The following is a 60,980-nucleotide window of genomic DNA, read 5'->3' on the forward strand; positions in this document are numbered from 1 at the left end:
CTATGGACATACACCTAAGCAAGTAATCGGCTTGTTGTGCGCTCTAATCCAGGGTATGTCCCCTGTAAAAAACTAAGCCCTGCCGGGATGCCGGTACTCATAGCAGCACAAAACGGTTGCTGACATCTTAACGTTCAAAGTCTTCAGCACACCCTTCAAAACTTGCACAGAAGATATGTGTATAAGGGTGGGTCAATTTGTGAGGGTTTTTTGGCCCATACACATCAAACGGTTGCCAAACTCGTAACCTACGACGAAATCTTAGATGTTTTGCGCAAGAACCTAAGGATTTTAATAAAAATCGAGCATCCCATATCTAACGCCAAAGTCCATCCGCTACAAATTTTTCTTCAAGGCCCAAACAAAAGGGCTAAAAAATCCTTGACAATGTCCGTCTGTCTGTGTTTTCTTTCCCCATCATTTATCCGTCTGTCCTTTTTTTATACCCTCCACCATAAGATGGGGGGTATACTAATTTCGTCATTCTGTTTGTAACTACTGGAAATATTCATCTGAGACCCCATAAAGTATATATATTCTTGATCGTCGTGACATTTTATGTCGATCTAGCCATGTCCGTCCGTCTGTCTGTCGAAAGCACGCTAACTTCCGAAGGAGTAAAGCTTGCCGCTTGAAATTTTGCACAAATACTTCTTATTAGTGTAGGTCGGTTGATATTGTAAATGGGCCATATCGGTCCATGTTTTGATATAGCTGCCATATAAACCGATCTTGGGTCTTGACTTCTTGAGCCTCTAGAGTGCGCAATTCTTATCCGATTGGAATGAAATTTTGCACGACGTGTTTTGTTATGATATCCAACAACTGTGCCAAGTATGGTTCAAATCGGTCCATAACCTGATATAGCTACCATATAAACCGATCTTGGGTCTTGACTTCTTGAGCCTCTAGCGTGCGCAATTCTTATCCGATCAGAATGAAATTTTGCACGACGTGTTTTGTTATTATATCCAGCAACTGTGCCAAGTATGGTTCAAATCGGTCCATAACCTGATATAGCTGCCATATAAACCGATCTTGGGTCTTGACTTCTTGAGCCTCTAGAGTGCGCAATTCTTATCCGATTGAAATGAAATTTTGCGCGACGTGTTTTGTTATTATATCCAACAACTGTGCCAAGTATGGTTCAAATCGGCCCATAACCTGATATAGCTGCCATATAAACCGATCTGGGGTCTTGACTTCTTGAGCCTCTAGAGGGCGCAATTCTTATCCGAATGGAATGGAATTTCGCACGACATGTTTTGTTATGATACCCAACAACTACGCCTAGTATGGTTTAAATCGGTCCATAACCTGATATAGCTGCCATATAAACCGATCTTGGGTCTTGACTTCTTGAGCCTCTAGATGGCACAATTCTTATCCAATTCGAATGAATTTTTGCACGAAGTATTTCGTTATGATATCCAACAACTGTGCCAAGTATGGTTGAAATCGGTCGATAACCTGATATAGCTGTCATATAAACAGATCTGGGGATTTGACTTCTTGAGCTTTTAGAGGGCACAATTCCTATCCGATTTGGCTGAAATTTTGCATGACGTATTTTATTTTTACTTTCAACAACTGTGTCAAATAAGGTTCAAATCGGTTCATAACCTGATATAGCTGCCATATAAACCGATCTGAGATCTTGACTTCTTGACCCCTAGAGGTCGCAATTATTATCCGATATGCCTGAAATTTTGTATGACGGATCCTCTCATGACCATCAACAAACGTGTTTATTATGGTCTGAATCGGTCTATAGCCCGATACAGATCCCATATAAATCGTTCTCTCTATTTTACTTCGTGAGCCCCAATGGGCGCAATTCTTATACGAATTGGCTGAAATTTTACACAGGTCTCCAACATATAATTTAATTGTGGTCCGAACCGGACCATATCTTGATATCGTTTTAATAGCAGAGCAACTCTTTTCTTATATCCTTTTTTGCCTAAGAAGAGATGCTGGGAAAAGAACTCGACAAATGCGATCCATGGTGGAGGGTATATAAGATTCGGCCCGGCCGAACTTAGCACGCTTTTACTTGTTGTAATTAAGGTGGATATCGCATTTATTACTCAATCATCATGAAATTTTTCACATATCACTTTTTTAGCTCAAAGATCCTACAATTTCCTAGGTATCATCCACACTTACACTCACATAACAAAACTTAAAACATATCCTGCGAATTTTGTTTCAATGGCTCTTCACATGTCCTGTTAATTTGATGATGTTAACAAGTTAAACAATGTTAACATGTTTTTTAATCAACAAAACATTTCTCGTTTTTTCATTAAATTTGACACAGAGGCATAATACACGCACACCCACGCACACACACACACACATTCAGTCATTCAAAGGAAATGCCCATTACCCCATAAAAATGGAGCTTTGCTCTGTTTTTTCAACTACCATTGTTTAGTGTTTGGGCAAGTAGCTAGGCAGGCAACAGTCACTGCAAAATGTGTAAATTTAAGATAATTGACAAATAAAGGAATTTCAACAATTTTTATGATGTCCTTACAAAGAAAGCTTTACAAGAACTAAGGCAATAATAACAACAACAAGACATTACGATATAAGGACATATTATTTTCCGGACCATACCCACCATGTGTAAGTAAGGGGGGAAAAGGGACATAGTAGCAGGCCCTGGCAGCCCATCTTTTCCCTAAAATGCAGGCCGACACACTTTCTATAAACCCCATTACCACACAACACATTCTAATCAAAAATACTACCTTTTTCTGCTCAAACAAAAGGCAGCCAAGAGATGAAGATGAGTATGAGAATGGCCCAAAAAAGGACTTGTAGTCCAGTAACAACCAATCAAATTGATGGGTTTCCATTGTCCATATGATACGAAGCTACACCTCCATCTCTATGCAGCTTCTGTTGCGCCACAGAAACTCAAAAGGGGGGAAATTGTTAAGAAATGAGACTTATCAAAATTTTGCACTTGTTGTTGATCATTGAGCATCGTCATCATCATCCTCCTCAACGCCCGTGTCCTGTTTAAAGTGGCCAGTTTTGGGCCTAATCTCAAAAACAACAACACGAAATACAATGCTGAAATATCCACTTCACGATTACATTTCAATTTCAATTATCCTTGGGCTTATATTCGTTTTTTTCAAGGGCTTTTTTGTCTCTCTCCCTCTCTCTCTTGAGAAAGAAAACAAAAACCAAAAAGGGAAATAGGCTACAACGTGACATGGACAAATGTTGCTAGGATACCCCTTCTTTAAGTTGTTGCTCTTGATAGGCTTGATATTTGATGCTTTGTTACATTTTAAAATGTATTGGGGCCGTAGGTATGATGAAAACAACAACAACAACAACAAATAATGGGACAATGAGTAAGTCATAAGAAGCGTGCGTTGGAAGTGCGAGCATAAGTGTATTAGAAACACGCTTAAGATGTTAAATGGTAAATTTAATGCTAAATTCTGAGAAATATTTCAAAAGCTTTTGCATGATTGAAAACAGTTTGGCAAACATCAGGATATCAATCTCCAAATTCTATTAAAAAAATTCAATAGAAAATTTGGAAACTCCTTTGCACACGCAAACATCTCGGCCGCAGACCATAGACGTACCAACAAGTCCTGGCACTGTCACATAAAGCACCTCTAAAGCAAAAATGACTTAAAAGAATTTTCCGCACTGTATCGACGAACACGGATGAACTGCTCTATTTGGACCATTTCAGAGAGGCAAAGTAGGTTATGTTAGGTTAAAGTGACAGTCTGTGATACCACAGTATCGACAGACCCGGCCTTTGATGAGAGTCGAACCCACAACCGCCGCGTTGATAATCCGACCACGCTACCAACTCGTTTACCGAGACGACTTAGAAAGCAAGTTAAAGAATAAAACAAGTAAAAGCGTGCTAAGTTCGATCGGGCCGAATCTTGGGAACCCCCCACCATGGATTCTGTTAAAATATGGGAGCAATATCTAGTTATAGGCTGAATTGGACGGTACTTGAAGCAGTTGTTAAGACAAATCGGATAAAAATCGCGGCCGGAAAGGGCTCCAGAAGTCAAATCGTGAGATCGGTTTATATGGTGAAAATTGGGGTTTCCAGAGGCTCAGGAAGTCAAATCGGGAGATCGGTTAATATGGGAGCTATATTATGTTCTTGACCGATTTGAACCGTACTTGGCACAGTTGTTAGGAGTCATAATAGGACACTACGTACAAAATTTCAGCCAAATCGGATGAAAATCGCGACCTGAAATGGCTCAAGAAGTCAAATCGGGAGATCGGGTTATATGGGAGCTATATCATGTTCTTGACCGATTTAAACTCTCCTTGGTACAGTTGTTAGGAGTCATAACAGAATACCATGTGCAAAATTTCAGCCAAATCGGACAAACATTGCGGCTTCCAGGGGCTCAGGAAGTCAATTCGGGAGATCGGTTAATATGGGAGCTATATCATGTTCTTGACCGATTTGGACCGTACTCGGCTCCCTTGTTGGGAGTGATAATAGGATACTATGTGCAAAATTTCAGCCAAATCGGATGAACATTGAGGCTTCCAGGGGCTCAGTAAGTCAAATCGGGAGATCGTTTCATATGGGAGCTATATCAGGTTCTTGACCGATTTAGACCGTACTTGGCATAGTTGTTAGAAGTCATAACAGAACGATGCGTGCATAGTTTCAGCCAAATCGGACAACAGTTGTGGTTTGTAAGGGCTCAAGAACGCAAATCCGGAGATCGGTTTATAAGGGAGCTATATCCAAATCTGAATCGATATGGCCCATTTACAATCCAAAACGACCTACATCAATATAAAGTATCGGTGCAAAATTTCAAGCGGCTAGCTGTACGCGTTCGACCGCTACCGTGATTTGAGCAGATGGACGAACGGACGGGCATGGCTAGTTTGAATCAGAATTTCGAGACGATCAAGAATATATATACTTTATGGGGTCCTAGATAAACATTTCGAGGTGTTACAAACGGAATGACTAGATTAGTATACCCCCATTCTATGATGGTGGGTATAACAAATATGCCAGTATGGATGAGCTAAAGAAAGCCATTATACGGGCATGGGCCGTGTCATCTACCCTAAAATATTGGGGCTGCCAGACACTCTAGGAGAAGTGTTGAACTTACGAAAGATTAGATGACGATGAACACCACACAAATCCGGACGTAGAGTTCCAAACTGTGTGGTACTGTCTCGTCATCTCTTGCCAGGCGGGTTGTGTAATTGTCGGGACAGCGAGTGTATGGTGCTCTAAGTACTTGTCCGCCCATAATTTTTTTTTTTGTCAAATATTGGGTTGCCCAAAAAGTAATTGCGAATTTTTTAAAAAAAAGTAAATGCATTTTTAATGAAACTTAGAATGAACTTTAATTAAATATACTTTTTTTACACTTTTTTTCTAAAGCAAGCTATAAGTAACAGCTGATAACTGACAGAAGAAAGAATCCAATTACAGAGTCACAAGCTGTGAACAAATTTGTCAATGCCGACTATATGAAAAATCCGCAATTACTTTTTGGGCAACCCAATAGTTTTTTCCGGTCTGCCCCTCGATATTTTTGTGACTTGTTTCATCGCACTCTAGTTTTGTTGTTTATGTCGACCTTGTATCTCTGTAGTATACTCGCAGCACCTAAACTGCACCTTCTCCACAGAGAAGGCTACAAACCAGGTGCAGTTTAGGAAATGATTCAACAGGGAAGTGGGCAACCGAAAGTGGTCTAGGTATAAATCCGTGCAAGACAGCAGTAATTCTCAGGACACACAAGTCTCCTTGGGAGGAGAGAATATTCCATTTACAGAAAGCATAAAATTACTGAGTGTTTTGCTAGACAGGAAATTGAACTTCAAATCCAACATTGTGGAGAGGTCAAGAAAGTCAACTCTTGCCCTATACATCTGCGAGAGAGCCATTGGCAAAAGTTGGGCGCTTAGACCGCGTGTCATGCATTGGGTTGTCAGACCCATGCATTGGGTTGTCAGACCCCATATGGTGTTGTGGTCTGATGGACGGCGCTTCAAAAGTACACCTGCTGCTCATTACTTAACCAGATCTAAAGGATTGCTTGTTTGTGCATCACAGCCGCACTGAGGACGCACCATCCACTGAATTAAATTCTACATCTAAAGCCTCTGGACATTATGGCTAGAAAAATTGCAGCTTCCACTGCCGTGAGGTTAAGGGAGCTTTCTCTTTGGTCATGTGGCGGCTGAATTAATTCTACATTGAATTTAATTCTACATCTAAAGCCTCTGGACATTATGGCTAGAAAAATTGCAGCTTTCACCGCCGTGAGGTTAAGGGAGCTTTCTCTTTGGTCATGTGGCGGCTACGGACATTGTGTTATCCTTGATACAATGTCCCATGTTGTAGGCGGTGTGGTTTACACCCTGCCTGAGCCACTATTTGATAAAAAGTACTGTACCACTCTTCCTGATAGAATCGATCGGAACTACGAAATCACTGGTAATTGTAGTTACATAGACTTCTATACGGATGGTTCCAAACTAGACGACCACGTGGGCTTTGGAATGAACTCTGAAGATATGGTCATATCGAAAAGGTTACCCGACCACTGCAGTGTGTATCAAGAAGAGATCCTTTCAATTAAGGAAATGATGAAATGGCTAAGATATAGTGTCATAACGACGATTGGCATTAATATCTTCTCAGACAGCTATGCAGCCATTAAGTCCCTGGAGAATGTATTTCTGAACACTAAAACCGCCCTTAACTGTCGCAGATCTCTCAAAATTCACATGTACTGGGTGCCGGGCCACAGAGATATTCCAGGGAATTATAGGCAGACGAGCTTGCGAGACTAGGAACTACCCTACACATTCCAGGGATACAGGAATCTGTGGGTATGCCTCTAGCGACATGTTAGCTAAGTTTTTATTACCAGGACCTCTCTCAACGACATGGCTGAACAGTTCAAAATTCACCTGTTCTGGGTGCCGGGCAACAGAGATATCCCAGGGAATTGTAAAGCGAACGAGCTTGCGAGACTAGGAACTATCCTACACAGTCCAGGGATACTGGAACCTGCAGATATGCCTCGACATGTACGATAAGTTTTTAGGACCAAGCCCGAAGGCCAACGAATGATAGATGGATAGATGAGGGCTGTGAGCATTCCAAAACTATGTGGCCTAATCTAGATTTGAAGAGACTTGCTGTCACTGGCTAGACTTGCTGTCACTGACTAGAAAAGACGTCTCAGTCATTGTGACCGCCATGACAGGTTACTGTCTAATCGGAAAACCTGCTGAAGGTTGCCAGCAACGACTTTTACCGAAACTGTGAGGACATCGAAGAAGAAGAGACTATAGAACTTCTGCTGTATGTGTGTCTCGTACTAGCAGTCAGAAGGAGTTCCACTTTAGGTTCTCATTACTTTGAGAACCTGTCTGATTTAGCGAATGTGAACATTCGCAAGTTTTTGGGCTTTTTAAAGTGATCTGGATGGTTCAAGGGTAGGAACTAGAAGGCATTTTCAAACCATGTGACCTAATCTAGATTTGAAGAGGTGTACAGTTTTGCTGTCACTGGCTATAAAAGACGTCTCAGCCATTGTGTCTGTTTTGACAGGTCACTGTCTAATCAGAAATTCTTTGCGAACCTGTCAGATTTAGCGGAGGTGAACAAGTTTTTGGGCTTTTTAAAGCGATTTGAATGGTTTAATAGTAGGAACTAGAAGGCATCTTCCTTCTCCTCTTCCTGTGGTATTGCAGTGGACGAAAACGTTTGAGTGAGTCTGATGACATAATGCCACTTCAACCTAACCTTACTTACATCTGAGCACTACATCATAATTAGGAAGCTACAGTTGCCCAGAGCGTGATGATATACCAGACATCCATAGATGATTATCTGCCAAACCATCGCCATAAACAAACTGTTTGTTCATTGTGTTAACCAACCACTCAGCTACTGAGGCGCTCGTAAGTTCCCATGCTATGTCTTCTAAAATATGGTTCAACGGTAGGAACTAGAAGGCATCTTCCTTCTTCTGTTCCTGTGGTATCACAATGGACGACGAAAACGTCTAAGTGAGTCTGATGGCAGACTGCCACTTAATCCTAACCTAACCTAGGAAATGATTGACTCTGAATTGTTTGTTAAATTAAAGGGGATCCATTTTTAATCCTCTTCGTTTTTCTCTGGTTTTTTCTTTTGGTTAGGGCCACCTGCTAACCCGACTCCTCAACCTAGTATTGAGGCAGTCATTCCCTCTAGGAGAAATATCGAACTAAGAAAAGATTTCCAAGCCCCTCGAACTTCTGCACTTCTTTTCCGATATCTAGGGTGCATCGGTAGCCGAGTTGGTAGCGTGCTTGAATTAGCAGTGCAGAGGTTATGGGTTTGATTTCTACCAGAAGCCTTGGTCTGTCGCTACTGTGGTATCACAATGGACTTGAAATTGTCTAAGTGAGTCTGTAAAGGATTGCGACTCTTTCCTTACCTAACCTTTCCGATATCTAACATCAAATTTCGGGATGTCTCTCTCCACTATGTTTTTTCAACAGAGTTGTGGTCTTCATAAACAACTCACGTGCTTCTTTTGTATTAAGCAACTCACATGTTGGACTCCTTATTCACTTGGACTCCTTATTCATCCCCTTTAAAATGAAAAAAAATATATGTACAAGAAAAATCGTTGCGGTGGCAGCAGATGACAGGAAGTTAAATGACAAATTAAACTGAAATCTTAACATAATGTGGACACATTTTTGTAATTTTTTAATTTTTATGTCTTCAGGAAATTTTAATGAATTTCAAAAAGTAAAAAAACAAAACATTAACTAACTGAAAGTGAAACATCAATGCAACGGGTGTCCTTAAAAAAAACGCATGTAACGACAAACACACCATTCACCTCCACTCTTGGCTCTCCAAAAATATTACAACACTCCCTCGCATTGAGCACACTTGGGGATCCTTATCATGATGTAAGGGGATCGTTTACATTCACTTAAAAAAATAAACGACACATAAAGGATGTTGTAATCCTTGCTGTATCGCTAATGTGTCAATTTTAGAAGGTCATAAATTTTCCAAAAAAGAAAAAGGATTTTGGTTGTTTTAGTTTTTGTAATTTCTAGAGTAAAGGCCTGGTGCAACAAAGGCTTTGCGACTGCATCTGTTCTTTGAATTGCGATGTTTTGTTCTACTTTGTTATAAAAGTCAAGAGTTCAATTTTTGATAACAGAAAAAAAATTCTTGCAATGGGGGAATTGTAATAAAAATTTGTTGAGAACAGGATATTAATGGTGTTACTATTAACAGTTTTAGGATGATTTTTTGGGGGATTTCTTTAAGAAATAAAATTCTTAGGGGATTTGGAAAGTTAAAAAAATCCAAGCAAGAAAAACCAAAACAACATCTGTCTTATAAAGGCGGTTGGGTCAAATATAATACGTCCTTTAAGATAGCTCGTTTCCATCATATTCACAGTTCACAAGTTTTTGTAAAGCTACAGCGAAGAAGTTTGCCCCTGTTGCTCAAATTTCTGCAAGAGGAAGACATCGAGACGATAGGATTGAGCTCAAGGTGTGCGCCAGCAGTGATTGACAGAACTCAAAAGGCACTTCGACAGCAGCAGTCAGTGAAGCAACTATGGAGAAATCGTCCACACCGTAAGTGTCCAGTGTCCAAAATGGTTCCACAGCTTTTTCAAGTGCTCCTGTATGCGTAAGGAAACTTCTCATGACAAAACGGAACGAATCTTGTGAGGATGAACTCCTGGTGGACTCAGATGTCGAGGCTAACACAACAGTGGTGGAAATTCTGAATCCTGACCAAGGTCCGGTAACTGCAGATAAATTTTCACCATTGTAAGACCGCTTCGGCGGCATTAAGGTCCTTCTGATTGCAGGAGAATTTGACAACATGTTCTCGGAAACAGTTGTATGGTCCTTATGTTGCACTTTTTCTCCATAGCAGTCCACCAAACTACTGAGGCTTAAGTAAGTATTGGTCTAATCACTGACTCTACAGGAGCGTGATTAGACCAATACTTACTTACGCCTCAGTAGTTTGGTGCAACATAAGGACCATACAACAGGTTCAGAGAACATGTTGTCTTGGCATAAGCGAAGCTATGAGGACCACGCCCACTAGGGCACTGGAGACTTTTCTAGATATCCGACCCATTGACATACAAATTATGTCAATGGCAGCCCCTGCGGCTATGAGACTTAAGGCGATGGGAGAATGGATTGAGGATGGGAGCAGCTCATACCGTATAATCGAGGCGACGATAGGAAACCTGGAAGGAAGGGAAGAGGTTTACGATCGGATACCTGAGATGAACCTTGAAGTCGAGTGCACGGCACAGTCTTGGATTGACGGAACCCTAGTATTGCCATCTGGAAGATCATGTTAGACGGATGGATTAAAGCTAGATGACATAGTGGGCCTGGGGGTTTACATTGAGAACCCAGGGACTGAGATCTGTTTTAGACTGGCTGACCATAATACGGTCCTGCAGGCGGAGATCCGGGCAATCACGGAATGCGTGAAGTGGTGTGGTGCTAAAGCGAGGACGTCGAGTGGGAACATTTTTACCGACAGTAAAACTGGCATAAGGGCAGCAACAACCAGGGCGGTAAGGTCACGAACAGTCTTGCAGTGTAAGAAGAAGATTAACGCCTTTTCTGAGGATGGCAAAATCCGCATCGTTTGGGTGCCGGGCCATAACGGAGTAAAGGGAAATGAAACGGCAGACGATTTGGCGGTAAAAGCCAGAGGACTGCCGCCAAAAATCTCCCAGAACGATTTTAATATCATGGTCGGGGCAGCGGTTGTATTCTTTCTCTAGGCGCTCTTAGAAAATATCTTCGGTCTGCTCTTCTGTGTCTTCGGTCGCACAGTAGGCCTACGGTTTCAGTTCATGTTTTCATAGAAAGAGTGGTTCAGTTAGGACCATATTTAGATTTAGCTGTCATATAGACCAATCGCCTGTTTTTAGGGGCTTAAGCAAATAAGGGGTGCATTTATTATACGATTTGGGAAAATTTGAATTGGTTCCAAATAGCACCATATTTTGATATATCTGACATATAGACTGATCTGCCGATCTAATCTTAAGCCTATTAAACGGCATTTATTTTCCAACATCTCTAAAATTTCGAAAAGTGGATTGGGTTAGCCCTCCCGTAGGTCAGACTATATTTAGTTAAAGCTGCAATACAGACCGATTTTCCGATTCAGGATCTTAAACCCATTTAAGACGCATTTATTAAACGATTTCGCTAAAATTTAGAACTGTGAGTTGGACTAGGCCTCCCGTTGTCTGAGCAGGAGGTGGTCCAGAACGAGCCATATTTCGGCACGGCAGAACTTATTGCGTTTTAACTTGTGAATAGAGTTTCTCAAAGTAATCCTTATAGTTTTTCGATTGCTTCAAAGTCTTACGCTCGCCTCCAGCCGCCTCTAATCTGATAACAGACTTTCATGTTGGCCATTGGTTATTTGAAGGTGCCAATAACTTGACTAAATATACTGTCACAGCCAATAAAAGAAAAAATTGTATTACCCCTCTGAAAGCCTCGGCCGATATCCATCAAAAGTTTCTCTATTAGATATAGTGAATCTGTTTGGGTTTTGCCAAATTTCCACTGTAGGTTTACTTTTGCCTTTCGTTACATGTTGAAGTAGTTTTGGCTCAATTACCATCCGGCAGATGCAGCCGCTTCCATTCCTACAGAGCAATACCAACGTGCAGGATGTATGTCCCGATTGTGACCAGCGACCATACGACACACTCACCTGTATAACTGCCCAGCCAGACCCACTCGTCTCAGACCACGGCATCTTAGTCGCAGAGTTCCTGAATTTTAATACTCGACAGCATCAAGCAGACGAAAGATAAAACACAACACCCTGCTACAACAACAACCAACTATACTATTGCTGACATGACACGAGGCATGAATTTCACTGTGGTTTGGCGAAGACTGACTCCAGTTTTACTGCGGTGGATGAGAGGCTAGCCACAACCCGCATAAAGGCCAAATACTTCTGCATTAGCCTAACTTGTGCCCATGCGCACTGTGGGCTCAACGGTGAAAAAATTGCAAATATATTCACAACTTTTTACCTGTTGATCTGAGCGGTGAAACATGTTCCAAACATTTGTAGAGGAAGACATCGGCTTTCAGATCCAGAATGCCAAATCATTTCATATGTGGATACAGTTACCATATAGACCTATCTGCCGATTTAGGGTCCCTGGGTTGTAAATATTAAGACTCCTAACATCTGTTTTGGGAACCATTTAGACATAAATGGGTCATAGTCCGTTCTTCCGCTTAAGGTTCTAAAACCACAAAAAGCGCATATATAATTATTCGATTTCAATGAAATTTGAAACTAAGACCTTCCGACATCCGGCCCATGTAAGGTTTAGATAGGTTCATATTTATATTTAGCTACCACACAGATCGATCGTCCGACTTAGGGCTTAGGAAAATAAACGGCGCATTGATTCTCCGATTTGGGTAAAATTTTAATAGGGTCCAAATAGAACCCTATTTTGATATATCTGTCATATAAACTGATCCGCCGATCTGATCTTAAGCCTATTAAGCCGCATTTATTTCCCGATTTCGCTAAAATTTCGAAAAGTGGATGGGATTAGGCCTTCCATTATCCAAACAGAAGATGGTCCAGGTCGGATTATATTTAGATAAAGCTGACTGATCCGTTGATCTGATTTAAAGCCTATTAGACCGCATTTTATTTCCCGATTTCGCTAAAATTTCGAAAAGTGGATTGAATTAAGCCTCCCGTTATCCAAACAGAAGATGGCCCAGGTCGGATTATATTGGGTTGCCCAAAAAGTAATTGCGGATTTTTCATATAGTCGACGTAGACAAATTTTTTCACAGCTTGTGACTCTGTAATTGCATTCTTTCTTCTGTCAGTTATCAGCTGTTACTTTTAGCTTGCTTTAGAAAAAAAAATATAAAAAAAGTATATTTGATTAAAGTTCATTCTAAGTTTTATTAAAAATGCATTTACTTTCTTTTAAAAAATCCGCAATTACTTTTTGGGCAACCCAATATTTAGTTAAAGCTGCAATACAGACCGATTTTCCGATTTAGGGCCCTAAGCCGCATTTATTACCCGATGTCGCTGAAATTTAGGTAAGTGAGTTGGACTAGGCCTCCTGTTGTCTGACCAGGAAATGGTCCAGATGGGAACCTATTTCGGCATGGCATTTTTACTTGTTACTATTATTTTGTTTCTCATCGTAATCCTTATAATTTTTCCGGTGCGAGATACCGGCCCAGCGTCCCAAACGCATGGGTTACGTGGGATTGCACATGTATCCCTCAATGTTGCAAGCCGTTTGTTTCAAGATCCGACACTCGGCTCCAGCCCTACCTAATATGGGAGCAGACGCTGATATTGGCCATCGGTTATTTGAAGGTCCCAATAACTTGCCTTCTCACTTCGAATATCATTGGCATTCAGTATTTAAGTATGATTTGAAACTGACTCCTACTTAAATACTGACCCCTGACTGAGTGAGACTCTCCTCTCGAAACTAGATGTCAGAAATTGGAGAAGAAGCGCAGAAGATCGAGAAACTTGGATATCTATTCAGAGTTCGGCTAGTGAAAAAAATATTCTATCATAGCCTATTAAAGTAAAAAGTTTTATTACCCCCCTGAAAAACTCTGCCAAAATCTATCAAAATAGTCTCAGTATTAGATGTAGCGTCCCAAATTTTCAGCTGTGGTTTTCCCCTCCTAATGCTGGCAAACATTTGTGAGGTACTATGCCATGTAAAACTTCTCTCCAAAGAGGTGTCGCACTGCGGCACGCCGTTCGGACTCGGCTTTAAAAGGAAGCCTCTTATCTAAAACTTGAATCGGACTGCATTCATTGCCATGTCAAAAGTTTGCACCTGTTCCTTAGTGGAATGTACAATACATGGGCAAAATTTGCATTTTCATTACATTGGGTTGCCCAAAAAGTAATTGCGGATTTTTTAAAAGAAAGTAAATGCATTTTTAATAAAGCTTTGAATGAACTTCAATCAAATATACTTTATTTACACTTTTTTTCTAAAGCAAGCTAAAAGTAACAGCTGATAACTGACAGAAGAAAGAATGCAATTACAGGGTCACAAGCTGTGAAAAAATTTGTCAACGCCGACTATATGAAAAATCCGCAATTACTTTTTGGGCAACCCAATATGTCCAGTGTTACCCTTTTTTCTTTATAAATATCGTCTGCCACCTAAACAATTATTCTATTTAACGAAAAAGTGATGGAAAACCGGAATACCTATTTTAATCTCATTAAACCCCATTTCTAATATCCTTTCAATATCGAACTGCACGTTCCAGGAAATTCCCAATCATTACCATCACCAACCACATTTGAGCATCAAACACTTGCTGTCATAAAGCAAGCAAATACGCTCGCGCTGCTTTCAAATAGAAAGGAAAGGAACTGAGCGATTAGTTAAACACACGTAACTCCTTTCAAAAACGAATGCATTTAGTATCAGTTGTGGTTAGTTTGTCTTGGTTTGTCCCTATATCTATGGCTGTGGCATCTTTAGCAAATCAAACATCTTTTGCCGCCTTAATTACGGGTTATCAAATGTGTGGCATGCGTGTTAATGCTCATACATACAGACCTGGAAGACAACCTGCTGCTGTTGCTAAAGGTTGGAAAGCAATAGAAGCTATATAACCCTCTTCCGAGAGACGTGTGTTTTCTTTGCAATCAAAGGATAATAATGCACTTGAAAAATGTATGCACAAGGTGCATGTGTATGTCCTTTCTCTGTTAGTGTTTATTTTAAGACCCAAAATTTTGAAAGAAAAAAACAAAATTAAAAATTTGCACTTGGGGTGTTTCAAATTTAATTATAGGTTCCGTTGAAAGTGATTAAAAAGAAACATCTTTGGCCTTACTCTAAAAAAAGAGCTAAAATGAAAGGTGTGCGTTTTTATTTTTCTCCTAGAAAGATGGGCGTTTGCTAGGCTTAGGCAAGGTCACCTGTATAAGGTATATTTTTAAGTGCTATTCTATAGTATTCCCTTCCTCGATGTCCTTACAGCTTGTGTAGAAATCGTTACTTGCAAACTTTAATCTATCACCCTCAGGGACGTAGCCAGGGGGGGAGCCTCTTGGGTCTTAGCCGCGCGATTTTGCGATATTCGTACGTTTAGGTACTAAAAAGTACGAACGAACGGATGGTGCTAGAATTATGCGTTTGGGCTAAAACTAAAGAGCCTCTCGAAAATATAAGATTTGGTGACAACATTTTGCCAAAATAGTACCGGAAGTGGGAAAAATGGTACGTTTAGTATATCAATTGGTACTTTTTGGAAACGTGATTGCTAATTGAGCTAGAGCTTTGAATTTTGGAACTGGAGGTACACTATGGCAACCTAAATTGGGATGCTAAAACAGTTTTGGGACATTTAGAAACAAAAAAGTACCAACAAGTTCGGCCGGGCCGAATCTTATATACCCTCCACCATGGATCGCATTTGTCGAGTTCTTTTCCCGGCATCTCTTCTTAGGCAAAAAAGGATATAAGAAAAGATTTGCTCTGCTATTAGAGCGATATCAAGATATGGACCGGTTTGGGCCACAATTAAATTATATGTTGGAGACCTGTATAAAATGTCAGCCAATTCAAATAAGAATTGCGCCTTTTGGGGGCTCAAGAAGTAACATAGAGAGATCGATTTATATGGGACCAGTATCGCGCTATAGACCGATTCAGACCATAATTAACACGTATGTTGATGGTCATGAGAGAATCCGTCGTACAAAATTTCAGGCAAATCGGATAATAATTGCGACCTCTAGAGGCTCAAGAAGTCAAGTCCCCAGATCTGTTTAGATGGCAGCTATATCAGGTTATTGACCGATTTGAACCATACTTGGCACAATTGTTGGATATCATATCAAAACACGTCGTGCAAAATTTCATTTCAATCGGATAAGAATTACGCACTCTAGAGGCTCAAGAAGTCAAGACCCAAGATCGGTTTATATGGCAGCTATATCAAAACATGAACCGATATGGTCCATTTACAATACCAACCGACCTACACTAATAAGAAGTATTTGTGCAAAATTTCAAGCGGCTAGCTTTACTCCTTCGGAAGTTAGCGTGCTTTCGACAGACAGACGGACGGACGGACTGACGGACGGACATGGCTAGATCGACATAAAATGTCACGACGATCAAGAATATATATACTTTATGGGGTCTCAGACGAATATTTCGAGTAGTTACAAACAGAATGACGAAATTAGTATACCCCCCATCCTATGGTGGAGGGTATAAAAAAGGTATGAAATAGGTGAACTTTCCATAGGGCAAACGGTTGAGGTAGAACTTCAAAATTTCGCTTAAATGATTGTCACTCCAAATCTCGGTGATGGGTGATGCGATTTAAATTTTATGTGCTCTCTTATAGCAACCTAAAAACAAAATTTTGGTATCCAAATTTCAAATGGGATACCTGGGGTGGCTGCCCCACCGCCAAAACCTATCAAATATGTATATAGACCAATCACCACAATATGGGAATCAAATGAAAGGTATTTAAGATTAGAAAACTTATCTGACGGGCATATTTACCGACCATGGCATTGGCGAGTGGAAAACGAATCTGATATCCAAATGTGGGACCAAGTTTCTGGGGGTCCACCCCTCCCCAAAAACATCCCCCAAAGAAGACAAATTTTCGACCATAGCAATACAGGGCTTAAATGAAAGGTCTTTAGGAGTAAACCACGAATCTGATATCAATATTCTGGAAAAAGTGTCTATGGGGCCACCCCACCCGCATAACACCACCAGTATTTGCTGACCATTGCAATATGGGGCTCAAATTAGAGGTATTTTAGAGTAGAACACGAATCTGATATATATTTTCAAGTCCCAGCCACTGAGTGGCCGCCCCGGCCCCCAAACCGGCCATGTTTGCCGACTATGGAAAAATGGGGCTCCAATGAAAGGTATTTGGGAGTAGGCCACGAATATGATATCAACATTCGAGAATTACTGTCTAGGGGACGTCCTACCACCTTAACAACCCCCGTATAGCACGTATTTGGTCACCATGACAATTTGGGTCTTAAAGAGAATGAAGCTCGGTATTAATAGTTTTGAGGGCCCATATCCCAAAACGAACATTTCGCTGACTTTTGCAATAAGGGATTTAAATTAAAGGTAATTGCAAATTTTGCCCATGAACATTCCACTAAGGAACAGGAGCAAACTTCTCACCATCAATGAGTGCAGTCCGATTCAAGTTTAAGCTCAATGATAAGGGGTCTTCTCTTTATAGCCGAGTCAGAACGCTGTGCCGCAGTGTTTATCACAAATGTTGCCAGCATTAGGAGGGGAAAGCCATCGCTAAAAATTTTTTCTGATGGTCTCGCCAGGATTTGAACCCAGGCCTTCAGCGTCATAGGCGGACATGCTAGCCTCTGCGCAACGGTATTTAACCTACCTGTAAAGGTATTTGAGATTAAAAAACGAATTTGATATTCTATTTTGAGGCCAATGGCAATATGGAGTTCAAATAAATGATATATGAGAGTAGAGCACGATGCTGATATACTTTCAGGGCTAAGTGTTTGGGGGACCACCCCACTCCCCAAAACACCCCTATGTCGGGCATATTTACCGACCATGTCAATGTGGGGCTCAAATGAAAGGTATTGGCGAGAAGATTACGAAATTGGTATCCACTTTCGGGACCAATTTTCTGGGGTCTACCCCTTCCCCAAAACATCCCACAAACAGCAATTATTTACTGACCATCGCAATAAGGGGGTTAAATAAAGATATTTGGGAGTAGAATACGTGTCTGATCTCCAAATGTGGGACCATGTATTTGGGGCACCGCCCCTTTTCCAAAACACCCCCCAAAGAGTACAAATTTTGGAACAAAGTGTTTGGGGGACGCTTCTTCATTTAAACTTTCCTTAAATCAATGATCTTATGTCAGTTATCAGCTGTGACTTTTAGCTTGCTTTAGAAAAAAAGTGTAAAAAAAGTATATTTGATTAAAGTTCATTCTAAGTTTTATTAAAAATGCATTTACTTTCTTTTAAAAAATCAGCAATTACTTTTTGGGCAACCCAATGACATCAAATGAACATGACATTCAAATTTTGCACACATACTTCTTATCAGTGTAGATCGGTTGGGATTGTAAATGGCCCATATCGTTCCATGTTTTGATATAGCTGCCATATACACCAACCATCTCCATCTTGAACCTTTAGATGGAGCAATTCTTATCCGATTTGGCTGAAATTTTGTATGAGGGGTCCAAATCGGTTCATGACCTGATGTAACTCCCACATGAAATGATATCCCGATTATACTTCTTGAGCCTATAGAGGGTGCAATTCTAAAATTTAGAACAACGACTTTCAACATGCGTGCCATATATGGTCCGAATCGGTCTATAGTCTAATATAGCTTTCATATAAACCGATCTTCCGGTACTATTTCTTGAGGTCCTATAGATCCTATAATTTTTCACAATAGTATGGTCTCCAACGTCCAAACCAAGTATGGTGCGAATCGGTCCATAAGTTTATATTGCTCCAATAGCATGGCAACTTTTATCCATTATCCTTTGTTTGCCCATAAAGAGATACTGGGCAAAGAACCTGACAAATGCGATCCATGTTAGAAGATAAAGAAGATTCGGCCCGGCCGAACTTAGCACGTTTTCGCTTGATGTTCTGTTTAGGCGGTGTTGTTCTGTTTCGGGTGCATTAGCATAATTTGGGTATGATTTTTTTCGACCCTAAGATTTGGGGTCTTTTTTAATTTAGGGCGTTTTGGTTTTTTTTAAGGCCAAGTATACCTTGGTCATGACCTTGCCTTATACAGTTACACAAATAATCTAAACCAACATTTTTTTCTCACGCCTTTACAGCACCATGTAGTACCTTGTTTATGTTTTTTTTTTGCCAAAGAATCCATATTCCTTCCTTAGAAATTGCAATATTTATTTTATTATTTCTTTTTTTTCTCTTTCCTAAGTAACAAACATTTCCTCTCTTCCTCAATGTAAACATTGATTCTATTTAAACTCTTTTTCTTACAACAAAGAATCTCGAAAAAAAAATTCATAGAATTAAAGCCAGTAAGGGCAATTGTTCCAAAAAGGCCAAAAACATTTATCACTTTGCGTAATTTATTGGAAATCCTTGGAAAACAATGGACTATCGAAAGGATAACCAGAGATGGTGATAAAAACTAACAGTACCAGTTTGGTCTGTAGACAAAATTCAGATGAAATTTCCAACACACTGTGTGTTCCAACACCATTTGTTTCTTCACCAATCCAACAAGGAAGGACACACGCAATGGTCAACAATGGCTGGCTGAACCAAAAAAAAAACCTGCAGACATTTCAGTAGTTCAGTACTGCTCTTTGCAGACAGAAGATAAATGTTGACTACTATCATTTTATGATCAGTGTCGATCATTGTTCAATCAATTTGGGATTACCTTTGCTACGAAGTCGAAAGTTACAAGGAAGTCAACAAAAGAAAGGGTGACAACCAGTTAGACTGACTAGCAGACGTATTTTATGGACACTCAGATTGATGGCACCATTTGCGACATTTGCCATTGTGTTGTGGGAAAGGCAAACACGGGTTTTGGAAGCCTACATGACTTTATTGTATCGACAAAAGAAAGCAGAATAAAAGACAGAAGAAAGTGTCAACAAAAGAGTTTGATCATAAATTATGTAACAACAAATTTTGATAGCAAGGACATGGTATGAAATCCAGGCATGTAGATAGTAGATGTGAAAAGGATGCTGATGTAATGAATTTCAAAGATTGCATAGGAAATAGTGAAAATAATTCGGCTAGAATGGAGCTTCAAAAACATTTGAAGAATTCAAATCATTGATAAATGTTCAAGAGGGAAAATTGGGGAATTGGTATATATGGGACTTCATAAACCTTGCGGCAGCATTTGTAGTGCTTATGAGAGATCCTAAATGTTCTTGGCATACCGAACTTGAGCCAGTTCTGATAAAAGTTGAGGGGTTTGGAAGTAAAATCGGAGAGTCGGTAAAGATGATTCATTTTCAAATATCACCACCTTCGAAACTCTGGATTTATAAGGACAGCATGGAGGCAGGGCCTTGAATTCAAAGGAAATAAGCTCAATGTGACTGGCCGAATGAATAGAATCCCCAAATAAACTCTCAGGCATAGATCTTACCTGGGTTACCAGACACCAATGTATTCCAGGAAGGCTGACGAACATGTATCGAATAGCTTGTCCTTGGCGAGCGAAACGGTTGCCAATGGTTGGGAGAATAAAATTCCGCAAAATAATCGCTGTGGGAGCTGTCTTGGTGACGATGTCGTTGAGGCCAAATTCAAAGACTATGACCACAAATTGTGCAGCGGTATATTTTCAATAAATCATAAGGGATATAGAGCTGACTTAGGTTTCCGGACACAATGATGAAATGAAAAAGGGGTCGAACATGCTAGGAAGGGCCGTCCTCGGCAAGCGAACCTATTGTGAGTAGCGACGCGGTAAAGATCACGGTAGAAACTATATTGATGAGAATAAAAATGAGACTTTCGAGCACTGGCTTTGTTGCCCTGGCCTACAGGGGTACAGGTTTCTCATCTTCGTGGAGTTTTTTCCGATCAAGAATATCTAACAAATGTATCTCGGTGAGCATGGCTGCCGGATTCTCAGGACTCTGGTCTAACTGGTCCTAAAGGAACTTATTGGTCACGGAGCACTCTATAGGAGCGATAGCTTCTATAGGGACGAGCGTGAAAATCCGGCAAAATGATTATTGTAGAAGGATAAAAAATTGAAACTTGCTGTGTTCATATTAAGGTCTGTTGGTCCACAGGCACTCCATCTTTAGAATATGTTTTTTTTTTCGATTTAGTCCATTGGCGGCAAATATTCACAATATTGCAAATATATGTATACATGCACAATATAAGCCTATGGGCATGAAAATGTTGCCCATGTTGTTACCCGACGAAATACTTGCATATCACGTACATAGACTTTATCACAGGATTATACAGAGTGCAACAGAAAACCTGAAAAAAAAACATAAGTAAAGGATGATTTTTTTAGGAGCTATAGGAATGTTTTTCAAAAAAAACACATAAAATTCATGAAATCTTTATTTGAATCGATAATACGGTCCACATAATTTAATATTTGAAGATTATTTTATGCAAATGTTGACCGTGACTATGCCCCAAATGGTCCATCCGCTTAATCCAATTTTGGCATACTCTTTCCAACATTTCGGCCGGTATCTCACGAATAAATGCTTCAATGTTATCTTCAAATGCATCAATTGAAGCGGGCTTGTCTGTATAGACATGAGCCTTAACATAGCCCCACAAAAGTAGTCTTAAGGCCTTAAATCGCACGATCTAGGCGGCCAATTCACCGAACACGCCTCTCAATAAGTCCATTGCTTTCGCGTGCTGTGTGGCATTGGCACCGTCTTGTTGAACCCACATGTCATGCAAGTCAAGCTCTTGTACTTTGCGCAGAAAAAAAGTGGATATCATCTCACGGCAGCGCTGACCATTCACAGTTACGTTACGAATCGCATTATCTGCGAAGAAGTACGGCCCAATGTTGCCACCAGCCCATAAACCGTACCAAACTGTGACTTTTTCTGAATGCATTGGTAGCTCGACAATTCTGCTTATTTACATACCCATAGAGCCAAAAATGAGCTTCGTCGCTGAACACAATTTTCGATAAAAAAAAGTGGATTTTCGGCCAACTTTCCAAGAGCCCATTCACCAAAAATTCTGCATTGTGGTAGGTCGTTCGGCTATATGGGACTCGGTTTGTTTTTTTGTTACGTATAAACTCCAAAACGGTAGAACCGATTTTCTCGAAATTTTCGAAGATTGTGTAGGTTGGTCTGGAAGGAAACATGGGCTTTATAATTTTTCGATATCGGGAGGGGAGCGTCCCCTTCCTTTACCCCAAAAACACCATCTAAATCCAAAAGTAGACCGATCAGAACAATATGGGTATTAAATGGAAGGTATTGGATAATATTACATGAAAATTGTCTTAAGATTTGAGTTAAAGTACCCAATGACCCAATTTCTGCGAACGGCGACGCATCGATAATTAATGGCCATTAACACTGGCCGATTCAGCTGCGATATTATCTTCACTTCGCACTCTACGTAAGCTTGTGGTTTAATGTCCAACAATGTAAATTTAGTGCAATATTTAATCACAATAGCCCGAATAACCGCTTCAGTGAGTCGATTAAAATGATCATAAAATGGAAGAAGCGCGCGATGAACTTTCTTAATAGAGTACGCATTTTGATAATAAAATTCAATAGTTTACAAACGTTGTTCGTTTGTAAGACAATTCATGGTTAAATTATAGACTGAACTGGCACAAGACCCGAAACGTGCTGAGCTTTTTAAACCAGTGTTGCCAAAAAGATATTAGGTAAAAAATCACCCTTCATAACGCAAATCAAAAAAAAGCCCCCGCTTACAGTTCTTTGGTGTTTATGTCAGATTCCGCATGGGCGCAGGTTTCCCATCTGGGGTAGTCGTTTCTTTTGCGATCAAGGCGATCTTGCAGACGTCTTTATGAGAGGTCTCCTTAAAAGCATCGATAGAAAGGGATGGTTTTGTCGGAGAACATTACAAGATCCTCCACATTAACATCCCACATAAAGGGGTAATTTTGACAAAGATTAGCATGAAATAATCAACCACTTCTTGTGTTCTTGTTAAGATCTATTGGGGCACAGCCTCTCCATCTTGAGCATCCGGTTCTATTCCGATCCACGCAATTTTACAGACGTGCCACTGATAGGTCTCTTCCGATGCATCCACAGCATGGAACGATTTCGAGAAGGGACACTATAGGATCTCCCACAAAAACATCTGTTTGTGGACGAGCAGGGTTCCGGGTTAGCAAACACACGGAGTGGACACTAAGTTGAGTGTATACCTGTGTTTCCCCATGGGATGACTATATGTGGGTGTTCATTGCTCAGGCTTTTGCTCCCCGCACTCTTCTTCTCTTACTCTCTCTCATCTCCAGGTTTAATCTAGGTATTCACACCTTTCAACTTTTTCTCTTACACTTGGGCTTAACTGGTATCCAATTGAACTGATCTTGCTGATGATCTACCGTTTAATGGCGTATTATTTGATGTTGTTATGATTAGCCAAGGTTTTAGACATACCTTGCTTTGAAAAAAGACTTCAAAAAAATCTCCAATTCATATGGGTATATTTTTGCCTCCTGTGAGGATTGAACTCACGACCCCTGGTTTACAAGACCAGTGCTCTGCCACTGAGCTAAAGAGGCGTTAAATATGACGGCTTTTGGGGGCAAACATTTCTTGGGCATGAGTACATTTTCTATAGCATTTCAAACTATATGAGGTATAGTTCTTAATGTTGTTAGTTTTTATCGCAAATTGTTACAAATATCTAAGTGATGTTGTCAATGATAAAGGGGCAATACATAATTTTTATTTTATTTGACGAAATTTCCTGCCTACAATTTTTCTAAACCCAAATATCTATGATAGTGTCGTGTCGAGTAGGAGCCTTTATGTTGACAATAGCCCGGCGAGAGATAATGTGGATCAAAATGGCAAGAATTTAAAAAGCTTCTAAAGCTCTATGAAGTCCAATCGGAGTATCGATTTATATGGGAGACATATTGCCTTTGCAGCTACCTCACCAAACATTTCTATACAACCTTACAAATGATTATCATGCCAGGCAATGTTGTGATTTACCATCATTACCATTTGCCATGGAAGGTGTATAGAATAGCCAACCAAAAAACCATCTGTTCAAAGTCCTGCTGCGTGAATCAAACGTGTGGTCATTTTCCAAACATTCAAATAAATCCTTTTTCTTTTGATCCTTTTTGGCATTTTTATCATAAAATTTATGAAGCGTTATAAATTCATTACAATAGGCGTGCAGGCAAAACGAGCCAAGATATTTGATGTCTGGCTTTTATCCCCTTTGCCATCATGCTGCTGGCAGGCATCAATTCACCAAAGTAAAGGATTCCTTTCTTATTCTTTGCCCCTTTCGAATCGAATGGGCGTTAAATCTTACACATTTAGCATAGAGATGAGGCAAGCAACAAAGCAGCAGCAGCAGAACATGCTGCAATCTTAAAGAATGCAAGCAGAGCCCAGCCAAGAGTCAACGCCCAGACGTCATCGCTTACGAGCGTAACAAATGCTACCAGCAGCAGTTCATTCTAAACTCCACAACAACCATATGTCCACTCTCACTCTGGGCGAGTTACGAGAATTTATTCCACATTCATAGAAGGCAACTATCATTGATCTGATTACACCATGGCTGGCCGTTGGTTTTGGTTTCGTCCTTCCAAAGTGGTTTGGCATTTAACCACTTGTTGGCAATCGATTCTAATTTCATATAAAATTGTTTCCATATGAAAGTCTTAAATTTATGTTCAAGTAGGCAAGACTTTATCCTTTTTCTTATCCCTTTTTTTTAAGGGACTCATTTCTTCCTTTCTCATTGTGTAACAATGTGTTATAATTGCTGTTGGCTAGGAAATTTTTAGGAAAATGTTGATTTTAGAATCCTTCAACATGATGTGTTTTAAAATGTCGTTTTTGTTGAGTTTAAATCATAAAATCAAAGGAAAGTGTGTCAATATGGTTAATTCCTAAATTTTCACATTGTCCAAGGGAGAAAAGAAAACGTTTATGAGTTGTCGTAAACCAAATGAGCTACCTCATATGGAACTAGAGTGTGCAGTCCTGCTTATACAAAATCGAATTCTTGAGTATATGAACAAATGGGTTGCCAACCATTGAGTGTTGACTAGGAGGCCAATTGGGCACTTTGTCCTATTCCACGCCACAAAGTATAAAATATGAGATTCCCTATGTTAGAACTACAGTTGAGAGAAAGAATGAGAAGAATGGGCTAGGGAGCAGGCACCTGCCCTTTATGCCCACATGTATGGTCCGACATATGAAACTTAACGTCCTCTCGTGCCAGCCAGTTATCTTACGCGTCCACATACAAAAGTCCTCGTAAAGAATCTTGTTGCGTCTTCTGTGGGTACTAAAGTTCGTGTCAGTGTATTTGAAAAAACTCTCAGAGATACAATCGCTAGATCAGATTAAGAACATATGCGCCTGCAAATCCTAATATGAACAAAGCAAATGCTCTATCTGTCTTCCTCACCAAGACATTTTGTACAATAATCATTATGCGGAATTCCCAGGATCGCCGCTAGAGCCTAGCGCTGAGTACCCAGTTATGACTTCTCAGCTACCTCTCGCCGAAAGGAAGCATATTCTCCGTCCTTTTCCATTCGACAGCATTCCAGAGAGTCCGGCCGCTACTAGATTCAGTAGTCTATAGTTGGTCTATATGTGAGACTTTTCACCGATTTTCGAGAACCCAAGTCAGCATAATGTCATGTTTTCAGGGATAGCAAACGATCTTTTGACCTGCCACGCTCCCTCTGTCGAACTGGATCCTTGGTAGCTCAGTTCGAAATATATAAACCGATTCCAAACCAAACTGCGGTGGTCAACTCTAACTGGATCCTTGATGACGTAATCAAGCATTATCTCTGTCCTTTTCCATTCGACAATACGCCAGAGAGTCCGTCGAATACGATATTCAAACCGCCATACCTTTTACTCGATTCACTAGTTGGCACATATGTGAGACCTATAACCGGTTCGCTTGCATAGGACGAGCCCTTTCTGGCATTTTCGTCCGCCTTTTTGTTTTTCAGGTCGGAGAACCCAAGTCAGCGCCATGTCATGGGCATGAAGATTTTTCAAAGATAGTAAACATTCCGATCATCGACAATATTTTGACCTGCCCCGCTCCCTCTGCCTAACTGAATCCTTGGCGACGAAATCAAGCATTCTCCCCATCCTTTTCCATTCGACAGAACGCCAGAGAGTTCGGCCAATACGACATTCAAGTCGTCATACCCTTTACTCGATTCAGTAGTTGGCACATCAGTGAGACTTATAACCGGTTCGCTTGCCTAATACGATCCGTTTCTGGCATTTTCGTCCGCCTTTTTGTTTTTTCGGGTCGGAGAACCCAAGTCAGCGCTATGTCATGGGCATAAAGGTTTTTCAAAGATAGTAAACATTCCGATCATCGACAATATTTTGACCTGCCCCGCTCCCTCTGTCTAACCGTTCGACAGTAAGACAGAGAGTACGGCCGATACGACATTCAAGTTAAAAGGATGGCCCTTTAACTAGATTCAGTAGTTGCCACATATTTGAGACTTATAACCGGTTCGCTAGCCGAGATTAATCCTTTCTGGCATTTTTGTCCGCCTTTTTGTTTTTCAGGTCGGAGAACCAAAGTCAGCGCCATGTCATGGGCATGAAGATTTTTCAAAGATAGTAAACATTCCGAACATCGACAATCTTCTGACCTGCCCCGCTCCCTCTGCCTAACTGGATCCTTGGCGACGAAATCAAGCATTATCTCCGTCCTTTTCCGTTCGACAGTACGACAGAGAGTCCGTCCGATACGCCATTCAAACCGCCATACCTTTTACCCGATTCACTAGTTGGCACATATGTGAGATTTATAACCGGTTCGCTTGCATAGGACGAGCCCTTTCTGGCATTTTCGTCCGCATTTTTGTGTTTCGGGTCGGAGAACCCAAGTCAGCGCTATGTCATGGTTCATGCCCATGACACATTTTCAGAGATTCTAAAAATTCCGTTCAACAACAATCTTTTGATCTGCCACGCTCCGATTCCAAACCAAACTGCGGTGGGCAACTTAGCGATCCTATAATTCCGAAGAATGCCATACTTGGGACCTTTTTGAACTCCCTAGACGGATCTTCCTAACCACGCTCTTGTCTAATTACAGCGCCTAATATTTCAGAACTGATCTGACGATTGCCGTACATCCTGAAAATCCTAACTGGAATCGATCTCGGTGGCATACAGTTAGAAAACTTTCTCAGCCTTCCCTTGAATGCATAGTGTTCAGTACAGGGCTGCGGTGTAGACCGGAGTGGAGATATTGAGTCCGGAGTCTAAGTCGGGGTCGAACTATTGAGCCGGAGTCAGAGTTCAATTCGGAGTTAAGCTCGCTTGCTCCAACTTCGAACGGCTTAGTACCCCGGCTCCAACTTAGATTCCGACCAGGGGTCAGAGTCGTGGGTCAGACTCCGGAGCCCTGGTTCAGTGTGGAACTGTAGCCGTAATAGTCGTCTTTCAGATATCCAGCTCTCTCAGTCGAAACGTAACCTTGGCGCCACAGTTCCGAATGCAATTTATTTTCTGTCATCACTGGTGATATCTTTAGGACATCCTTTATCACAAGGTTCAAGAGAATCGGTCAGAGCAGATCTCCTTAAGGCTTTCTGTCCTTATAACCTGCGTTCTGACCATACTATTTTCGTAGTTAACATTGATAGTCCAGCTGCTAAGCATATGTGTTATCCTTTCGTGAAATCCATGTGGTCCAGAGTGGCGATCATCGATCGTAGCTCCTCGTTGCCAAATGCTCTATCATTAAAGTCGCCAAGGGGAACTGCTTCTATGGCCGATACATGTCGACATCTTGCCCCATTTCGTAGATGGCTGTTTCCACAGACCTGCCATTGAGGGATACGCGTTGGGTCTCACTGAAGGTATTTGGTATCAGTACCTCTCTCACCTTCGGGTACATAATTCCTTCCAATTTTTTTGAATAAAACAATTGTATTACAAATGTTTGGGATAGCAAGCTGGACTAAAGATTGAAAAGAAGACTCTTGCGGCTACTTAGAAGCTTCTGATAGCAAGAATGATAGGAGTAATGGAAAGAAAGATGAGGAAGGACTGGAAGAATGGATGGTGAAAAGGGACGGAAGGAAGGAAGTAACGATGAAAAGAAATATGAGAGAAAATATGGATGGAAAGCAGGTTTGATGAAACGATGGAAGGTATGTTAAAAGGAAGATAAAATGAAAGGAAGGGAAGATATAAGGAAGGAAGAAAGAATGAAATAATGGATGGAAAGATAGAAGAATGGATGAACAAAGGGATGGAAGGAAGGATGAAAAGATGGGTGGATGGAAGGAATGTAAAAAGGAGGTTGAAAGGATGCAATGAAGGTTGAAAAGATTGGAAGGATGCAATGAAGGTTGAAAAGAAGGATGGAAGGAAGGATGGAAGGGAGGATGAAACGCAGGATGGAAAAAAAGATGGAAGGAAAGGAGAATGAAAGGAAGGAAGGAAGGACAGAAGGAAGGTGAAAAGGAAGGATGCAAGAAGGGTTGGAAGGAAGGACGCAAGAAAGGATGGAAGGAAGGATGGAAGGAAGGATGGAAGGAAGGATGGAAGGAAGGATGGAAGGATGGAAGGAAGGATGGAAGGATGGAAGGAAGGATGGAAGGATGGAAGGAAGGATGGAAGGAAAGATGGAAGGAAGGATGGAAGGATGGAAGGAAGGATGGAAGGAAGGATGGAAGGAAGGATGGAAGGAAGGATGGAAGGAAGTATGGAAGGAAGGATGGAAGGAAGGATGGAAGGAAGGAAGGATGGAAGGAAGGATGGAAGGAAGGATGGAAGGAAGGATGGAAGGAAGGATGGAAGGAAGGATGGAAGGAAGGATGGAAGGAAGGATGGAAGGAAGGATGGAAGGAAGGATGGAAGGAAGGATGAAAGGAAGGATGGAAGGAAGGATGGAAGGAAGGATGGAAGGAAGGATGGAAGGATGGAAGGATGGAAGGATGGAAGGAAGGATGGATGGAAGGATGGAAGGATGGAAGGATGGAAGGAAGGATGGAAGGATGGAAGGAAGGATGGAAGGAAGGATGGAAGGAAGAATGGAAGGAAGGATGGAAGGAAGGAAGGAAGGAAGGAAGGAAGGATGGAAGGAGGGATGGAAAGAAGGATGGAAGGAAGGATGGAAGGAAGCATGGAAGGAAGGATGGAAGGAAGGATGGAAGGATGGAAGGAAGGGTGGAAGGAAGGATGGAAGGATGGAAGGAAGGATGGATGTAAGGAAGGAAGGAAGGAAGGATGGGAGGATGGAAGGATGGAAGGAAGGAAGGAAGGATGGATGGATGGAAGGATGGGAGGATGGAAGGATGGAAGGAAGGATGGAAGGATGGAAGGATGGAAGGAAGGATGGAAGGATGGATGGAAGGAAGGATGGAAGGAAGGATGGAAGGAAGGATGGAAGGAAGGATGGAAGGAAGGATGGAAGGATGGAAGGATGGAAGGATGGAAGGATGGAAGGATGGAAGGAAGGATGGAAGGAAGGATGGAAGGAAGGATGGAAGGAAGGATGGAAGGAAGGAAGGATGGAAGGATGGAAGGATGGAAGGAAGGATGGAAGGAAGGATGAAAGGAAGGATGGAAGGAAGGATGGAAGGAAGGATGGAAGGATGGAAGGAAGAATGGAAGGAAGGATGGAAGGAAGGATGGAAGGAAGGATGGAAGGAAGGATGGAAGGAAGGATGGAAGGAAGGATGGAAGGAAGGATGGAAGGAAGGATGGAAGGAAGGATGGAAGGAAGGATGGAAGGAAGGAAGGAAGGATGGAAGGAAGGATGGAAGGAAAGATGGAAGGAAGGATGGAAGGAAGGATGGAAGAAAGGATGGAAGGAAGGATGGAAGGAAGGATGGAAGGAAGGATGGAAGGAAAGGATGGAAGGAAGGATGGAAGGAAGGATGGAAGGAAGGATGGAAGGAGGGATGGAAGGAAGGATGGAAGGAAGGATGGAAGGAAGGATGGAAGGAAGGATGGAAGGAAGGATGGAAGGAAGGAAGGATGGAAGGAAGGATGGAAGGAAGGATGGAAGGAAGGATGGAAGGAAGGATGGAAGGAAGGATGGAAGGAAGGATGGAAGGAAGGATGGAAGGAAGGATGGAAGGAAGGATGGAAGGAAGGATGGAAGGAAGGATGGAAGGAAGGATGGAAGGAAGGATGGAAGGAAGGATGGAAGGAAGGAAGGATGGAAGGAAGGAAGGATGGAAGGAAGGATGGAAGGAAGGATGGAAGGAAGGATGGAAGGAAGGATGGAAGGAAGGATGGAAGGAAGGATGGAAGGAAGGATGGAAGGAAGGATGGAAGGAAGGATGGAAGGAAGGATGGAAGGAAGGATGGAAGGAAGGATGGAAGGAAGGATGGAAGGAAGGATGGAAGGAAGGAAGGATGGAAGGAAGGAAGGATGGAAGGAAGGATGGAAGGAAGGATGGAAGGAAGGATGGAAGGAAGGATGGAAGGAAGGATGGAAGGAAGGATGGATGTAAGGAAGGAAGGAAGGAAGGATGGGAGGATGGAAGGATGGAAGGAAGGAAGGAAGGATGGAAGGATGGAAGGATGGAAGGATGGAAGGAAGGAAGGAAGGATGGAAGGATGGAAGGATGGAAGGATGGAAGGATGGAAGGATGGAAGGATGGGAGGATGGAACGATGGAAGGAAGGATGGAAGGAAGAATGGAAGGAAGGATGGAAGGAAGGATGGAAGGAAGGATGGAAGGAAGGATGGAAGGAAGGATGGAAGGAAGGATGGAAGGAAGGATGGAAGGAAGGATGGAAGGAAGGATGGAAGGAAGGATGGAAGGAAGGATGGAAGGAAGGATGGAAGGAAGGATGGAAGGAAGGATGGAAGGAAGGATGGAAGGAAGGATGGAAGGAAGGATGGAAGGAAGGATGGAAGGAAGGATGGAAGGATGGAAGGAAGGATGGAAGGAGGGATGGAAGGAAGGATGGAAGGAAGGATGGAAGGAAGGATGGAAGGAAGGATGGAAGGAAGGATGGAAGGAAGGATGGAAGGAAGGATGGAAGGAAGGATGGAAGGAAGGATGGAAGGAAGGATGGAAGGAAGGATGGAAGGAAGGAAGGATGGAAGGAAGGAAGGATGGAAGGAAGGATGGAAGGAAGGATGGAAGGAAGGATGGAAGGAAGGATGGAAGGAAGGATGGAAGGAAGGATGGAAGGAAGGATGGAAGGAAGGATGGAAGGAAGGATGGAAGGAAGGATGGAAGGAAGGATGGAAGGAAGGATGGAAGGAAGGATGGAAGGAAGGATGGAAGGAAGGATGGAAGGAAGGATGGAAGGAAGGATGGAAGGAAGGATGGAAGGAAGGATGGAAGGAAGGATGGAAGGAAGGATGGAAGGAAGGATGGAAGGAAGGATGGAAGGAAGGATGGAAGGAAGGATGGAAGGAAGGATGGAAGGAAGGATGGAAGGAAGGATGGAAGGAAGGATGGAAGGAAGGATGGAAGGAAGGATGGAAGGAAGGATGGAAGGAAGGATGGAAGGAAGGAAGGAAGGATGGAAGGAAGGATGGAAGGAAGGATGGAAGGAAGGATGGAAGGAAGGATGGAAGGAAGGATGGAAGGAAGGATGGAAGGAAGGATGGAAGGAAGGATGGAAGGAAGGATGGAAGGAAGGAAGGATGGAAGGAAGGATGGAAGGAAGGATGGAAGGAAGGATGGAAGGAAGGATGGAAGGAAGGATGGAAGGAAGGATGGAAGGAAGGATGGAAGGAAGGATGGAAGGAAGGATGGAAGGAAGGATGGAAGGAAGGATGGAAGGAAGGATGGAAGGAAGGATGGAAGGAAGGATGGAAGGAAGGATGGAAGGAAAGAAGGATGGATGGAAGGAAGGATGGAAGGAAGGAAGGATGGAAGAAAGGATGGAAGTAGAGTTGGAAGGAAGGATGGAAGTGTGGAAGGAAGGATTGAATGAAGGATGGAAGGAAGGATGAAAGGAAGGATGGAAGTAAAATGGAAAGAAGAATGGAAGAAAGGATAGATGGAAAGAAGATTGAATTGAAGGATGAAAGAAATTAGAAGCAAAGGTTGGAAAAATTTAAGAAAGGATGAAAAATACCTTCGCTGGACCATGAAAAAGACCTTCCATGGATTTGTACTATGAAAGAGCCCATCTATGATATTCTTCTACGAAGGTAGTAAGGATGTATGGATAGTAGGAAGAAAGGAAGAAAGGAAGGAAAGATGGAATGTAGGATGGAAGGAAGGATGGAAAGAAGAAAGGATTGAACGAAGGCAAGAATGAAGGAAGGATGGAAGGAAGGATTGAAGGAAGGAAGGATTGAAAGAAGGATTGAAGGAAAGAGGGTTGGCAAGAAGCTAAGTTCACCTCTGATATCTTAAACTTGTTCACCAATCAACTTTTTCTATGAAAAACTTAAGCATAGCAAAAATTTCGTGGTATAGTTTTTCATGAAAAAAGTTCACTGATTTTTCATATTCAAATTTAATTGGTAACATGAAGTGTTTATATCCAAGAGTTATAAACTGGCTACACTTGTCGGCGATAAATTCTGATCGATGTATGTCACGCCTGATAGTCTGTGACACAGCCCATGGCGCATGGAAGGGATCTAGTCAATATAACCCGTATAATGGAATCAGATGAGGAAACCACTGAGCAGAAATCAACAACCAAAGAATAAGCCTAGTGGTAACTTATTCAGCTTCAGTAGTGATATACCAGTATGGTGGGAAGATGGACGAACGGTAGACTATCTACTTAGCTAAGGTGGGCTTTGTTGACAGTAGGCTGCATGTACAACTGATACCTACTTTTGACTTTGGATATCGGAATCAAATGGGGAATCCTCTAGACAGAACTCAACATCCACACTCTCTTCGTATGTATAATGATTACAGCATTTTGCAGACAGACGTCCTAAAAATGGCTAGGACGGTGGAGATCATGCAGTCAAGGGACATTGACCTAGCAGATATCTGCATATTCAGTGATAGAAGGACTCAATTCTTTTTCGATTTGACTGAAATTTCTTTGATTAGACTTGATGGCTTTCTGTGAAGGGAATTTTAATAAAATAATTAAATTCCTATGTTCAAATCTATTATGACTTTGAACGTCTTCATATAGCGCCTATATTAAACAATTTTCCGATTCGATTCGTGCATAAGTCTCTTCAGTTTACATCCGAAGTGGATGACATTTTGAAATGGACTTCTGTTTTGAGTTCCGAAGTTCTTTCCTATTTCCGTTCAGTAAATGTATTGCCTTTCAATAAACCTGAATACATTATGAAATTAACAAAGCCATTCGTTGTGCTGGAAAACATAACAGTATCGTAAATCAAACCAATTGCTTCATAAATTTTATAAAAAAAGAATGCCAACAACATTCCAGACAAAAAAAAAGAATGTCGCTTTCTAATAAAACTGAAACAAAAGCGCAAATTCTCAATTGAAAAAGGACACCCACAATCCTTTATGCATGCAGTCTTTACACACCAATACACTCACAAACCAACATGTATGACAGTCTGTGTAATACATAAACAATGGCTTATATGTTACGAGTACACTTCCTGCAAAATGTTGCAACCCTTGTCCTTTTATTATTGACAAAAACTAAAAATTCACATCAATTTGATGTAATTTCTCTAGAAAAAGGCTGGCAGAGCTGAGCTGAACTGGAGAAAAAACAAACTACACATTGCACCCTTTTGCATGGCAACCATAGAGTGAATTAATGATGACCATTGTCCATCCTTTTGTTGTAATATGAGCTCTCGGGGTTCAAAGTGTGTCTGTGCCTGGGGTATGGACAATAGGATGGGATGACCAACCACCCCCGGAGGCTGTTTGAATGACCAAACCATATAGGGCGAACCTTTAGCAAAAGGGTAACTTTTCACTACACACACACTCGTAGGCCTATAAAAAGTAAAAACATACAATTTGAAAATTGCCATAATGACCATTGCCAATGGTAGTGCTGGCAGTGATGTTGTTGCTGTCAATGGTGGTTGTTGCTTTAGCCATCATTCAGCCCACTCAGCAGGACATTCATTTTTTAACATTCTCGTGCCAACTCCTTGTCCCTTGCACATTTTTTGAGTTACGAGAGATGACCAAAATCCATTAGTACCGCACCCAAAACAGTTGTTGTTTTAAGTACGAGTACGAGTTTAACCCAACAACTGTCCACTGACCATACTCCATACTCATTTTTTCACTAATACTTCAGCATTATTTAATTTTGGAAAACTGATGCTTCACTTCATCATGGTGTTTGGTTCCAGTTGCTGATATCCTAGAATTTTAGCATATGTGGCCATTTCTTAGAAATAATTGATTTTTTACAAATTGACCATTCATTTATTAAAAATAATTAAAAAATTTACTAATTTTGAATGTTGCTTAATCATTGAAATTTTGTTTTTAGAGAAAACCAGAAAGTCTCCTTCGAAAGACATGCTTCTACCATTGCACTGCTCACTAATTGGTGAGTAGGTAGAGCAAGTAATAATGGCATTACAACCTGATGAGACCTCTGACAAAGGCCGAAATCGCGCTTGTTGTGGCCTGTCCTATACATTTAAGCACACCACATTGTCGAGACTCTTTAAATGGAAACGAGAACGAAAACCCACTTGGTCTAAGCAGGATTCACAAATCCAAAAACAAAATGAAAGAAAAGAAAATGTTGTCTTTAAAGAAAATATCATCAAATTTTTGGTCTTTTTGTTAGCCATATCCAAATATAGACCGATCTGTACCATATACGACACTGATGTCGAAAAACCTAACATAAGTCGCTGTGTCAAATTTTAGCGAAATCGTATAATAAATGTGCCTTTTATGGGGTCAAAACTTTAAATCGAGAGATCGGCCTACATGGCAGCTAAATCCTAATCTGGACCGATCTGTGCCAAATTGCAGAAAGATTTCGAAAGCAACTCACTGTCCCAAATTTCGTTGAAATCGGACAATAAATGCACTTTTTATGGGTCCAAGATCTTAAATCGAGACATCGGTGTATATAGCAGCTATATCCAAATCTGGACCGATCTGGGCCAAATTGAAGAGGTATGTCGGGGGGCCTAACCTAACTCACTTTCCTAAATTTCGGCGAAATCGGACAATAAATGCGCCTTTTATAGGCCCAAAGCCTTAAATCGAGAGATCGATCTATATGGCAGCTATATCCAAATCTGGACCGATCTGAGCCAAATTGCTAAAAGCTTTCGAAGAGTCTAACGCAACTCACTGTCCCAAACTTCGGCGAAATCGAACAATAAATGCGCCTTTTATGGGGCCAAGACTTTAAATCGAGAGATCGGTCTATATGGCAGCTATATCCAAATCTGGACCGATCTGAGCCAAATTGAAGAGGTATATCGGGGGGCCTAACCTAACTCACTTCCCTAAATTTCGGCGAAATCGGTCAATAAATGAGCCTTTTAGAGGCCCAAAGCCTAAAATCGAGAGATCGATCTATATCCAAATCTGGACCGATCTGAGCCAAATTGCTAAAAGCTTTCGAAGAGTCTAACGCAACTCACTGTCCAAATTTCGGCGAAATCGGACAATAAATGCGCCTTTTATGGGACCAAGACCTTAAATCAAAAAATCGGTCTTTATGGCAGCTATATCCAAATCTGGACCGATATGGACCATATTGCAGAAAGATATCAAGGGGCCTAACTTAACTCAGTGTCCCAAATTTCGGCGACATCGAACAATAAATGCGCCTTTTAAGGGTCCAAAACCTTAAATCGAGAGATCGGTCTATATGGCAGCTATATCCAAATCTGGGCCGATCCAAATTGAAGAAGAATGCTGAAGGGCCTAACACAACTCACTGTCCCAAATTTCAGAAAAATTGGACAATAAATGCGCCTTTTATGGGCCCAAGACCTTAAATCGAAAAATTGGTCAGCTATATGTAAATCTGAACCGATCTGGGCCAAATTGAAGAGGGATGTCGAGTGGTCTTACACAACTCACTGTCACAAATTTCAGCAAATCGGATAATAAATGTGGCTTTTATGGGCCTAAGACCTTAAATCGAGAGATCGGTCTATATGGGGGCTATATCAATATACAGTCCGATATGGCCCATAACATAACATAACCTGCCTATGCACAAAAAAAAAGAATCTGTGCAAAGTTTCAGCTCAGTATCTCTATTTTTAAAGATTGTAGCGTGATTTCAACGGACACACGGATAGATATGGCCACATCGATTATTACGGCCATGAAGATATATATATTGGGTTGCCCAAAAAGTAATTGCGAATTTTTCATATAGTCGGCTTTGAAAAATTATTTCACAGCTTGTAACTCTGTAATTGCATTCTTTCTTCTGTCCGTTATCAGCTGTTACTTTTAGCTTGCTTTAGAAAAAAAGTGTAAAAAAAGTTCATTCTAAGTTTTATTAAAAATGCATTTACTTCCTTTTAAAATATCCGCAATTACTTTTTGGGCAACCCAATATATACTTTATAGGGTCGGAAATGGATATTTCGATGTGTTGCAAGCGGAATGGCAAATGAATATACCCCCATTCTTCGGTGGTGGGTATTGGCACTAACTGCAATACTGCTTTTGGTTTCCGCATTTGTTTCAATTCCAAACAGTACTGTAGCAAATACAACAACCAATTCCAATTTCTTTTTCTATCACCACTGTATTTTGTATTTTGGCTGCCAGATGTCGTTAGTAAAAACTGGTTCCATTTTTCAGGTATACTTTAGTTACATGAAGTGATCAACAGGTGTCGCTTGTGAAGAGAGAGAGAGAGAGACCCATTCTTTAACGATTTGCTTGAAATTTGATGTTTAAGGTGTAATTTTGCATCTGTGAACCATTCAAAAATATATTTATCAATTAAATAGTCCGCTTATTCACTGGTGTAGTGTAAATGTATTTTATATAGAATATGACTCCATTCCAACGAATACATTGCCATCTATGCGTTTAATGTGTCTATGTTTATTTGAGTCTTCTATATTTCGATTACATGGCAACGCGCTTGCTCTCGGCCTTTATTGCTAGAACTAGCAATGCATCCAGAAAAAGTCACAGTTTGATGCGGCTGGTGGCATCATTGACCCTTTTGGCCGCCTTGATCGATTTAACCCCTTTAGACTATTTTCTGTGGGGCTATGTTAAAGCTCATGTCTATCCAGACAAACCCGCTTCCATTGAAGCATTTATTCATGAGATACGGGAAAGAGTATGGCAAAATTGGACTAAGTGGATGGACCATTTTAGGCGTAGTTACGGTCAACATTGGCAAGAAATAATCTTCAAACATTTAATTATTCATTTCATAATTTTTCTGAATTTTATTTAATTTTTTTTTTTTGAGAAAATTTCCTATAGCTCTTAAAAAATCACTCTTTATATGTGTACTTTTCAGTGATTATGTGAAAGTGGTTTCATCTCAATGAATACAATGTCATCTATGCATTCAAAATTATCCTTAATCGACTTTATCAAATGCCGTATCATTACGTTTTGTAGGCTTTGGCATCACCGCTATATTTTTTGTTGGTTTTGTTTATCTTACCTAAGACAACAACCTACACACTATAATCCAGCCACCGCTACAGACAAATGAGCGCTTTAGCATTTATATCTTTCGGCTTTGAAGAATAGATTATTTGGGCAAGAGTGTATATAACCGAATGCAAATTTATCCACAAACATTCCATTAAGGAACGAGGAAAACTTCCAACATATCAATGAGTGCAGTTCGACTAAAACTTCAGCTCATTTATAATGGGAGCTCCTTTTTATGAAACGGACAGCACTTATTGATGTGTGAGAGGACGCCATCTGTATCTACCTATCTTCAATGAAGAAGAAAACCCCTTACAAATCGTACAACTTATCGAGGCACCTTTTATTGAGCTCTCACGTCGTCATTGTGCTTAGCCCCACCCAGTGTTGCATTTGCTGCCTACTTTTGTTCAATGACAGCCATGTCAAGTCATTTATATATTTTCCATGGTTTTTGTTTTTTACGGTTGTGGCTCGTAGAGTTTATCTGAAAAATTGTGCCGCCTGCCTGACTCAATCAATATCAGTAAACAATTGGTTTCGAGTTATGTCAAGTTTTCGCAAAAGAAATGTGCAAAAGCAGATACCATTTACTAGGACCAGTCCGCAAACTGGACAAGTGATAACCTCAAGTGGAAATCCCTCATTGGATGTCATATTGGGTAAGTGTGCCATGCATTGCTAATTGCAATGTAAATAAACAAAAAATGTAGCGAGCGAGTAAGTTAACGTGATTAAAATAAAAAGTGTGCCACCAACCGCCCAGCAACTGTTAATTCTTATCGTCGCTGTTACCCCTCCACCCCCTAAATAGTCATGTCAACAACTTTTACTGTTGTGATAATTTTTCAGTTTTATATTAAAGGTGAGGATTCTACGTCATCTTAAGAATTTCCTATACGCAGTCGTTACTTCCCAACCATGCCTTACAGGTTTTTGAAACTCTTGGAGGGAGAGAAATTAAAGTGGCTATTACGAATAAGGGGAATTAAGACTTAATAGAAACACCTTTCCATTATTCTTCCTGCCCTTACTGTTTTTCTTTCAAACCGGCTATAATTCAACTGTTCAATGAAAAATGTGTAGACTATTAATAATAAAACGCACAAATTCGTTCATATGACGTCGAAACCCCTAACATCCTGGCAAACATAAACACCCTCCTTCCCTTTGCTTGGGATTACTCATCAATGTTATTATAATCGAGGCAACAGATCTACAATTTAAATGTTGCCAATATTAGGCATAGGCTAAGTGAGGTTATAACGGTAGTCTGAAGTCAGAATTATACGTGCGATTTTTATCGATTGTGATACAACTGTAGAGACAGGATGATATGATCGCAGTAACTTTTGGCGACATAAGCGTATATCTAGATTGTTCAACCGTCAATCAATGGAGCAAGAACGAAGACCAATCGGAACATCAGTGGTCCCAAAATCGAGTCCCCTCCACAGATCTGTGGCTACAACAACCTAACCTAACCGTAGACGAAGTGATTCCTAGGGACATCAAGACACAAGCCACCTTTTTAACTGCCCAGCTAGACCCACTCGACTCAGACCCAGATCTCTCTGGACGCACCCCATCTTAGTCGCGGATTTCCTGGATGTGGATACTCAACCGAATCAAGCAGACTAAAGATAAAACACAACAAACAGCTACAACAACAACAAAGCCGAGATAGAGATATACAACGTGTATATACCGCCGGTTGGCAGCTGTGTCCCGATTAATGGCCAGGCCTACAGCCCCGACATAAGTGGGTTGCTATCTGGCCATAGTCGTCTGGTTCTGGGGGATTTCAATGCACATCACTCGTCATGGCATTCTCCCCTAGGCAACGACCATCGTGGCATAGCTTTGGCAGAGCAGATAGATAGCTCCACGTTTTGCACGGTGAATGAGGATGCCCCCACTAGGATTACGAGGAGGTGCAGCAGCTCGCCAGACATCTCAATCGCATCCCCTGATCTCCTGAGTGACGTATCCTGGCAAGCCGTCATCTCTTTGGGGTCAGACCACCTCCCCATAATCCTCACCATCGACCGACCACCCGACTTCATAACCTCTGAGCGCCGAACGTTCATCAACTATAAGAAGGCCAATTGGACTGGCTTCAGAGAGTATACCAATCGCCGCTTCAATGAACTGCCACCCCCCTCTGATGTGCTTGTGGCCGAGAGGAAATTCCGAGACATCATCAACGCAGCAGCCGCTCGCTTTATTCCAGCCGGTCGAATACCGCAAGTGCGACCCAATTTCCCGGCGCAAGCAGTGGTACTCGCAGACGAGCGTGATGGGATTCGTGCTATGGACCCCGCTAACCCCAGAATCAGCGAGCTGAATCTGGAAATAAACAGGGTAGTCAACGAACATAAGCGGAATTTGTGGCTGGAACACTTGGAGCAATGTAACTTAGGCACCGGTGCAGGCAAATTGTGGGCCACTGTTAAGTCTCTCTCGAACCCCGGTAGACGGGACGACAGGACCTCAGTCACTTTTGGCGAGTTAACCGTGACTGATCCGAAGAGATGCGCCAGGTTGTTCAACCGTCAATTTATCGTGCATCCCGAGAGAGACAGGGCAAGGAGGAGAGCCATTCGCCGTATTCGTGGTCTCCGAGCCGATGAACAGCCATCACAATTTACCGTGGGCGAAGTTACGAATGTCATCCGTGGCGCCAAATCTTCCAAGGCGTTGGGCCCCGACGGAATCTCTACATTGATGCTGAAGAATCTGGATTTACCTGGAGTTGAGTACCTTACCACTGTCCTTAACCTGTCATTGAACACTCTTATAGTTCCCGATGTCTGGAAAATGGGCAGAGTGATCCCGCTACTGAAGCCTGGTAAAGACCCGAGTTTGGGGGAGTCGTACAGACCGATCTCCCTTCTCTCACCAGTGGCTAAGACGCTTGAGGCATTACTCCTCCCGAGCCTCGTAGGAGAATTTCCATTCGCCGAGCATCAACACGGATTTCGGAGACTGCACAGCACAACAACAGCTTTGCATGCCATCACCACACACATTTGCCGTGGCTTCAATCAACCCAGGCCATGTGATAGGACGGTCCTCGTGGCATTGGACCTATCGAAGGCATTCGACACGGTCAGCCATGCCAAATTATTTGAGGACATCGCCAACACGTCCCTCCAGCCAGGCCTTAAACGTTGGGTCGCGAATTATCTGTGTGGCCGCCAGTCATTTGTGGAATTTAGGGATAAGAAGTCAAAACACCGTAGAGTGAAACAGGGAGTTCCCCAAGGCGGGGTGATATCTCCGGCTCTGTTTAACCTCTACCTTTCCTCCATCCCACCTCCTCCAGACGGCATAGAGATCGTATCATATGCGGACGACTGTACGATCTTGGCATCAGGCCCCCCACCCATTGATGACATCTGCGATAGGTTGAACGTCTACCTCAACGAGCTTGCCTCATATTTCGCTGCAAGAAATCTGAAGATATCCGCCACCAAATCTTCAGCCACACTGTTCACTACAAATACGCGTGAGGTGAATTCTGAGCTGACTGTGATGGTCGATGGAGAATTGATTCCGACCATCAAGTGTCCCAAAATACTTGGCGTCACATTTGACAGCTCCTACACTTTCTCCCCACATGCCACAGCAATCTGCAATAAAGTCAAAAGTAGAAACAAGGTCCTCAAGTCACTCGCTGGCAGCACTTGGGGTGCAGACAAAGAAACCTTGTTGACCACGTACAAAGCAATTGGCCGGTCTGTGGTAAGTTATGCAGCGCCAGTGTGGTCACGTCAGCTTTGTGACACGCAGTGGAATAATATTCAGATCTGTCAGAATGCCGCCCTCCGAACTGCGACGGGCTGCCTCCTTAGTTCTCATGTGGACCACCTCCACCAGGAGACAAAGATCCTACCAGTGCGAAGACATAACTACATGCTGTCTAAGCAATACCTTTTGGGCTGTTATCGCAGAAATCATCCAAATCATCATCTTGTGGATAGATACCCACCGCCCAGAAGCCTTAAGGTAGATCTACATGATCTAGAGCGTGAGGTCCAGCGCTACAAGAGAGAACCTCTAGATCAAGCGGCATATCAAGCGGGTCTGAACAACATTCATGCAGACACGGTAGCAGACGCGTTAACTGGCTACCGGGTGAATGTAGTCCTTGGAGTACGACCGCCACCCATTGCACCCGAAGAAATCGACCTCCCCCGGCAAACCAGAGTGATTCTGGCTCAATTACGTTCCGGCAGATGCAGCCGCCTCAATTCCCACAGAGCTAGGATTGATGCCGACGTGCAAGATGTATGTCCCGACTGTAACCAGGGACCGCACGATACACGTCACCTGTTTAACTGCCCGGCCAGACCCACTCGACTCAGACCCAGATCCCTGTGGACGCACCCCATCTTAGTCGCGGAGTTCCTGGGTCTTGACACTCAACAGAATCAAGCAGACGAAAGATAGTACACAATAAACTGCTACAACAACAACAACAACAACAACAAAGTAGTGATTCCAAAACCGAATCAAGTTTTCGATGAAAGGGAATCTTAAAATCGTCTTCTATCCCGTAGCCAAGACCCTCATTAACATCAAACACCTGCATTTCTCAAACGGCATTGCTCGACACATATTAAGCGTGGTCTCAATCAGGACAAAACAAGAACAAGAGGACTAGAAGGTCCTCGAAAGCTAATATACTTTACACTGTTTGTTGTTACCTTACCTCCAGCGATTGTATGGACGAATTCCAGTCCAAACTTGATGCTATCGAGGATGCGCTGGGAGAGAGAGTAGTAGTGTGGGGCATGTAATCGAACAACTCAAGAGGTAGGAAGATATTGCAGAAGGCTGCAAGGACCAAATGTGAAGGCACAATTCCCGAAATAATGCTGAGACAATCGCGGATGGAATCGATAACTGGCGGGTACTGGAGATATACTGATGAATATTGCTACAATGGCTGATGAATATTGCTACAATGATGAATATTGCTACATTTTTTTTTCGGTGTATGGAATACATTTTTCTTTTATTCATGTTAAATTAAATTATTAAATTAATTATTAAATTATTATTAATTAAATTAATTAATTAATTAATTAAATTAATTATTAAATTATTATTATTAAATAGAAAAAAAGTTATTACATTTTTTTTGGTAGCGGCTTTCATCAGCCACCTTGTACACAGCAAGTGATAACCAGTACATCGACTTTTCTTTTCGGCGCAGAGACGCCATGCCAGTAAAAAGAACAAAGGCACCTACACGCAAATGAAAGGTGAACAAGATAGAACCATCAATGCTCCAGCGGAAACGCCTCATTGGCAGCGAATCGCATCATGCCCATAGCAGACAAGGAGTGTGATAAGGCAATGAATAGGATTAAGGGATCGAGGACAACCAGAGCAGCAGTACACTCAATTGATGAACACAGACGTTGATTGCATCCGCAGGGGTGCAGCATTAGCAGAACATACCCAATATAAGGAGGCAAAAAAGGCAATGGTGAACGCCACTACCAAAAGACAAATGGGAAGAACTAAGAGAATATCTCAACCGAGACCCCTGGGGACTTAATACAAAGTTGTTATGAAAAAGCTGGGAGTGAAAAGCCCAAATGCGTAGATGGATATTCAAAGAATGGGGAATATTTTAACCACCCTATTCCCTAAACAAGGTCCAAGACCAAATGGATAAAATATTGTAGTGGACATACACACTCCCTCAGTCAAAATGAGGGCAAGAACGAAGACCAATCGGAACATAAGTGGTCATGTAGCCAATTAGTATGCACACCAAATCGATTCCTCTCCACAGATCTGTGGCTACAACAACCTAACCTAACCGTAGACGAAGTGATTCGTAGGGACATCAAGACACAAGCCACCTTTTTAACTCCCTCAGTCAAAATTTAATTTTTTTATTTTATTTTTATTCGCATTATGCAATTCGCCTTCAAAGCGTAGCCCTAGAAGTCATGAAGATAATCGCCGAGAAACGGTCAGAAATGCTTTTAAACATCTATAATAGATGTCTCTCCGAAGGAATATTCCCAGATGCATGGAAACAGAGAAGGCTGATTTTGATCAACAAGGGGAAATGTTGTTGTAGCAGTGTTTTGTACACTAAGGCGGCAGTCCTTGCCGATGGGGGACTCCATCGAGTCGATCCGGTACGTGCAACCGGTTGCCATGGAATTGACAAGGGGAAAATCGTCTTACAAGCCACTGTGTATTCTGGACACTTGCGTAGGCAATTGCCGCAGAAACCGACATCAAGGCTTCCACTCAAGGAAGGGCCCTAAAGGATGTAGTTGAGGTTATGAAGGCAAGCCCACGGCTGTAACCTCGTTTACACCCATCATCCCGTTGAAAACGCTAGATATCAAGAACGCCTTTAACAGCCTCAGGTGGGTGGACGATTTGCGGGCCAGAAGGGCCGCACGAAGACTACATCAGGTCATGATCAGAACCAGACATTGGTTGGAATCCCGCAGGCTACAGCTGGCAATGAAATAAACTGAGTTACTCCTGCTCACGTGGAAACAAATTCCCACAGAGATAGATATGCGGATCGAGGACGTCGTTTTATCCACTAGTATATGAAGATCAGGTTGGATCTTCATGTTTAAAAGCGAAAGGGCGGCAACGCTGGACGTCAAGAATGCCTTTAACAGCCTCAGGTGGGTGGACGGACGGATGGATCATAAAGTTGGACTTTAAAGTTCCAAAGTATCCGATGGGGTAATGAGATTCCTAAGAGATAGATTCTACACATTCACCGAGGGTATGGGTACGTCGAGAGCTGCACAAAATCCTATACTTGAGCCCGAACTCTGGAACGTCAGCTACGAAGGAATACTGAGGATGGAGATGGCAGTAAACACATTTATGGTCGGATACGCAGACGACATTGCCGCTGCCATTACGAGGCCCAATAAAAACTACAGCAGGACATGATCAGAACTAGACATTGGTTGGAATCCCGCAGGCTACAGCTGACAATGCGAAAGACTGAGCTACTCCTGCTCACACATCCCCACAGACATCGATATGTGAATCGAGGACGTCGTCTTTCCCACTAGTGAAGGCAAGTGAAATACCTAGGGGAACGACTCGACAACAAACTGACGTTTACAGCCCAGACGCAGTACGCAACGAGATTTGTGGTAAGTCCATACAGATTAAATGCGGGGCTACGGCGCTGCTTTTGGTACAGAGAACGGCTGATCTGAGAGTTACGTCATGTTGTTGTTGTAGCCATGCAAATTTAGAGGTGACAATACTCGGCAAGCTCCTGTAGGCGAGCAAACTCGTTCCGGTCCAACGATCCGATTGCCGCGGGAACAGGGTGGCCATAATCAATGGCGTCAATAAAGGCGCCTTGTCATATCGAACATCATAGGCACTCAGTATTTATACAAGAGTCGATGCCGCCCGGCCTCTCACTTAGACTCTCCGCTTGATACCAATGATTGTGCGCGATTACCGTTGCAGCTACATTTCACTATGCGCAACCTGTGGACGATCCCGGTAGCTCGCAGCTAAGCCTCTCGTTAAAGCAATGAACACTACACAGATCGGACCTCAAACTTGCAGCCTGTGTAGTGCTCACAGCTATCGCGTGCCGGGCAGCGATGTTACCGAACAGTGTTTGAACTCGCAGTTCTCGTCATTGCGGGTAAGGTGCCAATAGACCAACAGGCTCTAGAGCGTATACAAATATATGACGCCAAACTGAACCACTAAAAGGAATCGACAAGAAAAGATATTCAACAAGACACTCTAAGGATTTGGCATTCAAGATGGAATAATGACACATGAAGCAGATTAACCTTTAAGCTCATCCCCGATATACAACAATGGGTCGTTGGAAAGAAAGGTGAGATAAACTTCTATAGGACGCAAGGCAAAATCTGGTCACGGATACTTCCGTAAGTCCCTAAATAGAATGAGAAAATCCAGCTCACCATTCTGCATCTACTAAGAAGAAGACATTAAAAACAATCAGCATTGGTTCCACAATTAGGGGATGTGTGTTACCCTGTCACAAGGGAAGGCCCTCGACTGTCGCAGTTCACTCAGTTCAACATTCACCTGTTCTGGGTGCCAGGCCACAGAGATATCCAAGGGAATTTTAAAGCAGACGAGCTTGCGAGACTAGGAACTACCTTGCACATTCCAGCGACACTGGAATCTGTGGGTATGCCTCTAGCGACATGTAAACTAAGTTTTCAGGACCAAGCCCGAAGGGCAATGAACGATAGATGGTCAGAAAGGTGGGCTGTGAGCATTCCAATACTATGTGGCCTAATCTAGACTTGAAGAGTTCTACTGCTTTGCTGTCATTGGCTAGAACAGACGTCTCAGTCATTATGCCGGTCATGACAGGAAAACATGCTGACAGACTGAAGGTTGCCAGCAACGACTTTTGCAGAAGCTATGAGGACATCGAAGAAGAAGAAACTATAGAACACCTTCTGTGTGTGTGTATCCCGCACTGGCAGTTAGAAGGAGGTCCACTTTAAGTTCTCATTTCTTTCAGAACCTGTCTTATTGCGCTTTTTTTAAGTGATCTGGTTGGTTCAACGGTATGAACTAGAAGGCATCTTCCTTCTTCTGTTCCTGTGGTATCGCAATGGACGAAAATGTCTAAGTGAATCTGATGGCAGACTGCCACTTAAACCTAACCTAACCTAAGAAGAAGAGGTGTTGAATGATGCAGAGCACGCAGTCTTACGCGTGACAGCCAGGCGCGACTAGAAGAGCAGATCGGTAAAATAAGAGCGGAAAACCTAACAACGAAGATGTGCAGCAAACTTTTGTCGAAGTGATACTCAAGTCAAAGAAAAGAGACCTTGACGCGACATCAATGATAGAGCGACTGGAGAGGGCAGCTGGACACAGGAACACTAAAACCTCGATCTAATGCGAGAGCGGTGCCGAGGTGGTTTACAACATGCCCCGAGAGATAAGGTTTGTTCTTCGTCGGTGGAGACCGAGCCCGGTATTCGGCGGGAAGCGACGGCATCTTTTGCCTATCAAAGGTTTTCGATACGGTTAGTCATATCATACTTTTGAAGAACATTACCAACGACTTCCTTCAACCAAAAATGAAACACGAAATTAAACAAGGCCGTACCGTATTTTGGGAAACCATCACCTTGGATTTTGCTAATGAACTTAGTTGAAGGTTGAGCAACACATAGTGATGTGAGGTTTGAAACTACTAAAATGAAGCTCAGCAAACTGCTACAGTTTATATCCTTATTTCTCATGTGGGCCAACAAAATCAGGAGACACTTCATTTGAAGACATTAGGTCCATTGTGTTAGTTCTAGAAAAGAAGAAGAAGAAGAATAATACAATAGAGACATAAGCGTATATAGGCCTCTGGGGGTAGGCTAAGAATCCCCCAGAAATGTTTTTGCCCACCCATCCGCCTCTTTGTGACCCAACAAAAATTCACCTCGGTTTCACTGATTCAGTACCATGATCAAGACTCATTATTACTGACTACCTCGTCAACCTTAATGGCCAGAAATCCAAAAAGGCCTCTTTGCATCCTCTAATCATTCTACTAGACCTGTCTAATTCTTAGGTACCATGCAGTCTCCGGCCTACGTACACCCCATCCATTTTTAATTTGTTTGATAATAAATGGGGAGTGACTCATATTATTTTTAACAATCAGTTTGAAAATTGCACAACGACTATTTGTCACGACTAACGACTATTGTTTGCAGAAACTTCCAAAGTCAGCCTAGTGGGAAAGTACCTCGAAAAAGTCAGCAATTCCGTGCTACTAAGTTAGGTTAGGTTAAAAAAAGGGAGTGTGGATATTAAACCGCCCCATGCCACTATGGACATATACCAAATCCCATGGCAGCCGGTTGTACGTACCGGATTGACCCGATGGAATCCTTCATCGGGAAGGGCTGACTCCGCGGTGTTCAACACACAGCTACAACAACAACAACCTAAGCCAGTAATCGGCTTGTTGTATGCTCTAATTTCTAGAAAGTAACCTCACATAAGAAAATCTAGGTTAGGATTTTCGTGCTTACCAATTCCAATTGTTTTCCATACCTCGTCCCTAAGTTGGTTCATGTCTGGTATTGTGTGCCCAGCTAAGTACCGGTGTCTGTTAGCCGCGAAAGCCGGGCAATGACATGGCAAATGCTCCAACGTCTCATCACCTTCCCCTTAAGCCCTACATATGCTAGCTAGCACTTGCCGCACACATTTTCCATAAGTGAGCTCGTAGTCCTATGTGTCCCGCTATGATACCAAAAGCTTTTTTTGTTGATAATCCTTTCCATTTTTCATCATAGGTGGTGGTCTTCCTATTGGCTCCATATGCCTCATCGAGGAGGACAAATTTGTTACATACTCCAAAGTATTGGCCAAATATTTTATGGCCGAGGGCATTTTGTCCAAACAAACTGTATTCCTAGGCAGTCTGGATGACAGTCCCAAGGATGTTATACTCAAATTACCCAAACCACTGGATGACAACGAAGTTGAAAAGGATAAAATTGAAACACAAATGGAGGTTGAAGAGAATCCTGATATAGCCAAGAATGGCTTACGCATTGCATGGCGCTACAATGATCTGCCTATGGTCAATTCTGAAAAGACCAACACTCAAATTGGCCATCATTTCAATCTGATGGAACAAATGGACATCAACATGCTAAAATATGCCGACACTATAACTTGGTCCGATGACCCTTTGGACAATGAGATTGTTGTTAACCAAGACGATGATGATGATGACGAAGAAGAGGTGGCCAATCATTATGACAATGACAGTGATGCCACCTATGTCATGGACTCCAGCAAAGACATGGAAATAGAAAATGAGAATAATTCTTCCAATACCCTTAATCCGCCACCACCTACAACGGCAGATGATAAAAATGCCACCGGCTCGACGGAGACCTCATCGTCATTGCCCACACCACCACCGCCGATTTGTAAGCCACCAGCAAAGACACAACTATTCGAAAATGCAAAATATTTTCGCCTACTCAAAGAGATTCAGCAGTTATTGCGCGATGATAAATTCCATTCGGGAGGTTTTTTGATTAAGAAAAGCCTATGTCGTGTTTGCATAACCTCATTGGCCTCACCCATGTGGTATGATGACAATTATGGGGAGGATCTATTGAAATTCTTGACTATTTTGCGAGCAGCGGTGCGTTCTTCGGTATCGGTGTGTTTTATAACCATGCCCATGCATTTGGTGGCGAAATATGTAAGTGTATATTAGGGTGGGTCAATACATGTTTTTGGGGAGGAAACAGAAAAAAAACCACCCCCAAAAAATGGTTATCAAAATCGAAATCTACGAGGAATTATAAGATACCATGGGTTAAAAAATGGTGGGCACACTGAAACATGCTCCCAAAGCCCTTTGGGTTTATAATCTTGTGCTACTAACTACAAATTTCCCATGAATATTCCTTTAAAGGCACAGAGGTTACTTCTCTCATATCAATGAGTAAAGCCCGATTAAAGTTTTAAGCTCAATGTTAAGGGGCCATCCTTTTCATCAGCCGAGTGTGAACAGCATGCCTCTTAGCGACACCACTTGATAGAGAAGTTTTAGTCTACAACCCGATAAAACCCTTTCGGTTTTAACCACAAAGTCCTCAAGTTACTGACTTATCTTCTATGGCTTGATCCTGGCTTCAATCGTTTCGTCCGGATCTAGAAGATAGATTATTGACGCACGAATTTTGTCATTAAAAACAGGCAGCACTAGGGGTGCAATCAAAGAAGACTTGTTGACCACGTACAAAGCAATTGGCCGATCTGTGGTAAGTTATGCAGCGCCACTGTGGTCTCGTCAGCTTTGTCACACGCAGTGGAATAATATTCAGATCTGTCAAAATGCCGCACTCCGAACTGCGATGGGCTGTCTCCTCAGTTCTCATGTGGATCACCTCCATCAGGAGACAAAGATCCTACCTGTGCGAAGACATAACTACATGCTGTCTAAGCAATATCTTTTGGGCTGTAATCGCAGAGATCATGGCAGCCCCATGCAGCCCACGGCAGCCGGTTGTACATACCGGATTGACCCGATGGAATTCTTCATTGGCAAGGACTGCCGCCTCAGTGTATAACACACTGCTACAACAACAACAGAACCCATCCAAATCATCATCTTGTGGATAGATATCCACCGCTCAGAAGCCTTAAGATAGATCTACATGATCTAGAGCGTGAGATTCGGCGCTACAAGAGGGAAACTCTAGATCAAGCGGCATATCAAGCAGACAACATTCATGCAGACACGCTATCAGATGCGGTAAACGGCTACCGGTTGAATGTAGTTCTTGGACAACGACCACCTCCCATTGCACCTGAAGAAACTGACCTCCCCCGGCAAACCAGAGTAGTTCTGACTCAATTTTGTTCGGGCAGATGCAGCCGCCTCAACTGCTACAGAACAAAGATTGATGCCGACTCGCAAGACGTATGTCCCGATTGTAACCAGGGACCGAACGATACACGTCACCTGCTTAACTTGGCCAATTCTACTCAGACCCAGATTCCGGTGGACGCAACCCATCTTAGTCGCAGAGTTCCTGGATCTTGACACTCAACAGAATCAAGCAGACGAAAGATAGAACACAACAAACTGCTACAACAACAAAAACCGGAAGCTCCCTATTATATTGGGTTGCCCAAAAAGTAATTGCGGATTTTTTAAAAGAAAGTAAAAGCATTTTTAATAAAGCTTAGAATGAACTTTAATCAAATATTGTATATAATTGCCATTTTGTTCCTGGCAAATTTAGTATTCCACGCTCATAGAACTTCTGGCCTTTATCTGCAATAAACTGAACCAAGTGCGATTTTATAGCCTCATCATTGCCGAAAGTTTTACCATTTAAGGAGTTCTGCAAAGATCGAAATAAATGGTAGTCTGATGGTGCTATAGGTCAGGGCTATATGGTGGATGCATCAAAAGTTCCCAGCCAAGCTCACTCAGTTTTTGGCGAGTGACCAAAGATGTGTGCGGTCTAGCGTTGTCCTAGTGGAATATGACACCTTTACGACCAATTGACCAATTGACCAATTCTGGTTGCTTCTCCTTGATGGCTGTATTCAATTTGTCCCATTGTTGAGAGTAAACATCCGAATTAATCGTTTGGTTCCTTGGAAGCAGCTCAAAATATACCACCACCCTTCCAATCCCACCAAACAGACAGCATAACCTTCTTTTGGTGGATATCAGCCTTTGAAGTGGTTTGAGCTGGTTCACCATGCTTGGACCATGATCGTTTTCGACTAACGTTGTTGTAAACAATCAATTTTTCATTTCGAATTCATTGCGTTTAAGGTGCATATCACAAGCGTTGATTCGGTTTGTTAAATGAGTTTCTTTCAATACATGTGGTACCCAAATATCAAGCTTTTTCACCAGTCCAAGACTTTTTATGTGACAATGAACGGTTGATTTTGGTATATTTAACTTCTCTCCTATCTCACGCTCAGTTACATGACCATCCAATTTGATTAATGCTTAAAATTTGTCAACGCAAAATCCGCAATTACTTTTTGGGCAACCCAATATTATAGAACCATGGCTTCTACGGCAACTTTACTTAGCATCCTTCGTAGATTTCGATTTTGATAAACGCTTTGCCTTCAAAAAAAAAAAGACTGATCCACCCTAGTGTCATATACGTTATATGGTAGGCCATAAATGCAAAAAATAATTCCCTTTTGGTTTTTTTTTTTTATTAAGGATGATACCTTGGTTTCAAAAATACGCAATTTAGTGGATTATGCCATTGAACTGGAGTCATTTGCCGGCTCGGACAAAGAAACAAATCCCGCGTTCAAGGAATACCATGGTTTGATACATTTACGCAAAATAACAGCTATTAACACATTAAGTGCCTATATGCCAGAGACCACAGATTTGGCATTTAAACTGAGGCGCAAGAAGTTTGTTATAGAAAAATTGCATTTACCTCCAGGTAAGTAATCAGTAAGACAAAAAATGTCGGTTAAACTCATAGATGAACCTTTCTTGCAGAATTACAAGAAGACACCAATGCCATGGATACACAGCCCACACTGAGCTGTGGCAGTAACATAAGTCCAAAGAGTAACAATTCATTGGATTTTTGAATGAAATGCATGATCCAAGTAAAAGCAACAAAAAAAAAAAAAACCAGGAAAACAAAACAAACAAAAAGTACAAGCAACAAGTTAACCAGCTGCAAGCAAACACAACAAACAACTAAAAAAAGTTTCTTAATATATTTTTTAAAAGAACACAAACCTTGAGGATCCTCCTTCGAAGCAGTGTATCTTCAAAGGGTTAAACAAATAGAAATATCTAAAATCTAAAAATGTTGTAAAATATCATTAAGCGATTTTGCTACAAACAGATAATTGGAAGTTTTTTTTTTTTTAGAAATAACCTCCATTTCAAATTCATTTCAGAAATGAGAGAGACATTGCCAATCCATCGATCACTCGAGCCTTGTCATCTTTATATTTTGTTGAAAATGTTCCATAATATCCATATTATAGATATAAATATTTTTTAAAATTTTTTCCTATTGGCCTTATATTTTGTGCAGGGGTATACATTACTTTTTTTTTTATCCTGCACCTACCTTTGGCCAAAATTTTAAATTGTTTGAAAATCTATTTTCTATTAAAATTTATTTTCTATGTATATTATAAAGTGTGTTCATACCATTCATTATAAATGATCTAAAACAAATACCAATAAAAACAAACAAATATTTGTACAAATTATGAGAAAAAAAAAACGAATGAAGCTAAAAGTTATTAAGCTACAGAAATGGACTCGATAACCCTACAGGAGATGAATTTGAGCAGCACACGGGTTAGAACTCTGAACTCCGATTTGTGTGGCATTCATCGTCATCACAAGAAGCTGTTGTTGTAGGTGAGTAAGCTCGTTCCGGTCCAAAGCAACGATGGCCACGTTAACAAGGTGGCCATTGGTTATTTAAAGGCGACAATAACTCGCCTTATCATAAAGAGCATCATAGGCACTCTGTATTTGCCGCCCGGCCTCTCACTTAGACTCTCCGCTCGATATCGCTGAATGTTCGTGACTGCCGTAGCAGCTACTTCGACCGATCCGATATGGACCGTACTTGTCGTGGCTGTTGGAAATCATAGAAAAATATCGCCTCCAAAATTTCCGGCAAATCGAGTAAAAATTGCACCCCCCAGTGGCTTAGAGTGCCTAATTAGGAGATTGATTTATATGGCAGTTATATAACCAATATCAACCGATTTGGATCATACTTGGTACAGTTGTTGGAAGTCTTATCAAAACGACATATGTAAAATTTCAACCAAAATTGACAAGAATTGCGTCCTCTAGAAGCTCAGGAAGACTAATCGGGAGATCAGTTTATATGGCGGCTACATCGGGTTATGGACCGACTTAGATCATGCTTGTCACAGTTGTTGGAAGTGATAACAAAACACCACATGCAAAATTTCAGCCGTGTCGGATAAGAATTGCGCCCTGTAGAGGCTCAAAAAGTCAAGACCCAATATCGGATTATATGGCAGCTATATCAAAACATAGACCGATTTGGCCCAATTACAATTTCAACCGACCTACACTAATAAGAAGTATTTGTGCAAAATTTCAAGCGCCTACCTTTACTCCTACGGAATTTGGTGTGCTTTCGACAGACAGACGGACGGACATGGCTAGATCGACTTAAAATGTCATGACGATCAAGTGTATATACAGCGGTCAAAAAAAGTATTCATCATTAGCAAAATTGATAATAAATTCACTTATTTTGGGTAATTGAAGAAAATTTAAAGTAAACAAATAATGCAGTTTTATGCAATAGTTTATTTTTCGTAATATGTTTTAAAATAAATTCAAAAAATAAATTTAATTAGCGCAAAAAATGCAATTTTATATAATAACACCAAAAACAGAACAAAAAAAGTATTCATCATTGATGTGCTATCATCAAAGTCAAATTCAAATATTATTTGGGAATCCCCCTTTTCTGTTTTATTTAGTAAAGGAGGCTTTGCCCTTGACAGCAAATATTTAATTTCATTGAAAATATAGTTTTTTGTCAAAATGGGTCGTAAGCAAAACGAGGTTTCTGATGAGGTAAAAGTTTTGATAATAAAACACCACAGGAATGGTTTAACTCAAAAAACTATCAGTGAAATATTAAATAGACCACGATCTACTATACAATCCATCATCAGAAAGTCGACAGAAACGAAAACTGTTGACAATAAACCAAGATCTGGTCGACCAAAAGCACTTTCAGTTGGAGATGTGCGTTGGCTAGTGCGGCAAGTTCAGAAAACTCCGAAGACAAATGCGACCATTCTTCGTAAAAACACTATGGAATATTTAGGGAAGGAAGTTACTACACAAACAATTCGAAATACACTCAAAAGGCATAGTTACAGAGGGAGAACTGCACGTAAGAAGCCCTTTATAAATAAAATAAACCGAGTGAAAAGGCTAAACTTCGCAAAAATGTATGTAAAACAGCCCGAATCATTTTGGAAAACAGTCATTTTTGCAGACGAGAGCAAGTTTAATCTTTTTGGGTGCGATGGAAAGGTCATAGTGTACAGAAAATCAAATACAGAGCTTGAAGAACGAAACACAGTTGCTACTGTAAAACATGGTGGAGGTGGTTTAATGGTTTGGGGGTGTATGGCGGCTTCAGGAGCGGGAAATCTTGAAATTATTAATGGAGTAATGGATCATAAGTATTACATTGACATTTTAAAGAGGAATTTAAAAGATAGTGCTGTAAAACTTGGGCTTGGTAATAACTTTCAATATTATCAAGATAATGACCCCAAACATTCTGCTTTAAATACCAAGATGTGGATGCTGTATAACTGCCCCAAAGTCATTAAAACTCCTCCTCAAAGTCCCGACTTGAACCCAATTGAACATCTTTGGGAACATCTCGAACGCAAATTGAGAACGCGCAATTTTTCGAGCAAGAGTCAAATGCAACAGGTGATAATGGAGGAATGGACTAATATAGACCAAAATATAACCGCTAAATTAGTCCAATCGATGTCAAACCGTTTAAAAGAAGTTATAAGACGCGGTGGTCGAATAACAAAGTATTAATTTTTTTAAATTATGTTATTTATTTTTTTGTTTTTTTGCAATGATGAATACTTTTTTTGTTTAATTTTTTGTGTTCAGCTGTAAAATGGCCCTTTTTGTTCCAATAAATACTATTTTTTTCTTTAAAAACAATGAAATTGTGTACATATATATCACACAAGCACTACTGCATCATTAGTTTAATATGTTTTTATTCCAATTGTCTTTTGTAGACTTATTAAAAAAAAAACATTGAATGATGAATACTTTTTTTGACCGCTGTATACTTTATGGGGTCTAAGACGCATATTTCGAGGTGATACAAACGGATTGACGAAATTAGTAAACCATAATCCCATGGTGGAGCGTATAAAAATAACGAAAAACAAAATTTTTTGTATGATCTCAAATCATGCGGTATTTTAACGTACGAATCCCCAGAAAGCGGGATTGGTCGTGCGTGAGTAAAATTATCGTCTTCTGAGCGTACATGAACGTTAGACGGCATCCAAAAGTCGTGCGTAAGCGCGCGTCAGTACAAATTTTTCTCGTGCGTGACTTCTCTAATCGTTAATTCTACACATGAAAATGTGGCTACAACAACAACAAGCATATACGGACATTTTGAAGATGTGAGTAGTCCCAATGCTTACCCATGTGAGTAGTCCCTTTCTTAACATTACCCATGTTCGAGGTGTTGATAAACGGAAATTCGTAAAAAAAAAGTGGGAAAAGACAAATTTGAAAAGATAATATCGAAATTTTGTATCAATAGCAAAGCCTCTTTAGCTCAGTGGTAGAGCACTGGTCTCGTAAACCAGGGGTCGTGAGTTCAAACCTCACAGGAGGCATTGTATTTTTGTAGAGAAAAAAAAACCCCTTGATAGGGGATAACCAGATTCATTTAAGATTTTTATAATCACCACCATGGATGGATTTTATAGTCTCGTGTCAAAATATCCACAGTCATCCTGCCAAGCTCATCAAGGTTGACTCCTCTATCGAGGGTAACATTCTCGTTGTGAAGAAGAGGCTTCATCCCTGACCTTAACTGTCCCTTTTATCAAGCTTTCTCCTACAGTCGAACCTATGGCGGAAAGACTTTCCCCGAAATATGGCAATGTCTTAAAAACTCCAACGCTTGAGGTGGTAGCTATAATCTACGGTACAAACACGACAAAAAAAATTCAAAGATATCAAACAAGTAAAAGCGTGTTAAATTCGGCCGGGCCAAATCTTGGGAACTCACCACCATGGTTTCTGCTAAAATATGGCAGCTATATATGGTTATAGACCGCCATGGACCCTACTTGGCTCAATTATTGAAAGTCAAAACAGGAAACAATATGCAAAATTTCAGCCAAATCGGATAAAAATCACGGCTTGTAAGGGCTCAAGAAATCAAATCGGGACAACGGTTTATATCGTAGCTATATCATGTTCTTGACCGATTTGGACCGTACTTGGCATAGTTGTTGAAAGTCATAACAGAGCACCACGTGCAAAATTTCAGCCAAATCGAACAAAAATTACGGCTTCCAGGGGCTCAAGAAGTCAAATCGGGAGATCGCTTTATATGGGAGCTATATCCAAATCTGAACCGATATGGCCCATTTGCAATCCCCAATGACCTACATCAGTATTAAGTATCTGTGCAAAATTTTAAGCGGCTAGCTTTAAGCGCTTGACCGCTATCGTGATTTCGACAGATGGACGGACGGACGAATGTGGCTCGTTCGACTCAGAATGTCGAGACGATCAAGAATATATATAATTTATGGGGTCCTAGATCAATATTTCGATGCGCTACAAACGGATCGACTAGATTAGTATACCCCCATCTTATGGTGGTGGGTATAAAAACTACCAGTGAGGAGAAAGCACGCCGTTATGCAGAGATCACTGAAGTGGTCTCGTTATATCCGACCTATTCGTCCGCAACAAGTCAATCGGAAAGTCCAATTCCTACCAATCCTACCGCTTGAAACAGAAAGTCCTAGTGGTGGTTTGTAAAGGCACCCATGGTGTTGGCTTAATCCTGCAGGGTTCTAACACCCGGTGAATATAATGCGTCTATCAACGCCCCAATACATAACCAGCCAGAATGAGTACCAAATCGATCCCACGTTGTTTGGACGTGATCTCCCCTTGTTTAGGAGCGGAGCACTATCTAAAAATCCTTCCCATAGATAGACCGGTCAAGGCACCCGGTTGATTACATGCAACACACTGAGCATCGAAATGCCCTTTTTGCGATTTTAGGTAGAAACCACAGCCACCACGTTGCCCCCAACTGGAACCTCACCATAGGCTGGAAACTAAGTTCCATGTGCTTCTAACTTCCGTGGTACCAGATTGAGGACTCTGGTCAGACCACGTAATACAACTACTTCCAGTTGAACTCCAAACAGTTCCGGACTGGACTGGTCAGCAGCCTTCAACTCACCCACCATTTCGATGCAGTCGACTAACCAATCAACCAATCGTCCATTACCACCAACCCATTCATCACCTTCATCATTCTTCCAAAATTTTTATAAAATTTTCTCTAAAGACAAAATTTCTATAAAATTTTCTCTAAAGGCAAAACTTCTCTGAAATTTTCTCTAAAGACAAAATTTCTATAAAATTTTCCCTAAAAAAAATGAAGTTTTCACTAAAGACAAAATTTCTATGAACTTTTCCATAAAGACAAAATTTTTACGAAATTTTCCCTAAAGGCAAAATTATTATTTAAAGACTAAATTTTTTTAAACTTCCTATAACCATTCATATATGGTTTTTTGGCAATCTTATGTTGATGGGTACCAAAGATTCGTCAATGGTCTGTTGAAACATTTTTTCTTCCATCTATAAAACCTAAAATATCATACTTTTATTCTGCCTCCTGTGAGGATTGAACTCACGACCCCTGGTTTACAAGACCAGTGCTCTGCCACTGAGCTAAAGAGGCTGCTTGCATGATTTGCACTCATTTTCTATCATTATTTTAAAGTCTGCGTTATCAACGTCATTAGGATATGAACTTCAATTTGTTCTTCATCTGTTATCAGAGATGTTAACATCAAAAACCTTACTCCATCAATCAAATTCTTGATAGCAATTATTTTTTTGGTAATGAAAATATAAAATATTGATACTGATGATGTTCTAAACCTTAAAGCACAAAAATGGATTTTTTGTATGAGCCTTGTTAACATTATGTCATATTGCTCGAAGAGCCCAACTTAATATAATCATCATAATGGAATTTTATCGAGGCAAATCTCAGAATCTCAGTTTGTTTGAGAAAGATAGAAAAAGGAAAGAGAACCGATTTAACTTTGCTCTCTCTTTCTCTTACAAACTGCGATTACCGTAAGACTCATTTGTATGGTTTGAATTATTCTAATAACGTGTAATGGTGTGTTTGTGTGTGAGTTTTTTTACCTTCGCTGATGAAGAGTGATTTAATAATGAATAAAGGAGATTTCAAAGCCTAAATCTTAAGTAGATGGCAGTAGCATGGGAGGCAGATCTGAATAAATTCTCGAATGTAGTATTAAGGATTTTGGGATCATTTGACAAATATATCATGGGATAGCCGTAACTGTCCATGCATTAAGCCGTCTAGGGTACCTGGACCATTTAATCACATGCCCATACGAGCTTTCCATTTCTTTAGATCGCGACTGGTCCGCGAGTATAGGGACTACGACCTTGTTGTCGTATTGTTTGGCATTCCACAACTATGCTGATATACTATACTTAAGTGTCTTCCTTGCTGTGAAGAGGAGGTAAATTGGCCTGTATATGTTGCGGTTGCTTGTGCCTTTGTCTGGTATCCCAATTCTCTTTTTCCTTCACTATTATAAACATGGAATTCTTTTTGTGTAATCTAACACCTCTACATCCTCGAAGTTGATCTCAAACCTTGTCTGTTGAAATGAATAAAAAACGATTTAGATGACCTCTGCAAAAATGATTCGTCGTCTGTAATAAAGAGTTTAATTCGATGCCCATGATGATGGGATTCAATTTAAACAAGCGCTGGATTTTATACCATACCAGTATGTGTGGATGAGACATTGCTTTGTGGTCATGAAACATGGAGATTTTTGCAACACAGTGCTTTGAAGCTAAAAATTGACCATTAATTTTTCGTTTACCAGGTAAACTTTACCAAATTTTACATTAACTTAATAAATATTTGGCATATGAAACACTGTTTCACAAGTCTCCCACTCAAATGCATTTTAATGGAAAGAGGAAGAGATGAAGAGAAGCATTTTTGGAGTTCTTTGTGCAAAAAACAAATGTGCTGCTATTGTATCACTTCCGAATAATAATGTCCAACAGACAGAATACTCATAATACAAACATGAAAATGAAGGGTGCCCCCTCCTACAATTGCAAAGTGAGAGAGAGAGAGAGAGAGAGAGATGAAGAGTGGTTAACACTGTTTGTTCAAACTACAGAAAACTTTTTAATGTACCAACATCTATGTTATTAGACTTTTTCTGGGGTCGCGGAGAGTCATGTTTGAATAAATTTTATTGTAACAAAGAGCGCCAATTTTGTGACCCCAATGTGTTTGTTCTGTATATTCGTCATGCTTTGCTGGGGATCTACGATCATTGAACGCAGCATTGGCCCCTTTGTGTTAATGGTAAAACGTGTCGGCACGAGTCGAGTAAACATCAGCCATGAATCATGAAATTTGGAGCAAAACGGCTACATTTGTTGGCTACTGCCAACATACTTACATTACATTGTTTACACCATAGAGCCTCCCCAATGTATGAATGTAGCTGTGTGTGTGTGTTAGAAAATTTACATGTTTAAGATAAACTCGCCGAAAGCAGGCACGTACGTACGTTGTTTTGCTTTTGTACCTATAGGTACTTACATTTCTATTTTCATCTGTAGGCATGTGTGGGAGTGGGAGTAAAACGCACTCTCAATGTCAATTACTACAGAGATTATTCGGTGTAACAACTACTCACAATAACCTTAAGGCATTCACAAATGAACGCTTAAGAAACCGTTACTAATTATTTTACTAAATATGGCAAATGTTGGGGCATTAAAGCAATTTTCAATCAAAGGTTAAAGTACTGAAAATTTCAACAGAAACAGTGGAGCGGTTTGAATTTTTTCATTGCAAAACTCATATCTTTTGAACCGAATAAGATAATTGAGTGATTTAAACGGCATATGATAGATAAGAGTTCAGCCTATGAAATGTATGTTTGAAAAGGATTCCACGTCTTTTTAGATGCTTGATTACGGCTTATCAAATCAAAATTTGTGGAAAAATGGTAACTAAATTGAGTACATTTTTTTTAAATTTAGATTTTGTAAACTTTTCAATGGGAGGCCACCGCGGCGCAGAGGTTATCATGTCCGCCTATAATGCCTAACGCCTGGGTTCAAATCCCGGCGTGAACATCAAAAAAAATTTACAGCGGTGGTTATCCCCTTACTTATGCTGGCTACATTTGTAAGGTATCATGCCCTGTCAAAACTTCTCTACCAAGTGGTAGAGGTAACATTCGCAAAAAACTAGTGGGAACAAACAAAAAAAAAACATACACTCAAAGAAAAAACTGCCGCCGATAATTATATATGTTCGATATCGATGCTTTTTGATAAAGTTTTGTTCACAATGAATATTTGTTTAAGATTTTATCCTTATACCCAACTTTAGCTCCCATATACCCAACATTAGCCCGCATCTGCCACCGCCTACATAGCTTACCTGTAAGTACTCCCAGTCATAAAAGATTCTATGCAAACTATTTACCTATGTGCTGTATTAGCTGCTATATGTATGTGCGTCTCATTGTAATCATTTAAATGCTTTCGCTTAGAAAACACTTGTTCGCAGGTTAATTTCTTCTTTCACAACAAACACTTCACAGAACCGAATTGGTTGTTGCTGTTGTTATGTTTACTATACATATATATTTATTTGTTTGAAATCACTTTGCCCTATTGTTTGTTTACAATTCAAAAAAAAAAAATACTGTTCCATTTGGTTAAGCACGATGTGCAATACGACGGATATAAGACCTAAAAACACGATCTCTCTGTTACTATTGTTTACATTTCAAAATAATAGCAGAGTGATAAGTACTATGGCCGCAAGAGGAAGATAGAACGCGAGAGTATAACCAATGTTAATGTAGGGAGTAGTGTGTAGCAGTGTTGCCAATTTAGTATATTAATGTGCTAGTTTAATTTATAGGCGGCCTAGGGGATATTGCTTACCATTCAGAACCAATGGTTCTGAATAGCTTTAACTTGTTAAAATCCCGGCTAAAGCCTAGTACTAACTTTGACTTTTCGCCCGAATAACTGTCAAAATGCATTATAAAAAATGGTGACGAAGAAAATGCGAACACATTCCGTAGTGGCGACATGTCGCTGCGCCAATACAATATTTTAGCTTCAATTAATTGCTAATGT

At 41.1% G+C, this 60,980-nt stretch overlaps 1 protein-coding gene and 3 non-coding genes across 4 annotated transcripts; 2 read left to right on the forward strand and 2 right to left on the reverse strand.

Annotated features, from left to right (window-relative positions):
* Positions 1-23,342: 23,342 nt before the first annotated feature.
* Positions 23,343-23,414, reverse strand: Trnat-ugu (transfer RNA threonine (anticodon UGU)). Its single transcript has one exon. It is a non-coding gene; the product is annotated as a tRNA-Thr (tRNA).
* Positions 23,415-37,867: 14,453 nt separating this feature from the next.
* Positions 37,868-51,820, forward strand: LOC106083256 (elongator complex protein 4). Its single transcript, XM_013246169.2, has 4 exons — positions 37,868-38,067; positions 47,734-48,659; positions 51,165-51,399; positions 51,459-51,820. Exons 1-4 carry the CDS (start codon positions 37,953-37,955, stop codon positions 51,551-51,553), a joined length of 1,371 nt encoding a protein of 456 aa, XP_013101623.1. The 5' UTR covers positions 37,868-37,952; the 3' UTR covers positions 51,554-51,820.
* Positions 51,821-55,309: 3,489 nt separating this feature from the next.
* Trnat-cgu (transfer RNA threonine (anticodon CGU)) lies at positions 55,310-55,381 on the forward strand. Its single transcript has one exon. It is a non-coding gene; the product is annotated as a tRNA-Thr (tRNA).
* Positions 55,382-57,411: 2,030 nt separating this feature from the next.
* On the reverse strand, positions 57,412-57,483 carry Trnat-ugu (transfer RNA threonine (anticodon UGU)). Its single transcript has one exon. It is a non-coding gene; the product is annotated as a tRNA-Thr (tRNA).
* Between the last annotated feature and the right edge of the window lie 3,497 nt (positions 57,484-60,980).

Source organism: Stomoxys calcitrans, chromosome 5, assembly GCF_963082655.1.
Source record: "Stomoxys calcitrans chromosome 5, idStoCalc2.1, whole genome shotgun sequence".
Classification (NCBI taxonomy): domain Eukaryota; kingdom Metazoa; phylum Arthropoda; class Insecta; order Diptera; family Muscidae; genus Stomoxys; species Stomoxys calcitrans.

Coding starts and splice junctions, on each gene's coding strand:
- LOC106083256 (XM_013246169.2), top strand. CDS start 37,953: ATGTCAAGTTTTCGCAAAAGAAATGTGCAAAAGCAGATACCATTTACT. Junction 38,068..47,733: donor CTCATTGGATGTCATATTGG/GTAAGTGTGCCA, acceptor TTTTCATCATAG/GTGGTGGTCTTCCTATTGGC. Junction 51,400..51,458: donor AAAATTGCATTTACCTCCAG/GTAAGTAATCAG, acceptor CCTTTCTTGCAG/AATTACAAGAAGACACCAAT.